The sequence below is a fragment of the Agelaius tricolor genome, unplaced genomic scaffold (assembly GCF_023055355.1).
Source record: "Agelaius tricolor isolate 1412-34295 unplaced genomic scaffold, bAgeTri1.0.p SCAF_2, whole genome shotgun sequence".
NCBI lineage: Eukaryota > Metazoa > Chordata > Aves > Passeriformes > Icteridae > Agelaius > Agelaius tricolor.
The window spans coordinates 66,162,270-66,228,558 of NW_027269262.1; the positions used below are offsets into that span (position 1 = coordinate 66,162,270).

The window sequence follows — 66,289 nt, forward strand, 5'->3', positions numbered from 1 at the left end:
TTTTTGCAATCATGTATATTGAATACTAATTAAAACCCTTGGGCCAAGAGCATTTTGCTTCTCTTGACTCTGGAATTTACTGCTACCAAAGAAATAATAAAAATTAAATACTAATAATTCTTGCTTTTGCACAGATCTAGGATTTTCTACTATGCTAATCATTTAGTGAATTGTGTTATGAGTTGCTGAACCACATAGCCCAATAGAAGAGAGGCTGCCATAGCAACGTTTTCCTAGGCCTAGTAAGCAGCAAGTCTGAACACATATTCCTAACAGGCATACACACACAGAAAGTATGTACACACAAATATATATATATATAAATAAGTACAAGGCCAACCACACAGATCAACATAGACAGAAGCGCTCACTCAAACACAGATGGCACGAACGGTGAAATCCTGCCCTCCTCTCTGGCATGAGTCCCTGTAACCCGAGGTGTGACTCCTGCTGCTGGCACTTACACCCATGCAGAGGCACACATATAGCACAGGGAGACTTCTCACACAGTAAGGTTTAGAAACACAGTCTCGTCTAGGAGAGACTGCACTGATCAGGTGCAGGGCATAGCCAGACAAGCAGTCTGATCAGCAATTTGTTTACACCAGAGCAGCCCTATTTACCTCCTCATCCCACTGTTTTCTCACATGTGCTCATTCCCATATCACCTTGATCCCTTCCTTTCCCTGTCTTTGGTTCTTGCCCTAAACATCTCATAAATCTTAATCCCAAAATGCTCCATTATCCATTCCACAGTGCGTCACATAACCCTAGGCAGTAACCCACACAGAAGATTTTGGTTGAGTGCTGGGTGTGTCCCCTACCTCCATGGGAACTGAGGCTTCCCTGGGAGGGGTGGGGAATGGGCTCCCTTTCCTGACCTGGGTCCCCCACCTTCCCAAGTGCCCCTAAATTCCTCTGTGCATGTGGAGATGAGCCTTCAATCACCGCACCAACACACTGTCAGCTGAGATTAAGTAACACTGCTGAGATGCTGCCGGAGCTGCACATTCAGGTCTGCAATGCCAATCAACAGAAGAGGTTCAAGGCAGGGAGTAAACAGGAGCAGCCCAAAATAGAGCAACTGTAGAACTGCACAGGTGAAAAGCCGTACCATAACCACCATAAAAATAAACACAATGAATTTCCAAAAGGGAACTGAGGTTCAGAGTTTTTATATTTTATCTGGGAGACTAAGAACTTTACCTTAATGACATTTCTCTTTGCTGTTTTCCTCTACCACTACAGACAATCTTCCTACCTATATCCAGGCCAGTGAAGCAGCAGTTCATGTTTCAGACCTTACCACAATGGCGATCGTCAACATTTCCAGCACGAGTCCACTCCAAAACCTTGCTGAGGCACCACTTGACCACTGGGTCAACTGAGCAGGTGCGGCACCTGGGAAACTCCTGTGTTTGTTTTTCCTGGGAGCTCATCCAGCACAGCTTCTCTTGACCAGACACAACCCTGCCTTGCTGGTAAAATATGAAGAGCTCTCAGACTACAATGATTTGGCATGCACTGGTGACATCCACACTATTTTGCCTGGTGTCATTTATGTACCAACATAGCTGTGCTTGTTGTGCACATGGGATGGGTCATGGAATTGCAAACTGTGATAGGAATCTGGCCTTCCTTACAAGCCTGTCGGTCACTCAGTATGTGCACAGCTCTCTGTAAGTAACAAAAATAGACAGGCTGCCTACTGCTGGGTCTCAGAAATATCAGGACGCCCTTGGTAAGGGGGAAGTTTGCCCAGGTGACCTTGAGCACAGCACAGTGCCTGTCCCCTGCTCCCCCTTCCAGGCACAGAGCAGGAGCCACTGCCAGAGGAGCTCTCCTGCATCCCAGGGAGCGCTGCATTTTTTAGGGCACGAGTCAGAAGCGCTTGGGCGTCCTGAGGCAGGGAGGTGAGAGTGGGAACAGGGAGCCCACCCACGAGCCCGAGGGGTTACAGCGCCTTTTCCTTCAAACGGCGAGACCCAGATACACAGAGAGCTCTGCCCGGGGACGCTCTCCCTTAGCTCCGGCCTTGCAGCGCGGCGGGAGCTGCCCCGCCGCGTTCCCCGCCGCCTCAGCGCGGTACGGCCGGGCGGTACCGAGCCTGGGGCGGGAGCGGGGCGCACAGCCCCACAGGCCGGGCAGTGCCGAGCACCGGGGCCGGAGCGGGGCGCGCAGCCCCACAGGCCGGGCAGTGCCGAGCACCGGGGCCAGAGTGGGGCGCGCAGCTCCACACGCCGGGCTGCAGCGGAGGGGAGTCCCGGGAGGGGACGGCAGGCGCGGGGCGGAGCGGCCCATCCCGCCGCCGTGCCTGGGGAGGGTCCCCCGGACCGCCACCGCACCCGGGAGACGGTACCGCCCCTCGCAGGCTCCCGGGCAGTCGGGCACGGGTGCGCCCGCGGGAGCGGCGGCCCCTCCGGGGCGGGTGGAGCGCCAGGGCCCCGCGGGGCTCGGACTGCCGGGCGGCGGGGCCGTCTCCCCCTCCGCGGCGGGAGCGGAGTGCGGCGGCCCGCGGAGGGGGCGGGGAGGATGACTTCATGCCGCCGGAGCGCCGTGAATTTAGGAGCAGCAGCTGCCGCCGCCGGCGGCGGGATGTGGGGGTGAAGTGACAGCGGGAGCTGCCGCCGGCTAAGGGAGGAACAGCGTCGGGCACCCGCCGAGCCCGGGGGCTCCGGGCCGCCACCAGCAGCCGCTGCGGGAGAGAAGGAGGGAAGGAGGAAGATGCGCTGAGCCGGTCGCTGAAAGGTGAGCGGGAGCTGCCGGGTGCGGGGGCGAGCGCTGCGGCGCTGCCCGGCCGGGGGAGCGCGGCGCTGCCACTGCGAGCCCCCCACTCCGGCTCTGCCGGCCGCCCTGGAGCCGTGCTGGGGCTCGTAGCTTCCTTCTCTTTTCCTCTCCTCTTTTCTGCCGCGGTTCCCTCCAAAAGCGGCAAGGCTGCGCTCTCTGAAGCGCCACAGTGGTGCGTTTTATCTTCCATGGCCAGGATGTGCGGTGGCTCGGTGCCAGCCCCCGCTCGGGCTGCTCTCCGTGCCCGTGTCGGGGCACCCTGTCAGTGGCGTAGCCCAGGACGGGGGCGGGAGCGACAGGGCTGCGACAGGTGCGGGACTGCGCCCCGCGCTGCCCCGGCGTTCCTCAAGGGACGAGGAAGACATCTTAGGGCAGAAGGGCTTCAGGGGAACAGAAGCAAAAAAAGATGTCATTTCATGCACATTCCTGGATTTGGAAGTCGCTTCACAGGAAACTAAAGAGTGTAGAAGTTGGGGAACCGGCCCTTACACCAAAATGGATTCTGTCGTCTTTTTCCAAGACTTGCGTGGTTTTTTTCCCTTTATTCATTTTTATCTAGCCTAAGGTTCCCGACAAACAAAATAGCAGCAAAATTCAAATGCATTTGTTTGTTAGTGGAAGAATTAGTGAATTGCTGTTCCATCATATCACCTGTAGAAGCGGAAAAAAAGAACGTATGCATATTGTAGGTTGGCTGTTAAGATTGCACGTTGTGGTGCGTAGATAGGTCTTAACATCAAATGAATGTTATTTTGCAATTGAGAAGGTAAAAAAATTTGCCTGACCTATTTCTGTGCCTGATACACTGGTGGTTTTTGTTGGGTTGTTTTGGTTTGGTTTTATTTTTTGTTGATTGGTTTCTTTTTATTTTTGTTTGTTCTGCTTTAAAAAAGAAAACTTGCCCTAAAGCAGGTTTATAGCAATACAGGAGGTTGGCATGCAGAGACAGCTCATTAGAATAGGCACTATCTTTGTATGCAACAGTTAATGGCTCTGTGTGGTTTGGAAATGGAAGAAATTACTGTGTCTCTGGGAAGGAAAGAATTGGAAATTATTCTGTTCTTAATGAAAAAGGAAGCAGGATACCGGAAGCTGAAGGTTATTTTATTCAATGTCTATTTACCTGTATGTTCATCTTCGAGGATCCTGTTACCCTAGGGTTCACAGAAGCTCAGACAGTTGTGGTTGTGGTTGAAGCCTCTGGTCATGGTGCTAGAGTGACACACTTAATCCTTAGGGACGTAACAGGGAGTTGCTTTATTTGTTGTCATTGTTTCTGGGAAGATATTTAAATGCAGTCTGTACTGTTGCTGGGTATGCAGAAGGCAAATGACAGCTACAGAGACAGAAAATGTGTATAAAAAAACAATTGAGCTTTCACAAGGCTGAAACAAAGAGCGAGTGATGAACTGCAGAGTCAGAAATCAGTCCAACATACAAATCTTTTCTCCAAAGCATGGTCATTAACTATGATCCTGTTTAGGCTTGTTGCTTTAAGTAAGTCGTGGCACATGCAATGTATATATTTCAAACTCAAAAAGAAACCAACAAAGTTTTGTCAAACCTGTGTCTTTCATTGACCATACATTTATTTTGTTCCTGTAAAAACTTTGAAGCATTGGTTAGGACATTTCTGTTGGTTTTTGCTTTCTAGAATTAAGCATGGCTGACGGTTTCAGAGCTGCTCTGTTCTTCTCTAGTTGCATTTAGTTGGAAAAAGAAACCATGTAGCTGAGTTCAGATGCTTCACCTATTAGCCATCCAGTCTATATAAAGTCAGTTTCTTCACCGGAGTGAAGAAATCAAATAATGGCCTCGCCTCCCCAGGCAGTTGTTACGAGCTCGGTGTAGTATGACTACTCACTCATGTTGGCACAATGTTATCACAGCAAATTTACCTCTTCATCCTTCCTAAGACTCTTTATTCTCGAAAAATTAACTATTTTTCAAAACAATATGGTAGCAGAGTTGAAGCAGTGGTTGACCAAGAACCCCGCTGCAAACTTGAATTGCTTTTGTTTTTATCTTGTGTACTCTAAAGGCAGGTGGTGTAATGCGTGCATGTCGATAGAAGAAAAAGTATATCTAATTATCAATGTGATTCTAGTTCAGTGGTATAACTGGTGTAAATCCACTGCCTACAGATTTCTTTCCCAGAACTCTTGCTCCTTCTGTTACTGTAACTTTCCATACTTCTGCTAGCCAAAGGAAAGCATCTTTATTGCGGTTGATCTGGGGCAGCAGCACCACTGACTGGAAGAACAGCCTAGTTGGCCAGCTGGTTGGTGCCAGACAGACTGGGGAGCAGCTGAGATTTAGTTGTCTTTTTCCTCAGAGGTTCTGCTATTTTGGAATACTTCATCTGGGTTTGTTCTTCAGATATGTAAGAGCTTAATTATCTTTGAGGTTTCTAGGCTGCTGTCAGCCTTTGAACCAGCAGGTTCATTTACCCAATTTTATTAGTGGGGACCAGATGGGTATGTTTGCAAAAGGCTTGTTTCCTTAGCAGAACAAACTGGAAAACCCAGTGACCTTGAATGCACTTGAAGTTGCAGAGGTTTGATTTTCACTTCTGGTCCTTTCCAAGGGCTGAGATGAAACACTTCAGCTGAATATATTTTCTATTATTATGAGAATTTTAAAAATGATGTTATCAAGTGCTGTTTGAACTAACTGAAATAACCATGTCTCAGAGCAAGCAGGTCATTTTTTACTTATGTTGTTACTAGGCTTTCAGTTGGATTATTTTTTCCAATTTAAGAATTCTATTTAAAAAGGCTTGAGCAGGGTAAAAGGGGACAGATATTACACAATGAACTTAAAACTTTATTATGCGCAAACAATCAAGAGTATTTCAACATACCATTTTTATTTTGAAGAAGAAATGCATTCACACTTTCAAAGTGCATGTCCTTCATGTGCAATAGCTCATGTTTCTGGGAGAGAAAAAATTGATTTCTGAAAATAATGCCAGGCACAAACTGAAACTTTGTCTCCTATTATGCAGATGGATTCCATGTTGGACTAACTGTCAATAGAGGATCTTAATGTGAGCGCCCACTAAACTGCAAAGGTAGCAATCATTAAAGAGAACTGAGAGTTTTATCCATTTATAGTATATTAGTGGTGGCAACAAACCAGGTATTGATAATCTTATTTCGAATTTGACACATTCAAGTAAGTCAGTGCTTCACAACCTGGATAATGAGCCCCTGAGTTTAATATGAAATATGGAGATAGAAATGCAGAGTTCATATATGCTTCTTGCAAAAGAAAGCTGGTTGAAGCTTTTCCCTTGAAGGGAACTGCATGTAAACAGCAGCAAAAGCATGGATCTATTTTTTCATGACGTGTCATTAAAGAGAGACTAGCTTTGAGAGACTCTTAATATTGTCTACTCATAGAAAATTACTTTATTAAGACAACATTATAAAAGAAAAGATCTGATTGTACAGGAACTGTATGTTTCTAGTATATATCCCAGTCTCAAAAGACAATCATATTGGAGGAGAAAGTAACACAAAATGGACTTGTATGGTTGGTGCAAATCTCCCAGCCAAATGCCAGATCAAAAAACTTCTTTTATTTTTCTTTTTATTCTTATGGTAGAACCAATAAAATATGATAGTGGGTTTTGTCTTCCCTAAAATACTGAAGACATGCTGCATTTCTGAGCTGGTCATATTTCTGTGATTGTAAAGTGATTCCAGGGTATCTCTGCTCTTCTTCCCTGGTTGAACTAAGTATAAAACATGAACTGTGAGGAAGAGCTGCAGTAGAAGAATTTCCATGTCAGCTGGGGTGTAGTTCTCTCTAGCAGAATTTGGTTTGTTTCCTAACCTTTATTAAAATGAATTAAAAAATTGACTGCATTGCTGTTCTTTGGCTTTACAGGACTCATGAGGAATTTAACCTGCCTTTATGGCAACTGCCTGGTCTCTGCACAGTTCTGTATCCCTTTCTGCACTCATGTCCCAATGGTTCATCAGATGTTAGAGGCAAATAGGTCTAATGCCAACATACAGTCTTAGTTTCTCTTACTCTGACTGCTTCTTTTTGTCACGTTTTTGTTCTAGCAGCTATTCCAAAAGATTCAAAGGTATATTGAAGTTATTTTGGCAGCTGTTAGCTAGTCCGTGAAATGTGCTGCAGCTTTAATGAGATCATATAGATCTTAATATATCCATATAATTATATATATTATATAATATATATATTTGCTAACTATTCACTCATTTGCCTTCTACCTCCTACAGTATTTCCACTTACACATATGGTGAGCACATAACTTTGGTGAAACGATCTCACCACCTGTTGTTTTAAAATAGCACAGATGCTTATTAATGGTCCTTCCATGATGCTGTTTATAGTACATGTGAAACCTCACTTAAAATACTGTGGATCATGTTGGTAAAGGATATTATTACTTTAGCAGCAGCCTTAAATTGATTCCTGTTCAGCATCTTGACTTAACTTGTCGGTCATTAGTAGGTAGGAGTGAGATAAACTCCACAGAAGAGTCAAAATTGTGATGCTCATCAAGTGAGCTGTCATTGAATCCCTCACAAGGTGTTCTGTGGAAATGCCTGCTGCCTATTAGACAGCTGGTCAACCCCAAGAGCTACAAAAATCATGAGCACACAGATTATATACACTTGTAAGTCTTGTGCTCAGCTCAAGTGAATTCCTTGAGGACAAGCTCAACAGCACTTTCACACTTCAAAGCAAGGGAAAGGAAATAATTGCAAAACTTTAACCTTGACCAAGACTGTTGCTAATATATATATATCTTTTTGCCATAGAAAAGTAATTTCTAAACTCACTAAATTAAGTTTAGGTACATAAATGTTCCATCAATTCCTGTGTTCTTTGTTCAATCTCATGAGTCACTTGGGTTCTCAGTTTTAATTTCAAACAATTTCTAGACTTCTGCCTAATGTTTCTGATCTACAGCTCTCTACATTTGTCTTGGATTTTTTTTTCTAACACATTCAAAGTGGAAGGTAAAAATGTATTTCTCCTCCGAAAACGTCTATCTGCAGGTATACCAAGGAAAATTCTTGATGTTAGGGGTCAGTTTGCTGACATGTAAATGTGAAAGTGCTGTCAGGTCAAACAGACTGAGCTACTTTCAACCTTCCCAAGGTGCCCACTTGAGGCACAGAAAGTTCTTGATATCTGTATGATGCTAATGAATTCCAAGACAGCACTATTGTACACTGAAAAAAATAACAAAAAAAAGGAACAAAAGAATGTTTCGTTCAAGTTTAGCAAAAACTCCTCATAACTAGTAGTATGAGTAGCTCTGGATTTTTTGTGGTTTTTTTTTTAATGAAATATGAAATATTTTTTTCCTGTGGTACATGACAGATGGCATTGATTGTTTGAGTTTAGTGTTGCTAATAAATTAAAGAAATAGTTGCTCATGCTAGAACAGTGACTGTCAGATGCCAGTTCCAATTCTATAGGATGGGCAAAAATCTCTTCTTGTTCAAGAAAGAAAACTCTGTGGTGCATTACAATGTAGCTTGTAAGAATGTAAGTCTGTTGTTAAAATAAGATGGCTGGCAAGATTCCAGTAAAGAATTCTTAGAGAAGTAATGACAAAATTAGGTGGAGTAATCATCTTTTGATACAGTCTCCCAGTGTTTGTTGCTCAGCACTGATTAGGAGTTCCCTGGGCACAAAGCAATGTTTGCGCTATTACGTTTAATTGCAGGAGACATCGTGTCCTTGCTGCCTGTGTTTGCTTGATCTGATTTCTGTTCTCAGGCTCCACAGTATCCTTTGGCATGATTCAGAGCATGTGGAGTATAAGGAAGAAAGTCTCTTTGTTTTCTCTCAAAATTTGTTGCCTAGTGGTTTAATTGGGCGCCTTTTTAATTGACATGGTGTGAGTAATGTTAAACAATTGCTTCCTTTTCAGTTTCTTACGAGTCAAGCTTTTCTGTCACATTCTTTTTCCTCAAAAACAGAGTTGTCTTACTGTATGCACTCCTTCAGTACATATGGACTCTATTTCATACTTGATTTATTCTTTGACACTGTTTTTATACCTTCTGAGAATTTATTTCTGACATGCAGGATTTAGAAACTCTATTTAATAGTCCAATAATTTCATATTTATGTCCCTTTTCTTTCCCATTTTTTTTTACTATGCATTTTTTTTTTCCAGTTACTCATTATGTTTCAATTGGGCTGATTTCTTGTGTCCCTATGAGGTTCCTTTCATTGTAGGATTGATACAACAATATGTTAGCATGACATTAAGATACTGGTGCCATTAGCAGGAGACATAAAAGTTGATAACTGGGTATCAAAAATGCATTTTAAATGTAGGAAAGAACACACTGTAGTGTGTAGCCTTACAGAGAAATTCAGTCATAAGTCCTTCCTTTGTTTTGTGTTGTTTTAAAATAGTTGGATGATGGCAGCTTTACTGGATTGGGCTAATGTTTTTGAGCTCAGGCATGGGAAACAGAAAATAAGTGAATAGGATTTGTTAATGCATATAAGAATTGGAGCATGTGAAAATAATTCAGACTCTAAAAGGCAGGCATAATGTGAAACACTTTATATAAAAACTCCAAAAACAAACCACACAAAACCAAAAATAGACTGCTGCATTTTAAGTAACTGTTATTTGTAAGGTCTCGTGGAGTCAAAGCGTGATAAGAGATGTGAATGGAGTCTGCATAAATATAGAAGCTGTATGACTTGAGAAAGAGACATAACTTATCAAAATGATTACAGCATGCATGTAAAGCCTAAGGGAACTACAGCTTTTTATCAGTGAAATAAGCCCATTTTATCATATACTTGTTTATATACAAGTTAATAATGTTTACAAACACCAAAGCCTTTTCCAAGCAAAGTATTTGGCCTGAATAGGGAGTTCTCTTAAGTTATTCTGAATAGCTTTAGGCTTTATGGAACACTTCCCCCCACCTTTTTCTATGTATTTATTTGCCTGCAGGGACTACAGGTGGTGATTTATTGAATGGCAGCTATAATATTATATGATAGTAAGAATTGTATTGATGCTAGTGTCATTCACTCTAAGTGACAATAGGCAAAAATAATGCCACCACTGCTACGTGTCCTTTTAAAGTCGAATTTTCTGTCTATATCTATGTGGTACTACTTGACTGGGCCTGACTGGGGCAATGGCAATATTCTCTTCAGTTTTACAAAAGCAAAATCCCTGCTACATGGTGAATAACAGGTGCAAAGCCTTCAGTCATCCCCATCTCGTGCAAAAAGCATCTCCAGAACAGATAAAGTTTGAATGGGTATTTATAGAAGATGAACATGATAGCCTGCACCCAGAGGAACACAGATACTGTATAAGAAATTTAAGCATGTAATATCACTTCCTTGCTGATACTTTAGCATTCATTACATGTTCATGTAACAGTAGGCTTTTAATATTAGCTAATAATGGGGAATGACTTCATTAGCATTTAAGGAAGGAATTGAAAGTGTTTTGCATAGTATAATTCATTTAGCTAATTGTCACTCGAGAAGATACTTTTCAGCTGTACACTCTGCACACTTAGGGAATTGCTGTACAGAAGAAACACACTTTTGTGATCCTCTTTTTCTCAGATACTGAAGAAATGTATTATTTATGTGGCCCTTTTAATCATGGAAGATTTCAAAATGCTTTTCAGCACTTCCATTTTCATTGACAATATTTGGAAATAAGGGATGAAAGCTGTTATTTAAACATTGTTTTCCCAGTTGTACAGCCAATAAGGCTGCAGATCAGGGAGTTACTTATGCAAGTCTCCAGAAAAAGGTACTGATTTCTGATGACTGCTGCAGCACGCTGACCCGTGCTGTTTCCTTCCAGGCAGAAAATTCTCTTTCCTTTCACTTGTGTGCCTCACAGAAGCAATTTTTGAAGACCATTCATCCGTTACAGACTGCTGCTCTGCTTGTTAAGCAGTGTTTCTAGTGGGATAACACACTATGCAAATATATTTTGTGTAAGTTTTCTAGGTCTTCCAAGTTCACTCTTTGCATTTCTGTTCCTCCATCTCCCTCTAGCTTTCTTGGTTTGGCTAAAGTAGGGGCTGGTACTCATTTTGCAAGTGTATTTTTCGACTGATTTTTTTTTTTTGTGTACAATTTTTGAGTTTAAAATTCTGTCCCTCTTGGTAGTACCGTATTTCTTAACTACTGTCTTGAAGATTTATTTGGAGACTAACAGTTTGCACACCTTAAATAAATGCATCTGATTTCTAAAGTCAACTACAAGGCTGAATAGAAAGAAAACTTTACCAGTATTCTGAGGTCAATGTCCAAATAAATGCCCATATTCCTGTGGTGGTTTGTTGCTTTAATTTCCTACTGCAGTGGGAGAATAAAGAAGTGCCAAAAACATCCTAAGTTTCCTCTGCTTTCCCGACTGTGTAAATCTGAGTGTTGTGTATTTTTTGAGCCTAAGGCAGCACCTGAGCACTTCATTTTGGTGTCCAAGCATGTTTCTGGCAAGTGAAGTCTTTTATGCAGCTCCTCTTGAGAGGAGCAGTTGCCTGTGTCTCTGTGCTTGGTAATGATTCATTACACTCTCAAGGCTGCTCTTCAGTGTCATCTTTCATAATTCCATTCTTGTATGAATTTTGGTGGCAAGTATGGAGTATCTGAGTTTGGGTGGGTTTGTTTTTGTTTTTTTTTTTTTTTTTTGTTTGTTTTTTTTTTTTTTTGTATGGCATGGCTATCAGCAGGATCAGAGTGGCACTCTTTGTTCTGAGATAAACAATGTCTCTGAATTCTGCTGAGGACTAGGACAGTTTCATGACTGTTAAACTGTTGTCAAGGTTTTTTGTGCATTTTCGACTTAGGTCAGCTTGTCCTTCGGAACAAGGCAAAATTTGTTCTTGGAATTGTTGTGGGTTATATGCCATTTCCCAGTAGGTGATTTGAATGTTGTTTAGAAAATAAATTCTCCTTTTAGAAGCCTCTTAGTTTTACCTGTCTCTCCTTTGATGTGGCTGCTGTTGAAGCAGGCCAGATTTTTAGCTAATTTGTCTGGTTTTTCTCTGTTCAAATTGCTGAAAACAGTGGGAGCTTTCTATGCATCCTGCATCCTGTGATGCCTGTCTTTCAGCTAATGTTGTTTCTGTGACATTCTTCTTGAACACGTAATCATATCTGCCATTTGTTCTGTTGAAGAAATTTCACCTTCCCATCCCCCTTTCTGAAATATTTCTGCTCTGCTCATGGAGCAGTAATTTCAGTAAAATGTTCTACTTTATCTCTATTTTTGAGCATATTTGAAAGCCTTGTTCAGGAAAGAGAAATATTTTGGAGTATCATGGTTTTCATAGTAACAGGTGTAGATACTTTCAGTAGATTTACTTTCTACATGTGGGGTTTTTTGTGAGTGATGTGAAAATCCAAGATGTTATAATTTAGCACCTTAAATTTTGGGATTATCCCTATATAGTTACATTAATTTATAATGTAACTAACAACTAATTTATAATGTAACTAACTTTCTGATAACCACAGCCAAAATACTAGACTTTTATTTTGTCACCAGCACTCCTCTGTAAGAGATCCTTTTGTAAGTAAGGACATAGATGTGGACAGGTTGGAAAATTGTTAATCGGAGTTAAATGCCAGCAGAAGAATGGGAGGATGGATCTAGTGCATGCACTTCTGGATAAGTCAAAACCATAAGATCTAAAAACATAATTGTGTGCACATGGTAATGTTGATGTGTCAGTTGTTTGTCCAGTGGCTGAATTTTTCTCTCTTCTTCCAAATGGAGTGTCATCTCTGTGGAACAATTGTGAGCCCAATGTGAGTAAAGGAGTAGTTCCTTTTATGAAGATTAGTAATAGCAAAATTTTAGTAACCCAAAGTAAAGGTAGCCATGATCTCTGCTCTGAACTTTTAGTCTCCTTTTTTTCTTTTCTACTTGTATGTGTATTTGGGTATTAGTTAGGTGTTTTTATCTTTCAGTTTGGGCATAAACACCTCTTGTAAGCTAAGGAACAAAGGCTTGTGTTGGGTTTTCTTACAGGTTTCTACTATTCTCTCCAACTAGCCAGCTCACTGAAAGCCAAAATCTTATATTTGGCTTGAAGGCTGTTTATATTGAACCCAGCTGATCTATCACTAAAGGGAAAAATATTCAGAGAAGCATGAAAAGATTCAGTAGGATTAAATAGCAAAGCATAAGAGTTTATTCCATGCAGGAGCAGCCTTTGAAAGCTAAAAGCAAGCTAAAGAAAGAGGCATTAATTGTGGGAAGTTAATGTAAAATGGGAATCAGAGAAGATGATTTTAAAAAATCCTTTCAGCTACTGAAAGCATTGAATCAGGGTCTTAGGTTTACAAGTGATCAAGTATAGAGAAAGAAAAGAAGCCTATTAGGGATAAAGTAAATTTGTTGAAGTGGCTGTTACATACCTGCTCACAATCAGCTGAGTGAAAGTCTCTTCTGTCCTACCCTTGAGGATGGTTCTAGACACATTTGACCAGAATTGTTGGTTATTTAAGGTGGCATGAGTGACATCTGAGGGTGAGCCAGCGTTCAAGTCAATATCCATGTGGTTCTATAAATAAAGAAGGTCGTATGTAAGGCCTTGATGAATGTTGGCTTGTCTGAAAGGGCTAACTCTCACCAGTTTAATTCAAGTTTTATTCCTTCAAATGCTTGATTGTTCAAAACCTAGCCAAAGCAGAACACCTGTTACTTTCTTTTTGTATTTCTCCTTCCCTATTTACTGATTGCTTCCAGCGCTTCATGTCAAGCTTGATGAAAACATAATTCTTGCTTTTGTAGTTATTTGTTTGATTTCACTTGGGAAATCTGCACACAACTATATCTGACAATAACCAGTTACTCCTGAAGGATCTTTTATTGTCCTCTGAAAATCCTTTTGTCTCTGAACACCAGAGGAATAAACAAAGACTGGAATAAGCTCTAAAGTGCCAACTGTGCCTCACCATATGCACCTGGGTAATCCACAGCATACTTACTTGCACTGTGCACATGTGCATGTCCTTTCCATGGAAACTGGAATCAGGGTGCAGAGAATGGGAATGCCTAGGTCTCATCCTGACATTTAATCATGACAAATCTGCAAAGTAATTGTGAAACATGCAACTTTGTTGTTTGGTCTTACTGACTGTCACGTTTTACTGCTTTTTCTACAGGCAGACTTTTTTTTTTTCTTTGAAATTTCTTATAATTTTTAAAATGAAAAAAACCAGTCTGCTACTTGCACTGAGTAATACTTCAAACCTTTCATTTGCTGGAGCAGATCTAGTAGGATCTATCAGAAAGTGTGGTTTAGCCCTAGTTTTCTGGTGAAGATACCTGTTTTGGCAAGTAGTTTCTCTTTCCACAATTGCTTGGAAGAGGATGTACTTGATGCTTTCCCATCTATCTGAAGCTGAATAAAAAGTACATATTTACAGTTACAAGACTTATCTCAACATGCAAACTTTCTGCCAGGTGTTTTTAGGGAGCTAAAGTGTCTTTTTGAAAAGACACTTTTTTCACCTAATAACTGTAATAATTTTGTCTCCTTCCTCAAGCTTCCTGGGAGAAGACATAGGCAAGAGAGTTTTTATATTCAAAGGAGATTTTTCTACAAGCCTTTTATGACATCCATTTATTTCTATGGAACTTTGGTGGTATTCTTCTCATCTTCAGATGGCATCTGTGAGCCATTTTCTAGTCTTTTTCTCCTACTATGTGTATATAAGCTACCAAAAAGAGTGGAATTTATTTGTCCCACGTTGTTGGATAAACTTGCTTAAAAAGCCCAACAGTGTCACTCAAATTTCAATTGAACTGTTCACCATTCCTTCTTCCATGCTTATGTACTCTTCACTTAAATTTTTTTTTTTGAATAGCAAGGAAATTACAGAAGTCAAAAGAAAGCTAATCTAAGATCTTCTTCTACAAAAAAAGGTGAATATAATGACTTATTTACCATGGTCTGTTGATCTGATAAATCCCAGGCAAAACAGTAGAAAAAGCAAAGCTGTAAGTGTAAAGTATATTGAGAGACAGGATTATAATTAATGCAAATCACTTATGGTTAATGAAAAAAAAGATCCTGTCAAAGAGACCCTGACATGCTGGCTTTGCATATTTTGGAGATTACAAGAAATACCCTATTAAGCCTATGTTACTCAATGAAAATAGAAATTGATGTTATTTCAACATAACATCAATAGTTAGTAGTTTCAGCATTCAGATGTGTTCAGTTCATACCTATGAATTACCCACTGCAGCTTTTTTTGTACCTGTCCTATATGCTATATGTGTGATAACTTCCCAAAAAGTACTTCATAGTGCTGTTTAGATCAGCACTGGCCCAGAGTGTAAGCAGCTCTTTCTGGGTCCACTGTGAAAAGGTTCCTAAAAGATGGAGTGAGAGTCTTGCCTCCTCAGAAAATACCAATGACTATCTATTTGAAGGCAAATGCCTGTTTTTCCCTTCTTTGCTCTGTCTCTGCAATGGTTTGCAATATTTGTGAGTGTTCCCTTACTTTTCTGTCTCTTCCCTGACTACCACCCCCTCCCTCACCTGCCCTGCCAAGAAATAAAGCAAGAGGGAAGTTTTTCCTACACCAGAGAGTAGAAATAGAATTCAGAAGTGCTCAAAAGAGCTGTGAATATCTGGAGAGCTGCATGATGTCACATACAGCTGCTGTTTTGTACCATTTGGAAAGAATTGTTTTCCTACTGATAACTTACCTTGACACAAATCTTTTTTTTGAAATAAAACTCTGAAACCAAAGAAATGCATACCAAGTTTACTTGTTCAAAAGTGTTGTTACTCAGAATACATAAGTATAGCAAATTTCTCAACAGTGTCTTAAAAATACCTCTCCCTAAGGCTCATTAAGAATGTTTGTTAGGAGAATTCAAAGGCAGCACAAAGCAGATTAAGAGTTCTCCCAGACCATCTAAAAGACCTGCATGACTAGTGCAATTTTGTCTGTTTACATGTAATGCACCTGTGATCCTGTTCATTGCAAACTTATATATTAAATCCACTAAAATGGTCCCTTTCTTGCTGTAAAACTGTCAAACTGTTGAAACACTGAAACTGGACATCTCTCTTTCTTTCCAAATGACTCATCACTTTGTTTGCCTCAATAAATGTTTTGCACCTCATTAATTTCTTGTCATTATTTTGCGTGTCTTGGTTCTTTCTACTTTGTTTGTACTGGACAATAAGAACTTAGTTTTATTTGTCTTTTTGCATTTTAAACTTTGGTACAGGCTGTTCTCCATTGCAGCTCCTTGTTCCATCTACAACAGGATAAGATTCTTCCTGACTTCAGCATGTTGCCGAAAAATCAAGGGAGTTGTTTAAGGTTCCACTATCTTTGCTACTCCTCTTGTAGGAGATATAATGAAATCCTGACTGCTGTGGAAACAGAAGACTGCCAGCTCTGCCTTATGCATGTTATCTAGTAGCATGAAGAGAACCTCTTGTGTCTGTTGCAGTCAGAGCATGCTGACTGAGTCTTTCAAATCAGTTATTGAAACTGACATTTGAAATGCAAGATGAAGAAATGCAAAGAAAAAGCTCACCAGTTATAATAAACAAGATCTTTCAAGGAGTCTCGAGAAGCAGCTTAAAAAAAAAACACCAAAAGAAGCCACTAAAACATACCCAAACACCAAACAAAGAGTCCCCAAGCCCTCCCTATTTAGAAAATAGATATTTTGCTATGCTGTGTCTGGAACACCATATGAAAATTGCTTTTGCAGAATCCTTTGTTTTCAGCCTCTAGCAGTTCAAGATTACTCTGTGTTTGTATCCCTCCCCTTTCTTCTTGTTTTCTCTCTAAGAACAATGTGAAAGTCATCTCTGCGCTCAATCCATATGTCTGAGTGATTGTTTCATACTATATAGCCGCTGCTTTTTCTCCTAGCTTCCTTCACAAATTCCTAGTTTGAAAACAAAGGCTTTGGAAGTTCATAATTGCAATGTACTGATGAGGAAACCTCTCTACAAAACTGGATAATTAAGTCATTTTTTCCAGATGCTGTTAACAGATACACTTTCTTACTATTTTTTTTTTTTATTTTACGACTTCAAAAATTCTTTTGAAAAGAAAATCTTATTTCAGTGCCTGCCCAATGTGTTCTAAAGGCTCATTTGTGGGCCAGTTTATAAAGGAGATAATTGTTCTGCCTCTTGTACTATGCTACTGACCTGGTAGGTATAGTATATATGTAAGACTTTATTAGATAGAATAGTATATGTATTAAAAGAAAAATGCGTAACAGCCTTTAGGCTATCATCAAGCTTGAAGGCCAGAGAATGTGCGTTCTTGCAAGTTCAGAAGTTAAGTATGCAAATCCTCATCTTCTCTTGAGAAATTACATATTTTTGACTGTATTGATAGAATTTGATGAGAATTCAGCCAGTGAAAATTCTCCTGTAAAGTTAATTAAGGTTGGTATCCTGAGAACACTTTGCATTAATTTTGTATCAGATTAGACTTCTACTTTCTGCAACCTTAATTAATCAAATTTTAATGGTTACTCAATCCATTGCACAGTTTGGGGCTTAAAAATATCAAGGGGTATGTTCCTAATTGAATACTGTTATGTGGGAGGGGAGGGATAGGTAGATATTGGTCCCCTTTTCTAAAGGAGAAATAGATTCTGAGCAGAAGACAGAGAAAGATGAAAAGGGCAGCTGGTCCTTTAGGACAAGGAATGGCAGCAGAATAGGGGCAGCAAAGTAATTAACAGGTCTTTCTCCACATGAGAAGGTGGCCTTTGCTGTGCCTAATTACACAGACAGTAATTTAAAACACGCTGTCTTGTCTCACAGTTGGATCTTTCAGAGCCTGGCTCATGCAGACAGCCTCCTGGAGTCTCAGGCCTGTAAGCAGAAACCCAGGTAGTCTTTGCATGAGACCACAAGCTGAGAGGACAAGTTTCTTGTGTAGAGTTAGAACTCTCATCCTTTGTGGATTAATGTTGTAGTTTAATCCTTTGTAGATTAATGGCCTGTAATGTTACCATTTTGCATTGTACCAGGATTCAAAGGCGTATCAACTTCAGTGTAAACCTGGGCTCCAGTAAGCAGAAGGCTAAAATCTGATTTTACAAACACCATGCAGTTGTGTGATTAGACAGAAAATATTTAATTACTTGTACTATATGTCAGGAACGAGCAAGTCTGGAGCAGGCTGTACTAATGTGAGGGAATTGTCTTGCCAGTTATGTGTCTTAGTTGAGGGCTGTATTTCACCTATGACATGATGATAACTTTTTAAACTCACTAATCATGGATTGACCAATGTTCCTGTATCCTTCACTTCTCCAGTGCTTTTAATGAGACTGGACTCTTGAGCCAAGAAAAATCTGAGAACTACATACAGCCTTTAGGAAACTGAATTCAAGACTCTAATCTTTCCTATTTTATTTAAAAACAGTAAGTACCTAGAACTGCTGGCCAGACTCTGTTTTTGCATACCTTTGTACTTGTGTCACCTGAGATGTGGTAATGAGGACTCTCAGATCTTGAACTTGCTAAGAGGCACCAGCGTGCCATCACAGTCATTTGGACAGCTGCTTCAACAGGGATATATTGACATGCCTACTCAAGGGCAGTACAGGCTACAGAAAACAGGAGGCTGGAGCACATGGTGTACAAGCAGGGACTGTGGGAACTGAGTTTGTCCAGCATGAAAAGGACACTACAAGATGTAACAACACTACCCAAGGAGGCATTGTGGAGATGCTGTAGACTTTTCCTGGAGTTCTGCAACAAAAGGATAAGTGGCAATGGCCACAAGTTGCAATAAGAAATTCCAGATACATGGAGGGAAAATCTTTCACTTAGAAAATGCTTGGCACTGGTACAGCTTGGCATAATGCCTGGGGACCCTCCAGCCTTGGGGATACTCAAAATTCTTCTGAGTCTCTGAGCAGCCAGACTGTTAGCCTACCTAACCTCAAATGGTTGTTGGACTTGATGGCCTCCAGATATCCCTTCCAAAGTTTTTCTGTGATTCAGAGTGGTGGTTTACTAGGTGTGCCCGTACAGACCTATCAGTCCTGACTCAGGGTTCAAGTTTAACTCAAAAACCTGTGTGGAAGTAGGGAAGAAGTGAATGAATGTCACTGCTCATTTTCCACATAATAGCTTCATTCTGTGGAAGGACAAGATTTGTAATCCAGACTGTTCTCAGTCTCAAGGAACCCATGGACAGAGCCTTCAGTATAAAAGGTCTGTTGAAATTGGTTTATCAGTTGCAAGCGTAATTGTTTTCCTTCTGGCCCTGTGCCTTCTTGCAGATGAGGATGCCTAACTCTGTAGTCTTATGATTTGTGTGCTGAAGACCAGGAGACCTCCACTTCTGGATCATGCTCCTCAGATTAAGTGCATTGATTTTCATGATCTCTGGAGTAAAATACATGAGCAGTTCTGGAAGTCCTCTTAGCTTGCATTGTTATGCTTAAGACAACCTTTTCCATCACACAGTGCTTATTTCACAGGAGTAAGCTGATCAAGGATCATGCAAGAGACAGAGCTTCAGTTACACCTGAGATTATCCAAATGCAGCAGAGCAATGCTCAAGTGCTGAGATGAAATGGGTCTCAAACTCCTACGTGTAGGAGAGAGTGGTGGCAAGCTGCCTTTCTCCTGAACCTGCAAGACATGACCACAGCCTTTTTGTAAAGAGATGATTTCTGTTTTCCATATGAAGTTCTTACTAAGACAATGAGATATGAACATAATAAGCAATTCCATATTTAGGTATTAATGACTTTGTCATTGTTTAATGTACCTTACTCTGGTGCAGAAAAACACAGATATGTGACAACAGGCCTTGCAAACTAAATTTATCCTTCTATAAAATCCACCCACGTAGAAGATATTCAAGAAAAGCTCCATCACATGCTGAAATCTGTGAAACATAAAAGAACCCTGGGAAGTAAATTAATTTAAATTAATAACAGTATATTTTTCATATTGTACTGGGAGGGAATGACACAAGAAACCACATAAATCCATTCAAGAGCATGGAATTTCAAGACTGTTTGGGGTTTTTCTTGTGTTTTTGTTTTTGGTTTTTTTTTAATTTTTAATTGTGAATATTGTCAACATTATTCTAGGAGACCCTGTAGCTTTTTCTCCTGAAGTTCATTCATTTTAAACAACTGCCAAACTCTTTCTGTACAGATCTGTTAAGAAAAGCTACTAAGAAATATTCATTCTGGCTAGAGAAAACACTTTTTTCCCAATTCACAGAAAAAAAAAAGTATATTTGGTGGTAATTTTGCTAGTGGCATTATATGAAGTAAAGCACTTTCTATAGAGCACAGGGGTTTTTTTATTTATGCATGCTGCACTATTATAGTTTATATTTTGTTTTTTCCTATTTGTAATTCTTGCTTTTTTATAACAAAACTATCATTGGATATTATCTTCTAAATTCTGTCCTAATCTATTAGGTGAGAACCACGATCAGCACAATGTTTTCCAGTCTTCTTCAAAGCACTGTGATATAGCATGTTTCTGGCTCAGTGTGTTTTAAGAAAAAAATATATTCAGCCTTATAATGGCATAATGAGAGTAATTTTCTTAATGAAGCATGTGATCTGACTTGAAGTACTTATTCTTCTAGATGTACCTCATCACAATTTGTTTCTAAGAACCTTCTTACCTAGTATCAGACATTGTTCTATCTCTGGACCTCCTCTGCTCTATTGCTGTTGTTTTAGAGTGCCCAAGATTAGTAGGAAGAATGCAGAGAAAAGAACATGATATGAAACTGAGCAGAGAAAAATTACCTGAGTCTCATATGGTTTTGCTTTAAAAGACCTGCTTGCTACTGGTGTAACATCTAAAAGACATGATGCTGTGCTGCTTCATTAAAACTTCATGCAGTAACATTAGAGCTCAGTGGAATCTTTGATTACCTGCTTAATAATCAGACTAAACCAGTTTGCCTTTGCTGGCAGTGTAATCATAATCTCTATTTAATCAAATTACAGGTGGTGGTTTGTTTTGTTTAGCTTCTCTGGGTTATTTTTTCTTCAACTTGTCCTTTAACTAGAAAGTTAACTGGTTAAAATTGTTCCAACTAAACTTCATTGGGTAAGAAGCATTTCTTTGGTCTTGGATGTGATGAGTGGAAGAGATGTGCTTGTGTTTCATGGAATTATAGAGAGTTGTTTTCATTTTTAATGATCAACACCCCTCCCTTCTTTCTCCTTATATTCCTAGAGCAAATTTGGTGAATGCCTTTTCCTGTTCTACTGTTTTCACTGGGGATGGCATAGCACTTAATTTATTCTTGTCTTCATATAATATCCTCTTTTGAATGTAAGACTCAGAGAATCTGTGCATGTTTACAGTCCAGTTTTATCTTTTTTAAGAAAAGGAAAAAAAAATCCTTCCATATTTCTTTTTCATGGGGAAATTTTGATTAAGTTTGATATTACTTTCTGTTGACCCCATTAACTTTTGAGGTCCCTTAAATGGCATCCTGAAGTAGGCCAAAAAAGGGGAAAACTTATGTAAAATAGCTTTAATGAGCCTAAGAATCATCATGTTTTGTAGTGTGATAGATGTGGAGTTTCAGGCAATAACCAAGTTTGACTTTACAGATAAGTTTGCTTCATTTTCCATACGAGTCAAATGGCTAAAAGATTTGCAGTGATTCCCAAAAAACATCTTGTCACACGTAGATCATTTCTGTCTGGTTACAAATATGTTAATCCTGTAATGACATCATGAAAAATAGCTCTGTGGAAAGGAGGGGACACATGTCAAGACATGTGGATTCAGCAGTGCTTCACACAGGAATGTAGCACCCAGAGTTTGTGAGTCTTCATCCAAAAGTTATCCCTGGGGAAATAGTTTTCTATTGCAGTTAGCCTTCCAGATTCTTGGGGTTTTTTTTCCTTTCAGTGCTTTGCATGTTTAAATTTTTATATTTCATAATTCACAGGATAAATGGTTTTTGTAATTTAGTTGATTTTAATATTTGAGTGCTAACGTTTGAATAACCCTTACAGGGGGTTGAGCAAGATGAGTGGCAAAACACAAAAGGAAGAAAATATTGCTTGGTTCTGAAACTCGTATTTAAAGATATTCCCCACAAAGTGTAACAAGCAAATTATTAAGGGGGAGTAGAAGCATTTTGTGCAGAAAGATTCAAAAGACTTTGAGGCTGAGCATGGTATAGTTAAGATGTGTCTTACCAGAATGTTCTTTCATTCAGACTGCTGAAAAGCTTTTCTGAACTGAAGATACATCGCCTTTCCATTTTTATCTTGGCTCTGAATTCATTGGAGTCAGATGAAAACAAATATGGAATGTTATCTGCTGTGCAAATATCAGTGCTATTTGTTTGAAAATACTGGCAGTGTTTCTCCTGGATCATGAGGAGGCTGTAGGTAAAAGGTATGTAGTAGCAATGGAAAATTTTGTTAAAGGGCAGGGTAGAAAAGATAATTCTTGGTGGTTGAGATAGCAAATTTCAAATGTATTGCACTAAAAGTTAAAATTTTCTTACCTAAAGAATACCTGTGGAGTGTATGTTCAGTGAAGCTTTTAATCCTGGTGTAAATAGGCAGGTTAGAAAATGTGGGCATTAATTGGTTAGGAGGAGGAAAAAAAGGGTCTTTGCCTTCTCTCTTCTGCCCCTCTGTATTTCTCCCTTAATGTTTTTTACAGTCTGGATGAACTTCTGACTGAGCTGAAATCTAAGTGGGGTTTTCTTTTCATCAGTGTTTGGTCTTGAAATTTGCATTTTATCTTCAAATTTCATGGGTGGTGTCCTACATTTCAACATTACATTGAGTCAAATTTTTAAAAGTGATAAAAGGGCTTGCATTTGGTAGTTTATTTCACTACTTAACCCTAAATACTTTATAAAAATTAGTTCATACAAATTTCTGAATCATAAGGTTCTTTGTAGTATCCCATCTTGGTCACCTGAAACTGAGAATATGAGTCTCTATATACTCTAATTACTTATGCAAACTTGGCATATGGGCAAGTATTATCTTTTTACCTATTGTTCTTTTGGAATGTTTACTTTATGAACAAGCTAATCAATGCTTAGAGTAGACCCAAAAACAAACATGTTGCTTCTTGCAGTGTGTTTGCATTCTTGGCACTTCTGGCTCTTCTGAGAAGCATTAGTTCAATTGAATAATATGGTGTGATATTGAAAAAAAACTTGTAATTTACTTTCTATAGTGAATGCTTTCTTGGAAATAGCTGTTAAGTTTGAAAAGCTGGTATATACTCCTCTCTTACCTTTCTTGGTACAGAAACCTTAAAATGTCAAAGTTAATCTTCTATTAATATTATTTAAAATAACAGAAAAGATTCATTGTCCTCTCTCATGTAAAACAGGGCTACAGTCTTGGGGAAAAACACATCGATTCTGGTGCTATAAAAGTCCCAGCTACAGTGATCATGAGCACTGAGGTTCTCTTGGTCTGTGATGGTAGAAGCTGGTGAGTAGAGAAGCGTGCCTTAGTGACCATCTTTCATGGTGTTAATGTTATCTTTCATCCACATAGCCTGTGCTTGGGAAGAGGCTACCTCCTATCAGCTGTGGGATACCAGGGTGAGATCCTTACATGGTTGTGATTTCTAAGTCTTAAGTGAAGGAAAGTGACAGGAGGGCAGTCTCAGCAGTTAGTGGAGTTTAAGGAAGACACTGGAAAGCACAGTAAGTACTTATGGTCATTTATAGCCACTGAGTATCTTCTGATGGACAGGAATTTTGTTGTTGGGTAGGTGTTGGTGGTGAGGTGCCTTAGGGCAGCCTCTGTGGGGAAAGGGCTGCATGCTAGACACAGATCAAGTCTGCTCCATGGATTTACTGCAGGATACAGCTGAACCCCTCAACCAGGACAGTGGTGTCTCTGTGAAAACATATTTAAGCAAGGGAATAAAAAAAACACTAAACACACAGGTAGAGGAGAAATAAAGATAGTGAGACACAGCACAGGGAATACAAAGGTTGCAGGAAAAGGAGGAAGTGGATGTGTTGCTCCAGGCCCCTGGAAGAGACCACAGTGGAGTAGATAAAGAAGTAGGTATTTGCCTGCCAGTGTATGCCCCACCAGAGCTCCCTGGTTTTTCCTGAAAGAGCTCCAGCCCACACTGGAGCCTGTGGGAACAGCCCGTGGGAACAGCTCCCTTCCATGTTGGAGCAGAGGAAAAGCGCTGGAGCAGGGGAAGAGTGTGGGGAGGAAGGAGCAGCAGGACCATCAACTGTTAGGGAGTGATGTAACTGCGCATTCCATTCCTGTCCCCTTGGGCTGCTGCTGGGTGCTGGGGAAGCCTAGAGCAGTCAGAAACTACAGAAGTAAAGCTGAGCCTTGGCACAGGGGTATGAGGGCAGCTAGGGGACTGATGTGGAGGGAAGGTGTTGGTTTAACTTGTCTTTGTTTCTATTATCCAAGCTGTTTTAATTGGCAGTAAGTTAGTTTTCCCCAGGTCGAGTCTGTTTTGCTAGTGTTTTGCTTATAATTACTACAATATCTCCCTGTTTCTATCTCAACCCACTGGTTCTTTACTCTTTCATCTTACCATCATCTCCCTTGTCCCCCTGTTGAGGTGGAATGAGAGAGCAGGGTGAACATCAGCCAAGGTCAACCCACAAGTGGTTCTTTAAAGCTAATTATTTCACAAATAAATAGACAAAGGTTTGGGATGTAAGGCAGTTCTCTTACAGTTTATGGAAAATCTACTAAGCTTACAGACTGTACTGCTATATATGTCTAGATGAAAGTAGTTATGCAGATGGAGTGAATATTTAATGATGCCCATCTCAGCAGGTATACCTACATATATTTACACATGTAGATAAAGTCATATTCAAAGCTCTCTAACCCTGAACACTCAAACTGTTGCATAGGAACATTACTGGTTTCTACCAGTTTTCTCTGGTATTATGGTCCTTCATGGTTTTCTAGGTATAAACGTGGATAGTTGTACTTGGGATGGGATAGAGGCTTAGAGATAGCTGTCAGCATCCCAAGATTTTTGCCAGGAGGAATGACAACTATAAAATAAATAAAAATCAGTCTCATCTCAGTCAGGAGACGCTTCAAGTTGATTTTCTTCCTTCTCAGTCTGAGAGTCTATTTGGGTTTGTTTTCATGCACTTTTTTACTGTGCTCTGCCCATATGTCTTTTCATTGACTCCCAATTACTTAATTATTTTATTCTCTTTAGTGCTAAAGTTTAACTTTACTCAAACAAGACACTTCCTTAGTGACTATAAGATGTGGATTTCATTGCCTCTGATTTTGAGCAACATTTTTTATAGTTTTACCTTCTTCCTCTGAATTTATACCTGCAGCTTGCCTTTTATGGGGAATATGGTATCCAGGAATTCACATCTGTGGGTGCTTCTTGATCTGGAAGGGTTTTTCCCTGTGCCAGGATTTAAGAATTGGAAGTCTTAAGAAGTATTCTGCCCACATACGCATTCTTACTGTAAGCAGACAGCTGGTACTTCGTTTCATTATCCACCAGCAGGTAGTAAAAAGGAGGAAATCCGCAATTTACATGGCCCTGAAGCTCAAGTAAGCTGTTCAAATACAGATGGATTTGTGTACTCTGACAACATGAATTCCTCTCAGGAATTTTGTAAGGGGTTCTGTAAGTTCTTCTGTTTCTGCTTATACCTGTATGTTTATGCTCATAACCAGAAAATACGGCTTACACTTTATTATATTTTATTGAGTTTATGCATATGTCAGGAACTGTACGTTCAGATTCTTCTTAGGCTTTTCTAACATTTCTTAGTGGCCAGCAACTTCTGTGAAAGGGAGAGTTTCAAGGCAGAAATTGAGCTGCAGGAAATATGTGTTTGGTTGGATAACTTTTCTTGGCATGAATATAAAATGTCTACTGTATGTGGTTTTTAATAGGCCATCTTTTAAAGTTATTGAGCAATTTGTTAGGGTTGGCTGAAATCAATGAGCTGTGTGAGAGTCCAGAAAATTCTACTTTGTTTATATGCTTCCATCACTGCCTTGTAAATTGCCCAGATTGGCATTTTCTTTTTGTAGATGAAGAACTGGGACATTAGATGAATATGAGTTAAGTATTTGAGCTTTAATTTCATTTGAAATTGAGGCAAAGAGAAATATTTGACCATCAGGTTCAAAGCTGTAACAGTGATTCTAAGCAGCTGTGGTTTGCAGAACTTTTATGTTCCTTGATTGTGGCTGGGTATTGTGTTTGTCAGGATACCTGGGTTTGCATCTAGAAATGCATCTTAAATCTGAGTGTCATGGACAGATCATGTAATGCAGCACAATTGCTAATTAAATATTAGTCTATGCAAGCCAATAATTAATTTTTTTTACTTTCCATCTAGTTCCAGCACATGGAAACTTATCAGAAAAGTACTCTATAGTGCATAGTTTTAGTGCATAGTTTTCAATACAAAGTGTACAAAATGATCCTAGGTGACAAAGGATTATTTGGCAAGAGACTTAGTTTCACTTTTTTCCTCTTTGTTTAATTAAATTCTTTTTTAAATGTGGACATGCAAAAAAGGCTGCTAAGGTTCCTATCTTCAAGCATATTGTGGTAAACATAAGGGATTTCTTTTGTCTAAAAAGAAATTATTTGGCCTATCTTTGAAATGCCCATAAATACTGCAAAGTATAAAATACAAACTGCACATAATAACAACAGATTTCACCATTATAGAGTCTTTATTAATGCTTTCTTCTCCTCCACCCGATTCTGGGTCATTTTTGAGGTTTCAAACTGGTTATTTGCCACAAGGGAGATCCTTCCAAGTGTTGCTGCGCTTCAGGTCTTGCTATCTTATCTTTTAAAACAGTATCGTTACAGATTTGAGTCTGAGCTGTACTACTTATGTGGTTTTAAAGAACAGAGACTTGAAGTCTGGGAGAGTCCCACTCACTGAACCTTGCTGACTCATATTCTTGGATAGCTTGGCTATTATGCATGTATGTGGTTATGCATATGAATATGGAAAATTACCCCTTTATGCCACCTCCTGCATTTGGTTTTGAGAAACCGTCCACTCTGTTTAAGAAAAAGTCATCTTTAAGACTTAGGATCTTGCAAATAGTATGAAATTGCTGCTCTCTTCCCCCTCTTCCTTTAAAAGGCTGCAGGTGGACTTGCCTCTGCAGGGACCTTAATTTAAACCTTGCTCCTATTTTCTCTGGCTCTGACAAACATCTTTATCACAATTCTGGACTGACACGCTGCTCTCTGTAGATGCAACTGCTGCTGAACATGCTAAGGTGAACAAGAGAGAAAAAAGAATAAGAGGTAAAATATTTCCTTTCATTAAAATATTCTGGACTGTTAAACCTCCTTGCTTTGATCCCTCAGCCTGGTGTATTGTAAGACGTTTGGCCCTCTGGAATTAATCAATGCTGTTTTTAAGAGACTTGTATTTATATTGCTCTATGTTTTTTTACAGAAATTAATTAACCTTAGATTCCCAATTATGCCAGCTATAAGAAAACAGAACATATTTTTCCACTCTTGAAGCAGGAGCACTAGAAGGCTGTAACAAGAAAAATGCTTTTGAAGGCTGGAAAGATTGAAGGTTTCACAGGACAGTTTCTCAGGGGTTGCTTGAAGATACCTCAAAAAGCAAAGGCAGATCCAATTTTTGGTATCCATAATGTGATTTTAAAAATTTGGAACCTTGTCCTAAAGAATTCTGACATCAACTTATTTGATAATAAATTGCAATAGAGTATTTGCATATGTGTTCATTCTGTTGAGATGATTAACTTTATATTAGACTCTGTATAAAAGAGGGTTCATTTTTCCTGAGTGGTGGGTGACATACTCTACATAGAGAACTTTTTTTTCCCTTGAATGAAATAAAATAAAACAAAGAATAATTAAGAATTTTTTCCCTCTGATAAATATACGGCTCTCATACACAGGAATAACATCTGGCAAAAATATGGGGATATTTTTGATATTTACCTCTCTGTGAAAATGCAGCAGGTATGTCCAGAATTTTGCAAGCAATAATATTCTTTGTTTTAATCCTAAGTATCTACCAGTACTTCCCAGCTGACCACTATCTAACATTGTGGTAATATCAGTGGTCCATTATAAAGAATCTGTAAAGTATTCCTGCTGGAAACAAGTCTAAAAAAAGCACATTTGAGACAATTATTTCAGGAAGCCCTAAGTAGGCTATGCTGTTGCATAGCAACAGAGCCAGGCAGTCCTTAGTCTCTAAAGTAGTCAGTGTACACATGGGAACAGAATGCAAAAATGATGGAAACCTTGAAAAATGTAAGGCTGAGAATAGGAGAAACCAAAGTGAAATGATATACAATATAAAATGTGAATCTGTTTTGTGAGGTATAATATATTGAACTGCTTTTAAGTTAAAAAAACTGAAATGCTGTTAGCCAAACTGTTTTCTTTTTTTTTTTTTTGCAGCTTCTAGATAGTAATTAAAAGGCAGAATGTCTGATGGCTGAGAAAACTAATTCAAATGTAAAGTAGGTTTTAAAATGCCTTCCACAGGACAAAAAAAAAAAGGATGGGAAAGGCAATTGGTTATTAACAAATCAAAAAGCTGACCAGATAAACCAGGAATGTGAATGTCTTTGTGCCACAATACATTAATCAGTATTTTATAAATTGCCTTTTCCATCTTTTTTTTTTTCTCTTCCAGGCATTGAAAATATACTTTAGATGTCTCGTGTTCACAGGTCTTCAGGCTAGCCCAGTGGTATTTATCTTTGCAAATACTGAAAAATGTGATGTCATTGGGTGTATTTTTGGAAACTCCAAGCTTGCACGTGAAATGTGAGATCTTCACAGAAGCAAATCATCCTATAGCAGTTTTATTTTTTTTTTGAGAGGTAATTGATTTTATTAAAAGCAAATAGGAAACTTAAATATTTAATATTAAAAAATTAAATATTTAATATTTAGAAGTACATGGTTGTGGTTGATCTTGCTATCAAAAAAAGGCAAATCCTTTCCTTTCAGTACAGTATTTGCCACTGCCCGAAAAGAAACAGTAATAAGCTCAAGCTTTTCTGTTCTGGATGCTGCAACACATACTTTCTTGATGAGTCATGACTGCATGATTTTAAAAGGTAATCACATGCAAACAGTTGAGCTATTTCACCAGAAATTGCTGAAAAGATATGTAATACAACAAATGCTGCTTCTGTTTAGTAGCTTACATTACCCTAAAGATTTGAGAAAAAGTGCCTTGGAGGGGGAACAGCTGTTTGTTTTAATAATAAGGAAGAGTTTAAGGACAACTTAACTGTAGAGCATTTAGATAGCTTGAATATTTGATGGCCAGACTACACCATTGTACTGAAAGATTGAAGAATCCTAGCAAATAGGTGTGGAAGGAACCTTGTGAAAATGCTGGAGCATCCTCCTGTTATAAATGCTAAGTTACAAATGCTGTCATGATACTGTTATCTAGACATTTTCTTCTTGCTGTTCTAACTGCATGCTTTCCCTTTCAAAGGCTTTGTTACCTGCAGACAGCTGTTGTAGATGCTGTAAACATATCAGTCAAACTGACAGAGTGCTGAGCATCACAAAATGCAAACTTCAGCTAACTTGGGGATGGGAGCGACCCATTGCAATGGGGGAGCCAAGCCCTGCATTCAAATCAGTGGCCCTGTGTCAAGTCCCTGAGTCAAGTTATCCCACTGGGAGCTGTTTGGTAGGGCAGCTGGAAGAGTCCACCACAGTCTTCCTTTTTGGTTGTAAACTGGTTTTTCCAACTGAACTCTAATTATCTAAGGTGATTGCTGCTTCCTCCCCACCTCCATATACTTTTTTCTTCATGTCTAGTCTTGTTCTGCAGATGGACTCCCTGTCATGATCGTACCTCCCCACCTGTAATCTGATTCTTTCACATCCATATTGTGTTCTTACAATGCCATCATATTCCCCTAGCCCAGCACATGCATAGATAAGTCCTGGCAGTGCTCATTAATATCTTCTTGCTAGCCATTACCTTTACTGATATTTTAAAACAATGAAGAGCAAGCTCTTACACTTTGCATAACACAGCTTTATTTTGCATAGCAAAGTATTTTACCAAATTGGGCATATGTTAATGTAGAAGAAATGGGCTGCATTTCTTGGCTTGTGACAAAGGAGCATGAATCTTCATGTTAGTTTCATGGTTTGCTGTTAGGAATTGCAACAACTGTAATGAATTACTAAGGCATATTTAGCCATTCCAATCTATAGTTCATCTGAGTATTTGAGCCCTTATAAAGAAATGGAGGCTGCCTTGTGCTATGGAACTATGTTTTGGAAAACAAAGCTGGTTCCCATTTGAATGGAAAAGTGCACCACAATGTACTGCATACAGTCTTTATGCCACTTCTTGTTTGTTTGTTGAATTTTTTTGGTTGTGTGGTTTGGTGGTTTTTTTGTTTGTTTTTTTATTTTTTAATGAGAATGAAGGCTTTCCCTTTTGTTTGTTTGGATTTTGTTTTGTTTTGGGTTTTTTTGAGTTTTTTTGGGGGGGGTCATGTTGGTGTTATTGTTTTGACCTCAAAAGCCAGAGTACTAGTTAAGTAATATCTAACAAAATGTATAACTGCAAAGTAAAAAAAGAGAGATAGTGAGGGAAATAGCTCTTACATGGATAAGCATTTTATGGATGCTGAATTAAAAAATTCAATGGACCACAATCCTTTTAGGGCATCTAGAGTTAGGATTCATAGAATCATATGATACCAGGTTTGAAGGGGACTTCAAGGATCTTCTAGTCCAACCTCTCTTGGCAAAAGCATCTGTAGACAAGATGGCCCAGCCCCCTGTTCAGCTGAATCTTATAGGTGTCAAATACTAGGGAATCCACCACTGCCCTGGAGAGATTATGCCAATGGATGAGTGTTCTGATTGTGAATAATGTTCCTCTTGTGTCCAACTGGAATCTCTCCAGTAGTAACTTGTATTCATCACCCCTCATCTTTTCCATGTGACTTGTAAAAAGGGAGTCTCCATTTTGTTTCTAGCCACCCCTTAGATGTTGAAAGATGGTGATAAGGTGTCCCCTAAAACCTTCTTTCCTCAAGGCTGAACAAATGCGGTTCGCATGGTCTAAAGATCTCATTCTTAGCCCCTTCCACAGCATTAAACTTCTGCCAAAAATTGGAAATCTTTCCATAGAAAACCCTTTTTTTTAGTGTCTTCCACATCACTGCTTATATACCATTGATTGGAAGGCTCATACCTGCCTGTGGGTAATTCACAGAATTATCTTGCTATCAGAGCTTCAGTTAAAAGTTTGCTAAACCTGTGTTTTTGATTTTTAAGTGGAAAGTTGTCCTTAAGGAAGATAGTGGCTCACAGCACTTTGGCTCAAAATATTTGCAGGTTACTGATGATGACTGTTCAATGTTTTGGGAGTTTTTTCCCCTATGAAGCTGTATACAGCCTGTTGTATGTAGGAGTGACTAAAGGAGACAAAAATAGTCACTGCAGTGCTTATATCAAGTTCTCTAAGGAACAGAGTCTCACCTAATGAGACCTTTGTTGATCAATACCTTTAAATCACTGGCTGTGAATGCTGGCACTACTGACAGAAGTGTCTGAGAGAATAAACTTGATTACAGCACGAATCCTGAATTAAAGGCAAGGTTAGGAGCTTCATGAGCAAAGCCCACACAAATTTACCTCCCCCCTAATCCCCATCCCCCCTACTAAACATCCTGATCCTGAGCAGACATCAACTTCACATTTCTACAGCAATTCTTGTCTTTCCTGCATGGAGTGTTTCCAAGCTGCCAGTCAGTTATGGATTCTCAGTAGACTGGTCTTTTCCAGTAACCCAGCAGTTGAGGAAGAGCCTGTTTTTATTGTTGAGGGAAGATTTTTGTGTTGTAGTCTTCATGACAAAAATTATTATTTCATCTAACTGTTAAGTGCTTCTAAATTGCCATATAAAGACCCCAATAGACAGGCTTTCTCCAAAGGCTGAAAACAGTCCTTTTGAACAAACACTGTATTTGTTCAGTGTAGTGTTCTTCTGCCTGTGTTCCTTGTTTCAGAGCAGCACAGCATTCTCAGGTGCTGCATACCTGGCCTCATCCTCCCAGAACCTTAAAACATGGACCTCCTTTCAGCTCAGATGGATGTGTGAATGATCAGCAGGGCTGCCGGGTGTGTGTCGCGTGAGGAGCTGAAATGCTCTCACCTGGTTTGAGCCCTTTATCTCTGTGATTGTAAGGTGCTTGCAATGGACTTAGTTGTTCATAGAGAGTATCAGAGTGTCCTGAAACCACTCTGCTCCTTCCCTTCAGAAGCCAAGAGGTTCATTCACAAGCTGCAAGTAAAAAGTCACACAGCAGTGGATGCCTTTCCTCACAAACACATTGCCTGCCATTAATGTTCTTTAGGTTAGGCAGTGAACAGTGATGGTAGATTCTAGGTCACCCTCTTCTGCTCCCTAACATAGTGTCCCTATGTGGATATTTAAATGTTGTGATTAGTTTCTTCCATAGGGTGTTAATTTCAAAATATCAAAACATTTGTTGTTATTTTTTAATTACTTCCTGAACCATCAATGATATCTGCGCTGTATCTTTCCAGAGAACTAAGGTCCTTGAGGTCCTTGTAGTATTGCTTTATTGGTTATGTTTGCTTTTTTTTTTTCCTTTTTTTTTCTTTTTTTTTTTTTTTTTTTAATTTGCTGCTGCTATTCCACTGCCCAGTTTCATGGAACACTGGAAGCTAAAACTAAATCTGCGAACTCAGAAAAGTGGTGGATGATAGACCAAATTCTTATGCTCTTGGGCGTAATGAAATTTGCTTGGGCAAGGACATGGTAAGAACTGTAACTATTTGGCTTTTAGTTCTGTAGGTCTCTTTAGGAAAACTGCAATTTAGATAACATAAAAGGAGAACCTATTAATTGTCTTTGTGAATGATCTGCCTGTATAGGTTGTGAGCTGAAGGATATCTCACTTCATAGTGCTTTTTTATGCAGATTTAAACAAGTTTTTTTTGGGTTTTTTCCTGAATAAAATCTCAGGTGTTGATTTCCTTAGTTCTATTTTATTGTTTAACCAGTTGAATTGCCTGTTAATTTCTATGAAGATCTTAGTAGTACTAGGATGGCTATGTATAGCATGTGCACCCTAAAAGTATGCTAATTGTCAAATGCAAGTGACTTGTTCTGCATTACTGTTTCAAGGAGCTGGTCACTTCAGAAACATCAGACAGAAAAAAACTACATGAGTGATTTTCAAAGTGCAGATTGAAATACTGCCCAGCTTTATATCTTGCATTGTTATTAATATTTTCTTTCATTTGCTTTCAGGAGTTAATTCTATTTCTCTGTTCATCTGTGTGTGCAAAAACACATTGTTGTATAACACAATAGATTGAATCTCTGTGGAAGAAAAATGCTTTTGTTAAATTGTTCCTCTGATTTTGCTTTCAGCTTAGAAGACCATGCATAAGGTAGAAATCTAGCTACAGATTGCTGTGGAATAGGTCTGGATCCTCACTGGAAAGAGCCTGCTAGCCCTGTCTCTTAGGCTAGATTTGGAACCAAAATTTATTTTAAAAGCATAATTATACATCTTCTCTAAATCAGACATGCTATTAAATGACAAATTCTCCCTTTTTTTTTCTTTTTTTTTTTTGTTCCCTTGTGAAAGCTGAATATAGATAATTACATTTAAATAATGTGCTGATCGTGATACAACATTTAGCAGCCAAAGCCTGGGAGAGATTTATTTGAAAATCTTTTATTTGATGCTGCCATTAAGCATTGATGGAGAAAGAGCGGGAGCATGCATTGAAGGATTTACCTCTTAGCCTTACACTGCAAGTTTGCCAAGAAAATGGCAGCTCTCTGGTGCTTGCCAGCAGCATGTGCCAAATTCATAGACAAGCTGTATGTATGTCAAGTGCCTGCTCTTGTTCTGTCTTCCTTCTGAAATAATAATGAAACCAGTTAGCACAGGTACTTCACACTCACTTGGGCTTCTTTTAGGTATCTAGTCCCTTAAACAGACTTAAGTTCAACAACCCTGGGTACCTCTAGCCCATAAGCAATAGAGACGCTGATTTTTAATTCATGCTGGTATACCACATAATTTCTGTACTTTTCCTCCCAAACCCTTGAAAACAGTGGCACTGTGTAATACTGGGTTTCACTGAATGATTATAGAACACAGTCAAATTTGGATTACGTTTGTGAACTCATCAGTAACTTTTTAAGATTTTATTTTTTCAGTTACAGAGATTTGACTGTTATCTTCTGAGACTTGTGGGATAACATTTGCTATATATAGGGGGGAAATGGAAAATTTAACATAAATTGATTGTGAAGTTAAAGGAGTATTCTGGTAAATTTCTGAAAACACAAATACTGATCCTTTCTGTACCTGTTAAATTATAATGTTCTCATCATAGAATCATTAAGATTGGAAAAGGCCTCTAAGATCATCAAGTCCAACCATTCACCAAACATAACCATGTTCAACACTAAGACATGGCCCTAAGTGACACATCTACATATCTTTTGAACTTTTCCAGGGATGGTGATTGACCACTTCCCCAGACAGCCTGTTCCAAATCTGGCCACTCTTTCAGTGAAAAAAGTATTCCTAATGTCCAATCTAAACTGCCCCTGGTGCAACTTGATACCATTTCCTCTCATCCTGTCACTTGTTACTTGGGAGAAGAGACTGACCCCTGCCTGGCTACATCCTCCTTTCAGGCAGTTTAGAGTGATAAAATCTGCCCTGAGCCTTCTTTTCTCCAGGCTAAGCACCCCCAGCTCCCTCAGCCACTCCTCACAGGAGTGCTCCAGACTCAGCCCCAGCTCTGTTGCCCTTCTCTGGACACTCTCTAGACCTCAGTGTCCTTGCAGTGAGGGCCCCAGAGCTGAGCACAGGATTTGGGTGCAGCCTCTGTACCAGTGCTGAGTACAGGATGACAACCACTGCCCTGCTCCTGCTGGCCACAATGTTTCTGATACAGGCCAGGATGCCATTGGCCTTCTTGGCCACCTGGGCACTCTCTGGATCACGTTCAAGAGATACTGACCAGCATCTCCTGGTCCTTTTCCACTGAGCAGCTTTCCAGCCGCTTTTCCTCCAGCCTGTAGCATTCCATGGAGTTGTTCTGGTGCAAATTAAGGACCCAGCACTTGGCCTTGTTGAACCTGTGCTTGGCATCCTTCTTTTCTCCTTCTGCATTCCTTAGATACTTACTCTACCCCTTATGTTCAGTACAGAATATTCATTAACAATACAGGCATGTCTTGATAGACTGGCTAAAATCCAAGGTAACAACTCTACCATTCTCATCCTCTGTAATTTCTTAAGTAAATAATTTTCAGCACAACTTTTTGCGAGGAAGGAGTTGGGGGAAAGAGAAAAAATTCTAAGATACCCACATTTCTTGATGTTTATGAAATTGAGAATCTGAGGAAATAAAAGATGCTGTATGAAAATCCTCTGGGCTGTGATGCAAACTCTAACCCATATCAGGCATAGTGACTCTGTATGGGAGGGAAGGTAAAGCACAGCTGGGGGGGATTTCTGATGGGATCGTATCTTATGAGTTACTAAGGAATCCAATCTTCCAACAGCAGGTTTCATTAATCCTTATTCTCCTAGACCTTCTTTCTTCGGTTTGCTGGCTCAGTTGGCAGAAACAGTGAGGTTTGCAGCCCTCTTGTTTCAGTTTAATTTCACATAGCAGAGTACTGGTTTCGCAACTTTTTGAAAAATTTATATTCATAGAACTAGCAGGACTGTGACCACATCTTTAATGCAGGAGTACCTGTTAATGCCGTTATTTAGGAAATTCAAATTATATTTCACAGAGTTATTAGCAAATTCCACTCCTTCCACAGAGACTGAAGGGGGAAAAAAAGATTTTTTTGAAGTGAATGTTAATTCCTTAATGACTGGTTCAGTGAATAAGTACAAACTGCTGGGCACTGAGCCATTCATTGGAAGGGGAGCTCTTGGGTGATGTCAGTGTAGTTCCATATTTATGCAGTAATGTCTCAAGATAATGCCAATACAAAACAGAATGGTATTTGTTATTTCGGAGGAGACACAGACAGGAAAATTTGGAAGTGTCATAAATGTATGTTTGATAACATTATTTTTTGATCAGAATGTTGTTAGTAATCCCATATTGAGCATACAGAAAAGAACATTTAAAAAGTTCTCTACAAGCACATTTTTCCATGCCTTTATAGCTTGTTTTGTAGCTGAAACTAAATAATCTTGAGATTTCTCCTGATGTTCTCAATTTTTATGGAATGTTTCAAGAGCAGTATAATCTTACAGAATATTCTGTGGAGTGCAGTTTGTACATCCAGGGAATTTCTCATGGAGTACAACCTGGGTTATTTTGCAAGTCTTGCAGCCCTGCAGCTTGTTCCACCTCAGTCATGGTCTTCTCTAGTTATTCTGGGCCTGATGCACTCATATGCACCTTTCAAAGAAGAAAAGAAAACAACTCTGTGGTGGTTTTTTCTATGCTAAAATAAATTTAGTCTTCATGGGGATGATAGCTATGGTGACTTTGGACTGGTCCTACACTGATATGAAATCCAAGCTGTAATACTATTGATTGCTTTCATGGTTTCCACTTCCTTTTCTACAAGTCAGTTGCAATAAAAAGCATGCACAAATATAAGGGATTTCTGCTTAAAATCTTTTAGTCTCTGATTTTGGTGAATGCTATTCAGTGAATGGGTCAGATAAGTCTGAAAACTTGTGCTGTTTTCTGATAGAAACTGTCCTAATTGTTTCCCTTCACCTTTGCAAGTTACATGCTGCATTACTACATGGTTGATGTATTTGGCATTGCAGTGTCTGCAGCTTGGGCAAAGAACAAATGGTAGGCTTCTCACTTGCTTCAATATTCTTGCAGTGTTTCAATAAGAGGGCAGTTCAGAGGAAGAAATGCATGTGGTCTCATTCTCATGCAGGCTTATGTTATTAAACAGAGGCACTGCGCTATTTTATGTGTGTCAGGCAGGCTTTCAGTCAATGCTGACCTCTTTTCCCTCCCTAGGTGGTGGTGTTAGATTTTGTGGGTTGGTTTTTGTTTTGGTTGTTGATTTGTTGGAGTTTTTATTTCTTTGTTGGTTTGGTTTATTTTAAGCAGTTTCCTGTATCATAGTGGTTGATCTTAAGAGTAAAATTAGCCTGTCAGCCATTCAGTGTTTGGCATGGGACACCAAAGCTTGATAGCAGAGAACTTCTTTTCAAGTCAGTCAGTCTTGCAATGATACTTGATGTAGTTATATTTAGACTAAATAAAATATGGTGTAGAACTCTTTTCTTGGCTTCTCACACACATCATATATACACCCTCATACAGCTGACTGAATTTGGGGAGGTGAGGAATGGAATGAAGATGAGGAGTGAACAGGGTTTGTAAAGTTATTCAGAGGTGAGGGTGGAGAAGGATTGGCTGTTGTCTTTTTTGTATCTATTTTTAAAATAAAAAGTGTTTATAAAAAATGAGGGGTTTTTTTGTTTATTTGAAGAGAGAAAGCTGAACCTTTTGCTGCTGTTAATGTTTGTGATGACTTCAAGAGCTTCTTCAGTGTCCAGCACCTGCAGTAGGAACTGATTAAAAAGATTTATCAATTCTATGCCAATGTGAAGTTTTGGCTACTTTAGTAATAACAGCTAAAGCCTCTTGCTGTAGGCAGCTGTGAGTTGCTGCCGGCATGGCCATGTCCTCTGTCTGCAGTGTGCAGAACCAGAGAAATTCTGCTTAAAATGAAGGAGGCATACATCTGTGGGGGAGCTGCTTTGGTTGAGTAGTTCTGCAGTGTTTCTTCTCTTTAAAGTACTCCTCTAGCAGAAAGCTTCCCTGATTCCCCTATGACATGGAAACATAAAACATGAGGAAAGCATGGTTGCCTAGCATTTTGCAGAAAACCTAGACACGTACACATGAAACTACTGTAAAAGCAATGGGATCAGTGAGAGAAAGTGCTCCTCCCCATACTCTTTAACATTTTATATGCTAGGAAAATAAAATTCTACTAGCTTAGATCTGTAACATATATTGCGGCAGAGAGGCAATTCTTTCTCCTACCAAGATTGAAATAGCATATTGTATTTCCTGTATCTTCGTCAGGTCTTGCATTAATGCACATCATCACATTATTCCATAATGACACAAGAAATAATTGTTTTCTAATGAAAAGAAGTTCTGAGATTATACCTAGCTTACAGAGCACTGCTTTCAAACCTCTGCATTCTAGTTTAGCTATTCTGCTTGCTCTGGTAGCATGTCTCCCCTCATTTCAGGCCATTATGGTAATGTGCATGTACATCAGGGAAATTTCCACACCAAAATAAATTAGTTGAGCCTGAAGAGGTCTGTATACAATGCCAAAACTAATACTAACAGGAATGAAAATATACAAAACATAACAGTGTCTTGTGTATGAGCACAGGGTTCTGCACACAAAAGCATTATCAATTTGTACTTTCTTACTCGTTACACTCTGCTTTTTGTAGAAAAGAACTTTGTTCCACCCCCTGCCTACCTCCTACATCTCAGCTAATATTAAAAGCAGAGACAACTCTGTAAAGGAATTATGTTGCTGAGGTCATTGCTTTTATAAAGTACTCACTATCACTTTATGAAGCATGGAAAATGAAGTTGGTTAAAATACTGTTGAATACAGATGGCATAAAATACACATGCTGTTTTTGCTTTCTACTCTGTTTCTTCTCTAATTTCTCCAAATTTTGAGACTGGCTAATCAGTAAAAGAAGATGTGTCAATCTACTCTGTAATGGGAACTTCTAGTTCTATTCCTAAGCCATGAAGTCATCTGATTTTCTGGTGGTCTAAGTGGTGGTTTTTGTTTTTCTTTTCTTCCTGCCATCCAGGTACTGCTATGTGGATATTTGTTAGCAATGACTGATGTGGAATCTACATATGCAGACTTTATTGCTTCAGGAAGAACAGGTAGAAGAAATGCGTTACATGACATCCTTGTGTCCTCTCCGGGTGGGAACTCTAGTGAACTAGCCTTAAAGTTATCAGAGCTTGATATAAACAAAACAGGTGAGTATGTTCTGGGATTTTATTATATTTATTTAAAACTAAAATGAGAACTAGTACACAAAGCATGGTTTATGTGCCAACATTATTCCCTTGTTCCTCAGCAGAAGAAATTTATTTTTTTTCTAATCAACATGGGTTGCCTGCAATAAGAATCACTGACTTCATAAATGGAAAGGGTGACTATTTGCAAGTACAACACATCCTTGAATAAAGAAAAGTTGTTCTGCAGTGAGTGTCTAGTGGCAGGGTCCAAATCAGGATAAATTTTATGAAAATTAGAGTATAAGGAAAAAAATAAGGAAGTCTTTATTAAAACCCAAGTCTGCATAATATCCTTTTGTGCATCTCTCTGATTTGATGCCTGTAGGAGAAGCCATGTGTTTGCTGAAAGGTTGTTGTGAAATTAACTTTTTTTCAGCTGCCAAAGGTCAAAGCAATAGGAATGCATTGATGTTTGTTTTACCTGGATCTTTTTTTTTTAGTAAATTGTCTCTTTCACTTTTCTGCTGATACTTGTCCTTCTTTTAAGGTGACAAGCAGTAATGCAATCCTAAATCTTTAATATTACCAACATTTTTAAAAGGTTCTGCATATTCAGTTGAGAGGAGGGAGGGAGAGTGGACCTTACATGAAATAAAAATAGCAATATGACTGGGTATTTATTTTTATGTTAGATGAATAGCACCTAATGAATAGATCTTACAGATATTACCCTTTTTCAGATGTTAGGGAAGGCATGGTTTTACTTATTTTAATAATAGCAGAAGATAATAAATGCAGCAAAGAAGAAACTGTTGGTAAGCATTTGCCCTGTTTGTGCACATGGTTTTCTCAGAGATAAAGACAAGAGTTCTGAGAGGGAGTCTCTTCACAGGACAGTCACAGGTGGGCAGCATGGTGTTGAGGTGGCTGTAGTGCTGCTTTGAAGGAGGGCTTCTTGTTTTGGCTTCGGGACTAATGTGCATCCTAAGTCATTCCTTTTGCCAGTTTGGGACTTAGAGATTCTATATGCATGCAGTTCTAGCTGGGCAGGGCCTTTAGTTTATTTCTGTTTAAAAAATGCTTTATAAGTATGTGTGTAGGTGTGTCATTTTATTTTAGTGGGGACAGGTGTAAAATGTTGGAAAAATAAAAAGTAGGGGCCATTTGAATGGCATAATGCCAACGTTCAGTCTCAGATTTACACTTATCAAAATCTTCTTTGATCTTGTCCATTTAGAAAATAAAAACAGTCCCTATTTTTAAGTTAAACAGTGGAGTTCTTATAAGCCAGAAATGTGTTTTCAGGATCTCTTTAGTTTTTCTTGATGATCCCTTTTGAAGCCCAAGTAACTTAATCAATACAGAAAAACATACAGAGCTGTTAATAAAATTACCTTAGATAGTAGAAGCACAGAAACATCTGCATACTTCTTCAGAAGCTTATTCAATTTCCATTGGATAAAATGAAAACACATTTAAATTCTGTATTATTAGTACAACTAGGGCCAAGTAAAAGCCTCCAAAAATTACTGGAAAAAGGCATTGTCTTACCTAGCATTCATGTGAGTATTAGTGTATTATCACTTCATGTCATTCCAAATCAAGAGAGGCTAAAAAATATTTTGCATGTAAAATCCCAGTTCAGAATATATTAATGCTTGTAGGATGCATATGTGCATCACATCTGACAGGATTAAGAAGAAAACACATTTGGGGGCTATATCTTATTTCTTTCAAGGTGCATGTCAAACAATTTATGCTAAGTACAACTTAATTATATAAATATAGACATCAAGTTTCGATTCCTTCCTTTTATTCCTCTTACAGCTGCATGCATTTTCTTGCAAAACTGCAAGTGTGTTTTCTTTCAACTGCATGGAGTAATGGCAGAGTAGGATAATGCAGATGTTAAAGGAAAAAAAAGGTGGTTATAAAACATATGTAAATTAAACTACCCGAGCATATTTAGTACATTCACTTTGGAAAGCCTGCAGATAAGTTTCCTGTAAAAAAACAGAAGAGCTTTTAACAGCACTAGACTTGTTCAAAGACAATGTATTTTTCTGTTACTCAGTAGCTGATACCTGAGGTGAGTGTTGGTTAATCCCTTCATCAATGAGCCAATGACAGATAATCAAGAGTTTACTGCATAATTATGTATAATAAGCATAATTACTGTATGACACTCTCCCTTCAAAACAACTGTCCCAGTTTTCTTTGTCCATAGCAAGCTAACAACCTGTTATTATCTATGGAATAGATATATTTACCAAACACCAAAATACAGGTTCCAAGGTCTGTGTCAACACGTTTTATCTGAATTACGTAAAAGCAACACTATGTAGATAGCAAACTGGAAGAGAAATCATAAGATAGAAGCAAAAGGAAGATTTATAGCAGGGAAATCAGCAGGTAGAGCTCCAGCTGAACGCTCTCAAAGTAACCAGTACAATCCAAGAAACTTGATCTTGCAGGTTGTAGCTAAATGAAGTAGTGAAGTAAAAGTACAATGAGGAATGAGGACAAGTCTCTGCAGATCTAATCTCTAAACCAAACTACTGCTTTTCTAGGTGCTATAGAAAACAGATGCTTTTCTAGGTACTATAGAACACAGAAAGGGACATCTCCTTGTAAAAGTTGTAGTTGTCCAAGCATCTACAAATAATGAGGGTAATGAGGTGTTAAACACCTACATAACCCAAATGAAGAACTGGCTGTAGAAATTAGTGAGTGAAAGTAATTGATTTTAGTCCATGGTAGAAATGTTTTGGGTGTAAGCAGGAGGAATAGTGATAGACACTGTAGAGTCAATAATGTTACAGGAAGAAAATTGAGTTAAAAGCTGTACATTAGCAGGAATGGTAACTCTAGCCAGCTGACCTACTCACACAACTGTATTGTGGCTCAGGGTATTGTATTATTTAGTTTTGTTTCTTTTTTTAATACTGCCTGATGGTTTCAAAATGCTGTGTAAAAATTACTATCTTGCTCTTTAGAGTTTCTAGCCATCAGGTTTTAAAGGAAGAACAGCCATGTGCTTAGTAGTTTTGGAATTCTCAGAACTTAAAAGCAAATTTATCTCTGTAAATATATTTTAAAGCTTTTGGTAGGAGACTCTGCCAGTAGAAAGAAAAAGCTGGTACCAAGATAGTGTATTATAGATTAAATGGGTTTGATTAATGAGTTTTTTCAGCAAGTTGAGAAGAATCTTTAAAGAAGTGGTATATTAGAACCTTAGTGCTCTTTTCCTGGGACTCTGTGTTCTGTGTTTGACACTCAGGTAGTGAAATGTTTGGGCTTTTTGTCCAAGAGTGATTTTTCTTTTAAACACAAATGCCTTGCAAGAGTGTTTTTTGCTCTTCAGTTTTGGGACTTTTTCCCTATTCTTTTTGTTAATAAGATTTCCAGCAGGAAAGTTTGGCTTGCCCATGTAGTAGTAGTCAGAATAAATGGAGGGCAGAGAGGCAGAAAAGAAATTACCCCTTGAAATGACACTCATCACATCTTCTGCAGTATCAGAATAAATGTAGGAGGTTTTTAGAAAGTGTTTAGACAACTGGGGCAAAAGGGATTTCTGTCTAATAATAAATAATCACATGTAGATCCATCCTGATGGAATCCTTTCTAATTTGAGAGGTGAAAGTGAAGAAGAGTTTTCTGGGAAAGGGCCTTGTAAAACAATTGTGTATTTACTACTCAACCCATAATGTACAGAACAAACCTCACTGTTTAATAGGTAATCGACTTTCCATGCAACTTTTCATCAGGTTGAATGTAATAGTTCACAGTATCTTTTGTGGCATTTTCCTTTTTGTTTTTTTGGTTTTTGTGGCATTTTCCATTTGCTTTTTTGTGCATGCCTACTCAGTGCATGCACAAAACACAGCTGTCATGTCTAAGTTGTTTGCAATGCTCTTTGCAAGGCAAAGAACTTTTTTCCTCTACCAGTGTGCCCTTTCTTCTACACAGAAAAGAGAAGGCGTTTATGATGCTTATTTCTATAAACAGAAATAAATCTGCAGATGCAACATGTGATCTAAAATGAGGAAACAATAAATATCTGCAATGAGAACCCTGCCTTCATTCTAAAGATCTATAGATTAAAATTAAGAGGCACTGCTACATCTATCTAAACCTCCTTACAGCCTAGCCATGGAATTTTCTTCCCTTATCAAGCCGTTTCTGTACAAATTACTCTGAATCCTTTCAACATACAAGAGACATGTATGTCTTAACATTATTCCTTGTCATGTATCTATAGCTGATCAGTCCAGTGTTCAGGGACTTGTGTCTCACTTGCACTCACCTTCCTGTTGCCTGAACCTGTGAGGTTTTTGATTGTTATGTAAAATACAATACTTTGCATATAGATAGTAAGTGTATTTAACAATGCTTTTCTTGGCCTTCTTTAGACAGTGAGTTGCCTGTTCACTGTGCCTCTCTAGGATGTGAGCTGTTCCTCAGGTCTTTCTGTGGTTTGCAGTTTGAGCTGGACTGAGCACCATGGACATGATGCTGAAAACAGATGCACAGAACTAAAGCGGCTTTAACAAACTATTGTTTTTATTGAAGTTGCATCTCTTTGTAGCAAACTGTTCAGATTGGTGCAATAAGGTTTTTTCTCTTACACTGTTATAGCATCATAGTGAAGACATTTTCAAAAATACTCTACTGTTTTTGTTAAAGTCATTAATTTTTAGCTACCTTTGGTATTTATTTAGTGATACTTGTGATTGCAGCTAGGAATTTGCATCTCAAGAGACACTTTCTAAAAGTATAGCTATCTTAGTAGTAAAGAGTTTCATATTTCAGTTTTAATTTCTTTTTACTTTGTTTTTCAAGCTGATGGATGAACAATCAGGGTTCTCTTTATTTTAGGGTGGATTACTCATCCTTTTTTCCTGTCTTATAGAAGGAGAAGGAGATGCACAACGAAATCCAAGTGAGCAAACCGGGGAGGCCCAAGGGGAGGCAGCAAAGCAAGAAAGCTGACATCCGACTTTGACCGAGTGGAGCAGCTGCTGGATGTTTTCAGGCTACAAGAGTGTGCTGGAACAAATTTGTTTCCATGAGCAAGCTGGTAGAAAAGAAAGTGCATGTGTCTTCACTGCTGGAACCCACTCAACACAATGCTAAAAATCTGGGTACAAGCTGTGACAGAAGACAGAATTTTCTCTACCTCTGTCATTAGCAATGGTTGAACATGTATTGATTTTTTGGGATAGTGTCATCAGATGGATCCCTTCATAATGACTACTCGATGGGAACACTTTTAGAAAGTAGAGCAGGTAAATCTTGTAGCAAATGGCCTTTGAAGCATCAGAGGATCTAATTGTGTATCTTAAGCAAAGGCTTGTGTGATCCTCAGAGTTTAAAATTCTCTGGCCAAAGTGTTTGCCCATTATAAGAACTGTAAAGAAAGCACTGTTTTTAGAACTTTGCATCTGTTTTACAGCTCTGTTATTTACAATGGTTTTTGTATTGTACGACTTAGATGCTCCACACTGCCCCTTCTCAACTGCTTATGAAGAATATTTCTGTTACTGTGAATTTTTCTACCACACGTTTTGAAAGGGCTGGTTTTTTGCATAAGGTGGTGATGTGCACATGATAGATCTAAACATCAACTGCTAAATTGATTATGCCTAAACCTGAATGACTCAGCAACACTCGAATTTGTTACTAGATGAGCCTTCAAAACGATTTGTTAATGTGAATACTTGAGCGTGTGTTGTGTCCTTGGTACAGTTTTGCCACTCACCTGTAGTTAGTTGCATATCAGAGACTCAAATTGAATCTTTTATGTTATTCTTACCCATTTTTCTAATTTTGGTCCCAATTTCTTAATCTTTCTCTGAGATATTTTTTTAAAATGTTATTCCAAGTATTTTATTGTTACGGTAGTTTTAAGAATACATTTATAACCTTATATGGGTTAAAATTCAAACTAATTCCATGGTGCTAGAGGTTTTCCTGATTCACGTTGTAAAAGATAGGCCTTGTTTACACATGGGAAAATAACTGGCATAGGTTATCACCAATTATGTATTCTGAAAGGAGTTTTAGAATGCAGTATAGTCCAATGAGTGGGTCCTGGGCTGGATCCAGCCAGGGGTTGGATTTTTACTATTCCTTGCCTTTGCCTCAGTTGATCAGGCTGTTGGGTTTGCATAGCCAGTAGCCTGCTGCTGATGCGCCCAGAACAGCCATGTGCTAGAATCTGCTACAGTAGCCTTGTGGCTTGGAGTTGGAAAGGGAGGTGAGAGACTTGGCATCTAGCACCCAAAGACTAGATTTTTTCCCATTTCGTCTATTCCAAAATGGCAGTCCAAACTGGGCCTTCATCAAAATACCAGGATAGCTTGTCCATCCAGGACATCACTTAAAATATCTACAGATTAATGACCTGTTCTGCAGTAGCTATTGCTGATTGATTTGTTTTTCCCCCTTGTCCTGCCCCAATAGACAAGGCCATTCATGAGGCTGAATGCTGCAAAATGGGGCAGCCACACCTCTGTGTGACTAAGGTGAGTGAAGAGAGTGACTGATAGTAAACCATGGCAATCACACAAGCACCAATCACAAGGTCAGAAGATTTGTTTTCTTTTATTAATAGGAGGTGATGTCACTTTATATATAGTATATATATATTATATATATTTTTGTGTTGTTGGTTTCAAATGTTATGCACTTTTTAATGTTTGTAAACTTTTACTAATGAATAGTGTGATTGCTTCCTGAATATATTAATCATCAGTTAACAAAACATCTTTGTGGCCACAGATGTTTGTTTCTACCATATGTATCATAGTACTTGTCACCTGAAAATTTTTTGTGAGATATGTGGAGGGAAAAAACCCACTTCTGATCAGTATTATGAGATCATTTATTAGTGTTAATAAAAACAAGCCGGCCGTATGCTTGTGGCTCATGCGTGTAATATTAACTCTCACCTTCTGGTGTTTGGAAGCTGAATGCCTTGCTGTCTTATTAGCTGTCAAATGCCCTATCTTCTTGGTAAGAGAAGTAGTCCATTTGCTTTGGAAATACTGTTATCCTTAAACAATTCTTAGTCATTTGTTTCACTTGGTATTCCTTTCAAACATAACACATTATTATTGACCTTTTTTTTCATCTTCCCTCCCCCTTTCGATCTTGCATCAAGTCTTCAAGCTGAACTGGTTGCCCTTTGTCATGGACTAGTTACTGTCAATCTAGCACAATTGCCAGAAGGAAATAGGATTCTAGAGGGTTTTTTATAGTGTTACGTTATTGATGATCCATGAAACATCATCAGTAAAATGTTGCAGAAAAAGCAATAGTGAAATAAGTATTTACAGTATATTAAAGTGATGGTTTTCCTTATTTTCCTTCACTGCTTTTCTTTATTTCGGTATATTTTCCTTCTTAATTCTTTTGTGTTGTTAAATAAAATTAATTTCAGCCTTTCCTCTCTATTTTGTACCTGTTTCTTCTGTTTCTCCTCTTTATTTTTCTTGTTTTTAAACTAATTATGGTGTCTTTTGCAGTTTTTGAAACCAATCTCTTTGTGATGGAAAACAGCGTTAATTTTAGTGGAGTAAAAGGCTATTTATGTTCCTCTTCCCCCAAAAGTGTATGAGTGCTTGATTTATCACTTGAACTGTGCTTGCTGTCTTAATTTTGGATATTTCTGTAGCATCTACAAGCAGGCCTCACTTAATGTAAATGTGGTTAGTCTGTGCCAAGTCACAGCACTGTAACTTGAGTGTTATTATTGTTACCAAAGCAATTACAGAGGAGCTACTTTAAATATATTCACACCTTTACTTCTGTGTAATCGCATCATATAACAGGGACACTGATTGCAAAACCAGACTTTGACTGGGTTATTTTTGCTTCTGTTAGTTATCTTTTTCAGTTCACCTGACACTCTGGCTTCTATCCCAGTATCTTCTTTCTATTTACTGGTGTTCATGATAGTTAAATGTCTGTTTAATCCATGCTTACCTTAGAAAGATCTTCCCAAAAAGCTATATAGACACAACAAAGTTAGGTCTGGAATATCAGTGTAATAGAACACTCTTTATCCTTAAAAGGTTTGGCTTTGCTTGGATGGTGGTGGGTTTGTTGTTTAGGGGTTTTTTTACAGTCTCTTTAGACAGATGTTTTCAGTGCTTTGGTCACTCTGAAGGTCCATCTCTGAAAAAGTCTCTGCATTCACATTCTTTTTTCCATAATGAAGTCTATGGCCATATTCATTGCACTTTCAGGGTTCAGTTCCCTGTCCACTTCAAACAAGCAGAACTTTTAGCACCATAATTGGACAGAGATACTGCCATTTCTCTCTTCAGCTTATTTCCATTAATGTTGGCCATGTGCTTCAAAAAGCATGTGTTAAAAGACAGCAGAAAGCACACACATTTGTTACTTCATCAAACCATCATTTTAGAGCCAAAAATTCACCATGACCTTTGATAACACAATTACTGCATGGGAAAAAATGTCAGTGTACTTGATCCTCATCTGTGTAATTTTTCTTGCATTTTTTTCCAAAATTTTGAAATGGAAAAAGGTTTATCCTCATAGGAGTGCAAATGGATAATTAATTATCTGGTGCCTAGGAGGAGCAACTACCAAGGGGTTAAGATGGAAATTCTACAGTATGAATGCCTTTCTCAGCTAAATTGGAGAATTTCAGGTGTTCTTAATGTTTTAATTTTATGTTTCAGAAACATCACTGAATTTTGTTCAGAGAAAAGTCTGAGAGCTGCTGTTGAGACTGAGCACAGTGTAGTAACCTCAGATTTGACAGTTTGCCTTACCTCAGCAGTGTTCCTGTGTTGCATGCTGTATTTTTGCTGACTTGTTACTTTGTTTTGCTCTGCATCTCTTTCTGGCTGGTTTGTTTTTGTTTTTTCATGGTTCCCTAGTGTAAAATAATACCCTAGAAATACACGGACTGCTGTATTATTGTATATTGACTGACTAAAGTCTTGTAGAGGAAAGACTGTTTCACTTAATCTTTTTGGTCAATGCACAGAGTGGGATTTGTTTCAAAGTTCTTTTCAGGAGAGAGGCAAGACAGCCAGGAAGGAAGTTTGAATTCAAGAAGACAGGCCAGCAATATAAGGAGGATATCTTTTCTTAATAGCAAGGCAGGTGGGCCCAGTGCACAAAATAGCTTCCTCCATCATACGATGAACAGTTAGGATGTGTTTATAATAGCTAAAAAGAAGACAAATTCTTCCAACTTTAGGTGATATTTTGATTTCAGAACCAACTACAGTTCTCAACAGTAATCTAGAACAGAAGCATCCATAAATCTGAGGCACATACCCTTGAGACCAATCCTAGTATCACCAGGTTCTAATGAAATCAAAGATGTCTCTTGTTCTCTAACATAGAACACAGAATGCTCTTAAAAAGCAGAAACATTTAACAGATAATAAAATTATAAGAATAAAGGTAGTGGCAGGAATATTCTCACTGTTCTCTACATGTTCAGGCTGAACTTATTTTTTCCTGCGAGAGAGTAGGAACAGAAGGACAGAAATTATCAATGTGGATGAGTGTTAGCTCACTATCTAATTGTGAGTATGAGCAAGTTTTAAAGCAGAGAGTAAAGCTAAACAAAAGTATAGTGCACTCATGCTTACAAAAATCATCCCCATCTTCTGAAAGCCGCAGGACTTCACGTTCTGTCCTTTTACATTGATTTTTACATTATGGCTTAGGAGCTGCTGATGTTTCAGAATGGAGGACAGGACAGACTTGTCAACACATGATGTGTTTGTATAAATGATCTCTTGGTATTTTCAGGCAACACATGCTTCAGTACCCTGAAACAAAATGTTCATAGAAAGACCAGTGCTACTGATGACTTGCTTATGAGTTCTTAAGGTAAGTTTTTAGTAAATTAGCCATCAGTATACACTTTAAATCCTGTTTGCTGTTAGGAAATTCTCTGGTGTTGATCCATGAGTGTAGTGTGTTAGCAAATAGTTTTACAAAGTTCAACTGAGGCAGGTGATCTTGAGGGCTCCCAAAATTTCTGAGACAAAAACATTCATAAAAAATTCATACCACCTTCTTTCAATAGCAAAGACAGATGATAAGTGTTTTGTATTTGCTAAATGATAAACCTATTTTATCAGTGGTTAATCAGTTAATGCTTAGATTTAGTTTTGTGAAAAAAAATTATTGAACCTGAAAAATTAATCAGGTTTTTGTATACAAAAGGATAAGAGATGAATTTTTTAAAAAGGTAGCTTGGCAGCAATTTACAGGAAATAGTGATGTATCACCCAGAAGAAGTATGGGAGATCCTTGTGGAGAGATTAAATTTTGAGAAGCTCTGCATGTAAGTTGATCTATTCTACATCTGGTTTGTTGTATTAGCATGTAAATTATGTGTCATTGTGTTCATCAAACATGGGTATTGCAAACAGATACACAAGACAGTTTTATTAAGTATGAGCCCAGAAAAACAGGCTTCCAAGGTTGCAAAGAAAACAGGATATTTTTAACCACACAGCATGCTAATAGCTCAGTTTCATTACTCATATGTTTTTATTTGCAGATTCTTCTTTTCAATAAAAAAAGAGCAACATGATTGTGCAAAGAAACTCAGCATCAGAATGTGCACATCAGAAAAACCATGCATTTTTCTTAGTAGAATTCAGTTGTTATTAGGGTCCTCAAATGGCAAGTATCTAGCCAATGTGTATTAGACATGTTTTTGATATAGGAAGCTTATCATTAAGTCTCAGTGAAATTTCACTGTGTTTCCCACGTTATGTTCTCACTTGTAACTCACTTGTAACAGTAACTCACTTGCCTGTAAAATGTCTTCTGTTACCCACATTCTTTCCAGTTCAGTGAGCAGCTGACTATTGATGCAGGAACACATGTACTGTAATGATAGGTATCTGCTGCTTTAATATTTCTCTCTAGCAATAGAACAGAACATAGATGGGACCTTGGGGTCAGGATCTACTTTAAAAAGTCCTGGGAGTGCCATCACTTGTGGGAATTCAATAACTGGCCCTGGAAGAGGCTATGCTAGGTTTTTGGTGGAAAATTATAGTTACAGATGAATATAAAACATCAACATTATGCAAAAATTTGGGGAGAGAGGGGGGCTTGAAACTTGGGGTGTTACACAGGTAGCCTGAAAACCATATTCTCACAGAAACATAGCTACTGAATTAGATCTGGCAAACTTAAAAAGCTTTTACCATTTTAAGAAGTTTTGCCATAACCCATACAACACACCATTGTATTTGGAAATTGTTTTCATGCTATTTCTTCTCAACAAGGATTGTGTGCACTTTATCAAAATAAATAGGTTGGAAGATGCAGTAAAAAGTAGAAAAACTCAATCTGACTGTACAGCCATGAAAAAAGTGTCATTCCTGCACACAGCCCTCCCTCAGACACAGGATCTGCAGGTAATGCTTGTGACTGTTGCAGTACACTGTACTTTAGGTTGGTTGGAACAGGATTTTCAAGACACCCTGTGGAGTACAACAGAATCATACTTTCTATCACCAGGCATATTTTATCAAGTAATTTTTCCTCCCAAACTGATGTTCAGATGAAAACAGATTTACTATTCACTCTGATGTATAATTCTGAATATCCATGTGGTAATAAAAATTGCTCTCCTTTAGGCTGAAATGTAATAGAATTTCTTATAGTTATTTGTGATTTTCTATGGATCTGTATATATTTTATTCCTGTATTTGCACTGAAACTACACTATATACTTTCCAATTAAACACCACAGACCAAATGTGAATATACAACATAAAAATACTGTGAGATATTTAGCTTTTTGAAGTATACACTCCAGTCTTCCTGGAAATTATACACAAGTACAAATAGGGCACAACTGAAGTGTTTCAGTAAAAATCTTTGTTTTCACAGCCTCATTTTTGATCCTGCAATGCAGTCAAAATGTAGACTGTGTAACATCTGATTATAGTCATCATTTCCCTAGCAACAGACTGATATCCTCACTCAATACATTATACAGTATATTTCAGAGAACAGGGCATGCCAGAAGGGAAGAAGATGGATGACTCAACAGGTCTTTTTCATCTGTAATTCTCTCATCCGTGGAAAGAATGAAGAACTCTCTGGACACAAACACAACATCCTCATTTGTTTGGAAATGCAAACAGCAACAGTGTATAATAAGATTAATAATAATGATTCTGTAGAAACTGCTATTATTATGGCATTATTATGGAGCTCTCCCCACAAAAATAAAAAAAGGCAAGCACCCCGAAAAGTAACCAAAAAATGGCACACGGACACCTCCTGGTGGCACTGGGGTGTATTTTTACATAGAAGGATTCAAAATTAAAACAACCCATAGAAACAAAGGTCCAAACAGCCACGATGGCTCTAGGGTGATTAAGGGATTGAGAAAAAGCATTGAAAATCATGAGAACAGAGTATTGTAAATATATCTTTTACATGATTGAATTATGGCCTTGCCTTTTGTACTTAATCTCTTAAAATACATTATTTTTCAGAACTTCCCCAGGCACTGCACCCGTTCCCCATAAATAAGATTTCCATAACTACTGGAAATAAACCAGGGGTTTTAAAGTAGGCCTTCCAACTGGTTTCAGTAGATGAACTGAAATCAGAAATGCATTATTGGCTGGTCTTCATGCAAACTCTGATAGCTCTGAGGACAACCAAAAGAATTCCAGCCTGTGTTCACCAGTCTGGCAGCACAGACAATATACTGTACATTCCTGGTAACATTTACTATCAGGAAGTTAACAATCTGAGTATATCAAATATGCTATAAACTTAAATAGTCATCATAGCAAAACCAAAGAATAATCATCTGAAAATTATGGAAAGTTTGTGCTTACTAGAATTCCCCCCCAAAAAAACCTCAGAATATAACACAAAAAAAGGACCCAAACAAGCAAACAAAAAACCCTCAGAAATGTCATCAAGTCAAATTAATAAGAAGGGAAATTCCAAAGTATTACAGAGTGTTTATGATAGACCTCTCTTTCCTTGTGCTATTCCCATGATCCAGGCCAAACAACTAGGTTTTAAAAAGACAAATAATAAAGGAATTTTTTGGCTATTACCATAAGTAACCCAAGATGTTTCAAAGAGAAAGGAAGAACAGAAGAGGGCTCTGGTGAGTAAACCTGTTTTCTACCTTCTTTCCTAATGTCTGAAAGGTGATGTAGTGCAGCAGCAGGTTCAATTTTATATCAACAATTTTTTTCTCTTTTCACTGTCTGGAATATGTTCCTTCTCCACCAAGTCTTGTGACCAATCATTTAGGATTATGAAACTGTTCTGCATAAGACAAAGCCACAGAGAAATTTCATTCCCTTAAAGTAGCCTATTTGTGCTTTCACAAATACAGAATCCACAGAATATTGTAATACCAATTATGACAGGGATGGTAAGTTGTTTTGCAATGGTACTTCCAAACAGAATCATAGAATGGTTTGAGCTAGAAGGTACCTTAAAAGTCATCCAACCCCCCTCCCATGGGCATGGACACCTTCCACTAGACCAGGTTTCTCAGAGCCCATCCTTGAATATTCCCAGGGAGGAAGCATCCACAACTGGCTTGGGCAACCAGTTCCAGCACCTTGCCACCCTCATAGTAATGAATTTCTTCAATATGTAGCAAAAGTGTTGTCCTTGTATCACTCTAAAACCACAAACTGCTCTTTCAGCAAACACAGTTCTACTGCATGCACAGCTTTCTTCCAGGGAAATGAAGGCAACCTGAATGTACATAGCCAACTACCTGTGAATCATATAAGTTGTAAATTCTGTTGCTTTTGTTTGGGAACATATTCTTCCCTAAAACTTCCTGGTTTTTCAGAGCTGAAAATTACAGACCTGTCTGATGAAAGCTATTTACTTTCCATATATGTATATGTGTGTTTGTGTAACTATTCAAGGATTGGAGAATCAGGCAGACATTCCATACCCTCGGGCCCATGGTGTGTCTTGGGGATGGTGCTATGTAGGGCCAGGAGCTGAATTTTATGGTCCTTCAGAGTGCCTTCCAACTCATCTTTTTCAAGGATTCTGTGACTCTTTGTCAAAGAAAAACAAGTTCACATATGAAATATTGTAGAAAAAATCCACATCCTTACCAAATAGCATTCTTCTACCAAATTTTGGCCACAAAATATCTGACATTAATGTAAATGTCAGCACCTTGTACTGTGCTGTCCTGAAGACACTTTTCTCAAAAGACAAAGTCCCTTATTTATTCTACCATGGTAGTTTAGCAAACCCTGGCCCTAATTACAGTAGTTCTGCAAAACTTGCATGCAGATCTATCAAGATAATATTTTAATTGCTGTTTGACCTGCAGGAGACCTGCTTCCATGTCAGCAACACTCAAGGCCAGTCAACATCTTCCCAAGACCTCACAGCCTCTTTATAGTCCCTCCTTACTGTCTTCCATTAGATATTTAGGGGCTGCTCTCTGAAGCTTTACTCTGTTTCTCTAAAATTCAATGACTGCTATTCATGTGTTGTGAGGCCAAAAAATATTTAGAGATTACTACTTTCCATCTGGTGTATTAAAAGTATTTTTTTTTCTCTGCTGGTTTTTCTTTTTGTTTAGGACATATAAAAGTATTCAGTAAATATTCCAGATCCTGAAAATTTTCACAGTAATAGTGAATGTAAAGAACCAAGCAGTTTATTTCAAGCTACAAAAAAAAGCAAGCAACTGCTTTGAGTTTTGTTTCACAGTACATGCACAGTAATTACTAGACAGTGCTCAGCACTTTCTGCAAAAATAACACTTTTTAAAAAATGTGGATCTGATTTATACAGGTTATAGAGAAATCTCATAAAAACTATCTTCACTAAAGATAACAAATTTGGAGAAGTATAAAACTCATGGAGATATACTCTGACCAGAAGCAGATTCAGCTGGTTAAGTTTTGGTGTTCAAGTTTTAATCACAAGGAGAATTAATGGGGTATTTGTTGCCCTGAAGTTTCACCAAATACATTGCCCCAGTGTGAACCCAGAAATTCCTATCCCTCATCCAACCAATTGTACTGGTTTGGGCTGAGAGAGAGTTTAGAGAGAGAGAAGCTTCTCCAGGGGATGATTAAGGAGCACAATCTAGTTTAGGTTCTTTGAATTGCACCCTATAAAAAGTGTTTGGTGGGACTTCCTGTTTAGTTACATGGACAATTCCCTTCAGTGGGAAAATATTTCAGCACAAATATTTCTTTATACCTACACAATGAAGAATCAGGACTCACAAACTTGTCTTTTCACCTTGACTTTCTATTAATTTTTCCCTTTCTCATGAAATGAGATAGCAAAGGCTCATATCACAAGTGAACAAGTATTTCAAACTGTGGTGGTTTGACAGGAAATGTGTTTTTTGGGATGCTGTGGTTTTGGCCAATGGATATTCAGACTTTAATATTGGCATTTAACCTGGCCATTGGGACAGGGACACGCCTCTGAGAACACGGGGTTAAAAGCAGAGCTCTCCCCTGGGAGGGCCCTCTTGGGTTTCCGGCGGGAAAGAGTTCGGGTCTGTGCCCCGGCCCAGCTGCTGGCTGGGCAGGGGGAGGGGAAAGCCATGTGGCCGAGAGAGGTAGGCCTGAGCCCGGGGGTGGAAGGGTGGAAGAGAGAAAGAGAGAGAGACACCGGGAGCCATCAGGCAGCCCCCCCTGGGAGACACAGAGAGAGAGAGAGAGAGAGAGAAGGTGCCTGGGACTGTAACCTTGAAGCTTGATAAACATGGGCCTGTGCCGGCAGCACGGCTGGGACGGAGAAGAAGGGGGGGTGCAGCCGGCCGCTTGTAGGAGCTTTTAACCCCTTTTCGGAGAATGAGAACTTTACAGATCATTGACCTCTCCTAGAAGATAGAGTGGAAGATGAGGAAGGAATGTGCAAGTGTGAGAGAGGTCTGGGCAAGTGAGAAGTAGTGGAAGAATAGAGAAGAATCCTAGTGGGAAGAGATGATGGAGTGGCGTTTGCTGGACTCTTTTTGTACAGGCATGGACAGAACCATGTTCCTTGTGACACTGAGACTGCATCCAGGGGGAGGCAATGGCCACAGAACCAAGAGGGTTCAGTGTTGGTGCCCCTCGGCCCCAGGGGGTGAAAAAATATGGGGGGGACAGGTGTCCCAAAGGAGAGATTGTGGGTACAGGTGTCCCAAAGGAGAGACTGTGCCTTTTTGGATTGGGACAGAGCATCCTTAAAAAGACAACCCTAGAAGCAGTTCTGGTCCGTGTTCAGTGGTGAGAGCACTGGACATGAAAAGGAAGAAGTCACCACGGCAGATGTACTCCGGGCGGTGCCACGAGTGACACAGAAACACACGAGGCTTCGACTGTGTTTCCAGGGGAAGCCCATGGCACAAGAAGGACTCCTCTCCTCTTGATGAACTGAGGATTGATTGTCTAAAAGGTGCTGTTGGACCGAGAGTTGGTGATTTGAGGAACAAATGTATTGTGTTGGAAATTTGGTGGGGGGAGGAGGAAATGCATTTGTGAGGTTTTCATTTTCCCTGTGTGTGTGTTCCTTTTTATCTGTAGTTGTAGAGTAGTTAATAAAGTTCTGGTTCTTTTTTCCCTAAGTAGGAGCCTGCTTTGCTTATTCCTGGTCACATCTCACAGCAGAAACCAGGGAGAAGGTATCTTCATGGGGGCACTGGCATTGTGCCAGTGTTAAACCATGACACAAACATATGTACCAGTTTCACTATAGTCATTATGTTTTATGAACTACATTAACTGGGTGAATGGAGTTTTGCAGATTTAGACACAAGATGATTCACAGCAAGGTTGCAGTTCCTAAACATAATGATCAACTGCTCAACATATGACAATCTACCGACCTGAAAAAACCCAATTTGACCTGGCAATCAAAGCAGTACTTCAAAAGACACTAATTAGACCAGCTGTGCAAGGTTCTAAAGAAAGGACATCAATAACCCCAGCAACAGGCATCTGGAGTTTGTTCACTTTAGCAACTGCATTGCACATAAAATACACGACTGAGCTGGCAATTAAGTGTCTCCAGTGGTAACAGCTGCAAGTCCCTGCTTTTCACAGAGTCTCAGAATGGGTCAGGTTGGAAGGGACCACAGTGGATCATCTGGTCCAGATTCCCTGCTCAAGCAGGGTCATTCTAGAGCACCTTCAGTGCTATTTTATGTGAAATCTTGAAAGCATCTTCCTTTGTGAAAAAGCTGTGGATTGAGTTGTACCAGTTATTTTAGTGTAAAGGGACAGGATGATACTGTATTTCATATAATCTTATTTCTTTGCACTTACGTATAGAAGAAGGTAGAAGATAGAAGATATATGTCAACTTGGAAGGTATTTCCATCTGTACTGTGTTCTTTCCATTTTAATGCTGCAAAGTGAATGTAGCAGAACTAGCATAACAAATTAAACCAGTAGTAATATCAGAAATTGAATATATTTAATAGAATTCAATACAATTAAATATAATCTAAAACTTTTTTTCCTATTTATGTTTCTGTGGGGGGATGGAATGTAAGAGAATAGAGATAGTGCAGAAGGTAACCTCACCCCTGAGGCGTTGCAGCTGTACTAATCACCAAAGATTAGGAACAGGCCTGCCCTTAACAGGCCACAGCTGTGTCCAGTGAGGATGAGTGCTATGAAAGAGTGGGTTAGCAGGGTGAGGAGGGAGATGGGGTTTGTTGGCTGTGCTGTGAAGGAGTTTGACTCAGTGCTGTGAGGAGCTGCCCATGAGAAATCACCAAGAAGGTGTGGAACTTCTGCAATAAGATGACAATGTGTTTCATAAATATTAATAAATTTATTTCCTTTTTTACTATTTCTGTACCATATTCTGACATTTCTCTCTCCACTTTCTGAAGACATTGCTTGTTTAAGCCTGAGACATCTACTTTTAATGCTTTAAAAATTAGCCCATTTGGCTTGTTTAAGTCAAATATAAAATATAAAAACATTGTTATATAGGAAATTGCAGTTTCAGAGAAGCATGTGCACTCTGTAGCTAACAGCTTCAAGGTGATTCTGCTCTTTTGCCTACAGCACAGGGAACACTTAGGAAGGGTTTCAGAGGGATGAGGCTTTGTTTCATAATGTGGGGGCACACTGACTAAGAAAATCAATCTCTTCCACCACTCAGCCAGGAGCAATAGGTTTTTTGCCCACTTAACACGTGAATGAGTTCAGAATAGTGAAAGGTGCCCCTTCTTAATACTTGCTTCTTGAACCATGCTGTGCATCAATAAAATATCTATATTTATCTTTAGACATATATATCTTTATTTATATCTATATCTCCATCTAATCATATGGATTAGATATAGCCATAGAGATATACTAGCCACCTGTATACAGATATAAGCATATAGATATATAGGGATATTATATGTTTATATTATATTTCTCTGTAGTCTATAATCTGAGTACAATTCCCCAACCAGAGAAATTGCTCAGCTCACCAACCATAATCACATGGCAATTCAGTTATTATTTATTTCAGTTTCATACACAGGAAAAGCAGAACATTTTTTTCTCGAGCATTATAATACCTAACAAGTCCAGGTAGGATGAGATTATTTTTTTCTTAGTTCAAATGTCTTTGTTAGTTTTTATATTCCAGTAAAGATAATACAGTAAGCTTTTTGAAGACACATTACTAGACAAGGAAGCAATTTTATCTTAAAAGCTTTCAGGGTGCAGTTTGACAGCTTGAGCTTTAAAATTTGTGATTTCTATGAACCAGTCTGCCAGGCTGCATCACAAGGAAGTATGAATGTGCTGTACATGAAGTGAAGGTGCATATAACCTTGAAGCTTCACACATAGGAAAGGTTAGCCCTCTCTTTCAATTACCATCTTGTAGCCATAAGCCAATATGCTCACTTGTCCTTGCCAGAGAGCTGAAATAAACGTTGGAGGGAATTGTTCTGCACAAGGATCGTTTTTGACTAAGCTCATTTTGTGGCTCTGAATATAACAACCACTGAGTACAAGACTCAGAGCTGCTCCCTTAACCCTTTGTTCTTCCAGAAATGCAAGTTCCTACTCTTTTGATCAGCTATTGATCACTTTTACCAATGGTCTTTTACAGTCAAAACTCAAAACCTTAAGTAAGAGTCCTAAACATAGCTCAAGGTCCAGATGCCGTGTCCCTTTGAGCCTGAAGGTGAGATCTCTTCCTCTTTCTTGTTGAGTCACAGGATCTTTGGGGTATTTTGCTCTTTAAAGAAAGTACCTCAAGCATACATGAAAAAAAAGGCCAGATGATCATGACAGTATACTGTGTCTCAATCTGTCATTCTTCCTAGCACACCACTTTATTAAAGGATTTAGCAATAGTGCCTGTTTCCACAACAGTTTGAAAAATAAATCTTTGATCCGTGGCATCAAAGCTTTAGCATAATTCCCATGCTTTGTCTGAGGCTTTGAATCTCCACCATCTACCTTCTAGACAAGAAAGTATTCTGGTGCTGAGATTCTCAAGACTTTCTTTAAAAGCATTTCCCCACTGTGTAAAAAGAAATTTAAATCTTTACTTCCCTTCTCCTGGTGAATGCCATAACCACTAGATTACCTCACAATGGGTCCAAAACTACACTGATTATCTGCTTTAAGGAAAAAGACTAGGATTGATGATCTCATCTTCAAAGGGAGCTACTCAAAGGAATTTGCGTACTTAATAAGAGTAGTCAAGCCAAAGAAGAGAAAGGCATCCCAAGCTTAAAAGGAGACATTTCCATCCTTGACAAGCAGGTCTTAGACATCACCTTGTACTATTCTTTACAGGTTTATGTACAGGCACACGACTTCTGCAGATCACATTTCCATGCCCATAACCCAGGGTCAGCCTAGGCATCCTCAAAGGACAAAAAATTGCAAGTGTTGCATCCTCCTTATGAGCACAGTCCAAGATTTATTAACTCTTCTCATGGGAGAGATCACAAGCCACAACTGATCTGAAGTTTAGCTATAACCAACATTTTCTGTCCAACAACAAGAATAATAAAACATCCTTAAACTATTAAACCTTAAAACTATTCAACTAAGCATTGGCATCCAAGAGCAGATTTCCTTCTGGCATAAATATTCCAGGCTAATTTTGGGCAAGGTTGGTGATAAACAGCTGCTTTTGAAGCTGTCAATTACTCTCTGCTTCTCCATCCTAGGGTTTTTAACTTAATAACACAACCTGCCTTTTTTTGTGTATGATGTTGATAGTTCATAAAAAATCCCAAGACATCCTTTACTGACTGGAAGAATGAAATCTGGGAACAGAAGAAAAACAAATCTACAAAATCCTTGGATTTAGTCCTTTTCTGACCTGGCAGTTGCTTTTATAGTATTCCAGACAAATATTTTGACAACACTTTTAAAAATAAAGACCTATTCTTCACTAAGAAAATACATTTAAGACTAATAGGAAAAATATAACTTATACAGCTGTGTTTAACAGAAAGATTTATCTGATGTGGATATACATAGGTATATATATGACAGAAAAATATAGCATAAATCTATGAGTATGACTGGAGAAATTGATGAAGTGAGAAACTGAAATTAGGTGGTCAGCTGAAAAAAGAAATTTACAAGTGGGCAATTTCCCTTGACTCCATCTCTCTAAAATCCATTGTTCCTGAGTAGATGTGAGACTGCTGAGGCAAATTCAGCTCCTGTCATGTAAATTTAGGGTAATGGTATTGAAGTGAATATTACATTTATTTATTGGCTTTTAGGGCAGGAGTCAACCATACCCTGTAATTTCTGCATCAAATCCATGCTGTAAAGCAGCTTCATATTTTATCAGGATCTAAATCTCTGCATAGATGCATTTATTCTTAGGGCATTTGCTGAAAATTGCTACTACAGGTCCATCAGTGGAGGGGAGGTGCTCAGTGGTGTACTGGGGTTCCTTTTAATGCAAAATGTCTGTATCTTAGAAAATTATTCTTAACAGAATCCAGAGAAGATATTTCAAAGCTCACTTCTTTCTTTGAACATATGACTACAAATACTTTTACTGTTTACAGCTGTATGGCAGTATCTGAGAATAGCATATTGTTCTGAAAGTTCAGAAGAGCAAACAATACATTTGAAACACAAACAAAATCCCCATTCTTCAAACAAAATCTTGATTATTTTCATTCCCCTCATATTTATTTGACATTCAGCTTTGAGGCTTTAAGGAGTCATGAGAGGAGATTACTATTATTATTATTGTTGCTACTGTTTTATTATATAATGCTGAGTTCATTTTTCTTTCATCACAACTTGATTATGCAAAACTGTCTCACAAAATAATCACCTAAATGGAACTGTGGTGAATTTCACATAACAGTAAAAAATAAGATCACTTAATGCATATATAAAATACATGGAACTAGCTAATTTAATATAATGGTACACATTAGCAACAAATATCTTCTACATGCCTTCAAGTTTTATCCTATCTGGAAACTGATAAACATCACACTTCTTGTTCAAGTTCCTGGTTTACAGCACTATTTTATGAAAAGAGCAGAAGAGTTAGATTTCTTTGCAATGACAGGTTTTATTTGCTGCTTCTGTGAGGACCCTTCCTCTGAATTTCCCAGCCTCATTCCTCTTTCTTGAACTGTGTCATTAGCAACTCTGGTTCTAGAAGTCTTGGGCTTCGTTCTGCTGGTCACAGAAAATGTTACCTTTCTCTTCCAGGTGGGACTGGACCTTCCAACAGCAAGTCAGATATCCCAGACAGGAGCATCTTCCAAGAATTGCATAGACAAGTCAGAATTTTGTTTTCCTGAATAGCTGTAGGTGAATCTTCTGTTTTTGACCCTTCACCTTGGCCCCTTTCATCTTTGAAGTCTTCCAAGTCTGAGTTATGGAGTGAGATAGTGAGATCCTTTTCTTTAAGAGTTTCAGGAAGCCATTTGTAGTCACATAGCAGATGGATGCAGCATAGCATTCACAAGCTATGAAGTCACATAGCAGATGGATGCCTATTAAGATCATGTCAGTCTCTTCTTCTTCCTCTTTTTTACAAAAAAATATTTCTTATCAAGTTTCTCAAGCATTTTTCTTGACTGTATTGCACTAAGGAAAGAACACTTACAAAGCTTGTCCTGTAAGCCAGTGCTCTGTACCAAAACAAAGACAGCTTATGCTTCTGGGGACCTGAGTAGAAAGGTGGCACAGCCAGTCAGGCAGAGCATCCTCTCTGGGCAGAGGCTCAGATGCCAAAGGACTACACAGTCACTTTGGCAGCACAAGCTTTACAGTAAAAAACTTTTTATGGAAGAGGCTACTGCAGAGAGAGCTCTGTTCCCCTCACAGATCTTGACCAAGTTAACAGACATGGAAGAACTCACCAATGAAAAAGTTACAATAGATTATTGCAGTTGTGACAGTTGTAATTGGTGACATTTGCTTTTTGTAACGTGTTAGTAAGACTTGGATAGAGAATGATAACCTTTACTAATGAAGTCTTACTGGTTAATTAAGGAATGTAGAAGAGGAGACTATGGAGCAGTTCCTTCATGCCTTACTAAAAAGCTCTGGGATTGAATGCCCTTGCTGTAAGAAGGAAAGGAGTACTTTTTAAGGGCCTGCCTGGATTTCAGGAGGGTTGTTAGGCAAATGCCAACATCATTTTTGTAATGGCATTTGACCACATCATTGTTTCACTCTCTACTCCTACTTAAAATTTTCCTAACTGCACTGAACCTTTACAACTTTAGGAATTCACCTCTAATAAAAACAGGAGCATTTCTGCACAACTCCTTCAAGCAAAATCCTATTTGAAATGAAGGAGAGGTTTGCATAATAACTATAAGAATCTCAGAATAATGTAAGAAACTGTAAGAATGTGAGGTCAGATCTCAGGCTGATGGGTTTGGAAGCACATACTGAACCCATGAAAAGATAAAACAGAATGTTAGCATCTGTCGATAACAAGGGGTCACATTTTTTCTACATCAATTATGTGGGTGTAGTCTTCTTTAGACAAAAAGTCAAGCACCCAGGTCAAGCTTTTTAAGAAAAACTTTTCTAGTTATTATTAAGGGAAAAAAAGTTCACATCTTGCAAAATGAAAGGCAGAGCCTGAAAAAAAAGGTTTTGCAATCTCTTTTTCTACCCCAAAGCAGATAGATTAATAGGCATAGACAGCATGATCAAAACATATAAAAATGGTATTTCATATATGTTCTCAAGCATAGAGAAGAATTTATACATTTTACTATAAATATTTCTGGAATAATGGAGTTGCTGTGAGAAAAAGGCACAATAAGCTTGTTTTGTTATTCTGATATTCAATGACAATGAAAACCCATATTGAGTCACCTGGTTTTGGTTGGATAGTACTTTTCAGTCTTGATTATTTAGCATGCAGCTCATTGGACCAAGAAATTTTTTCATACTTTAAGGGATGTCCTTCCACTCAGACAAAGGCTTTCTACTGGTCATTTAAAAGAACTGTAGCTCAAAGTGATTACTGGGAAAAGAAAAATTTTTGTTTTTAAAAAAATCTGGTCTATCTGAAAATGAAGCTAAAATAGTTTCCTTGCCAAGGCCTACAACCATATTGCACATAGAAAACCTTGTGTCTGTCAATATCACTTCACAAAGCATTACTAAAAGAAGCATAAGGACATAAATCATCTGTACCACAGCAGCATCCAAATTCAGCTTCTCTGGTGTTTTCATGGTGGTTTAATGATCCATAGCAGTAATGGGAATATTTCATAAATAAGTAATGCTTTTTGTTAAAATGGTGTTTCCTCAAACTAGGAATGGCAGGAGTTTTAAAGGTGAAAACAAAAGCCTTGAAAGGGTACCAGGAAAGAAAGAATTTCTCTGCAAACAAAAGAGGGGAGAATTTGCCTTAAAGGGTGTGCATATGCTATTTTGATAGCAAGTACAGATTTCTGAATTCACAGTGCAAACAAAAACAATGCAGAGCTCCTGTAAATTACTGTATCAAGTAGAATACTGCATGCTGATCCATATCTCCATAGATATGAAACAGTGACCTCATCCCTTCTACTAGAATCATGAAATCTGTTATATTCAAAAATAGCTACACAGTAATTGTAAGCCATTGGCAAAGAAAAACCCAATTACCTCAAAAAATGTCAGTGGCAGCATTTGCTTCTAATTCTTGTTTCTGTTTATGGCAAAAATAATAATCATTATGTTAGCAAACCAGATGTTTATGCATCAAACATATTAACTGAACTGACACAGCTATAGGATAACACACAAAAGATGACTGATTAAGATAATGGAGGATTAAACACATCAGCTGATGGAAATTACATTTGAGATTTCTGTGGAGGACTTTGAGGGAAGTACAGAACTGGAAAGAGCTAAAATGACAATTCAAATACGAGGTACAACATCCAAAAAGTTTGAGGTCTGAATGTAAGGAAACTGAATGACCTAAGAGATATCTACTCATTCATATAACACTGTAATTCTGACAGACAAATAATAGTACAAGGGGATGTTCAGGTTCTTCCAGGAACTGTGCTGGACTTTTGTGTTTGAAATTAATTATAGAATCACAGGATGGTTGAGGAGGGAAGAGACCTCTGGAGGTCATTTGCTCCAACCCCCTTGCTCAAGCAGGGCCACATACAGCTCATGCCCAAGTTCAGGTGAATTTTGAATATCTACAAGAATAGAAATTCCACAACCTCCCTGGGTAACCTGTGTCAGTGCTCAGTCACCCTGACAGCAAAAAGCTCTTTCCTGGTGTTCAGAAGGAACCTCCTGTGTGCTGGTACGTGCCCACTGCCCCTGGTCCCATCACTGGGCACTGTGGATAAGAGCCTGGCTCTGCACTCTTTGCCCACTTGAGGAATTTCCACACACAGATGAAATCCCTCTGAGCCTTCTCTCCTCCAGGCTGAACAGCCCCAGCTCTCTCAGCTTTCCTCATCAGAGGGATGCTCCAGTCCCTTCAGCATCTTCATGGACTTCCACTGGAAGGCCCAGTACATCCATATTTCTGTGGCACTGGGCTATCCAGAATGGGATGCAGTACTCCAGTGCAGTGGTATTCACTGGTACCAAGTACCACTGCTGAGCAGAGCAGCAGTTTCCTCCCTTCTCCTGCTGGCAATGCTTTGTGCATTGCCAGGACATCATTCCTTCTCTCTGCCATGAGGGTGAAGACACCAAGACTTGAGGTAACATATCCTGTAGGACTGGTCAGCAGGGAGGGCATGCCTATCTGTAAATATGGGTTAAAGGCTGTATTCAGCAGGTATGCAAAGGGCTGACTTGTAAGACATAAATGGGCCTTGCACTACAGTGACTCAGCCACCATGCTCTAAGCAAATCTCCTCATTTGTCTGCTTGTGCTGCAGGGACTTTGAAACCCACTTAGTCACACATTTCTCTGAAGTGCAAACAGTCCCAGGCCCTCAAGGCATGGCTGAACAGCCTCCATCTATCCCAACTCCATATGGTGATTTTATGTAGGACACTGGACAGGTGAGAGAATTTGGGGTACTTTGAGATGCCCAAGAATCTCCTTTCACAAGGTCAAATCACATTTGTATGCATAAGTTTGTTTTCAGGAAAAGGTAGGTGTAAGTAGTTTCCTACTGACTCTGTTGTCCCCAATTTTGTTTATAGTGCATAAAATGGATACAAGGGATAATACAGACATAGTCATCCAAGCCAGATCAGAAGTGCAAATGAGGAGCTGGCCTCATTTGATTCTGCTTACAATACAGAAATCAGTGAGGGAAATAATAATGAGAGGGAAGAACCTGAGGTTGCAGGAGCAATTCTTGAGAGCAAAGTTCTGGAAATAGATGTTTGAATACCTGGAGTGAGTACTTAGGAAATAGCCTAATCTGAAATATTAAGAGAAAATCAAGTCATGAAAGTAACACGAGAGACTGATTTCAAGTATTCAGAGTAATAGAATTCAGTGGAGTTTCTCCCTGAACAGCCAGTTGCACAGCATTGCTAAGCCAGGTCTTTCTGTTCTATTGCTAATGAATTGGGGCCACAAAAAGCAAGAGTTTCACACTGGTGGAAATTGAATGAAGTGGTCCCTAGAATCAGAGGGAGGTAGACAGAGATGTAGGTAAGAGGACTCCATATTGCAAAATTTTCAGGAAGTGTAAGCAGTATCTAGAACTGTAAAAGATTTTTGCTGGCTTAGTTGAAGTTAGATGCACAAAAAAAGCATACTTGAAAATACAAAATTTGGCTTGAAGCCCAGTTTCAGTTCCTTGTTGCTCCCTTCAGTTTTAATGAGACTTTTTATAGAATTAGTTCTCCAAAAGTATTTAAAGAAAAATCAAAGGGAAGAATCAATAAGGAAAGAGACAACCAGCAGTGCCTGCCAGCAAAATACTATTCTTCTTTCATTACTCCCTATGTTTGATCTCTGACTGACACCTTTCCATTTTAATTGACAATACTTGGCACCACCTGATACATTTATGATCTAAATGGACACAAAAATCTACTGAACACTTAAAACATGTGTTAAAGACTAAGAAGAGGCCCATAAGAAATATTGATGTACAGAGACAGAAAATAAAAAAATATTTATTGGAGGAATTTTGCCTGGCCCATTTTATCTTATGTTATATATAATCTGTTGAGAAAATAAAATTGAATCCCACTTAAAATCAACAAAATCCTCACAAATATCACAGAAGTGGCATCAGGAAAATGAAACAAACAAAAATCCCATCTTAAAATATTATAGTCAATGAGGAATACATTGATTCCCAAAATCTCATTTGTGCCCATTATTAAATGAAAGCCAAAATCACATACTTGAGTTTTTATTTTGTAAATATTTACCTCTCCTCAAGCAAAACAGAAGATGATTGTGAAAAAGAGGCAGAGGGGACAGTTTCACCTCTTCATTCTGCTTGTGGTTTTTGTGCTTTCATTTCCTCTTTAAATGTCTCACTCTGCCAGTGTCAGTAATGGCTTGAGATCAAGAAACTTCTATAGTTGCTGAATATTCTTTTCACAAGCAACAGCTTCTATATCCAACTAGTGGTTTTTTTACACTCAGTATCTTAGAGCAAATATCAGCTTAAGCTGGCTCTGAATTCAAAGTGTGTCTCATGCTGTTGAATAAAAACAGAAACCTTGACTCGGTTACTGAGATCGATGTATGTAAATCTTTTAAATCAATATGAAATATCACAGTAAGCCAAAGAAGAATCAAGGAAAAGCTATGTCTAATCAAATACTATCCAGTGAATCAAATAATTAAAGATTTTTTTTTTGCACCTCTAAATTCTACAGCTTGATCAAATGGCATGAAAAATTTAAAAATATATTGTGAAAATTATTGTGACCTAGCATATGTCCCCTCTTTTTCTGAGATTAAAAACAGAACTATGTCATGACCCAGTTGCTGATATATATTCCAGTATGATTCAGTTTGATGGACCCATTCCCCAAA

General features: G+C 38.6%; 1 protein-coding gene across 2 annotated transcripts; it reads left to right on the forward strand.

Annotated features, from left to right (window-relative positions):
* The first annotated feature begins 2,393 nt into the window (after positions 1–2,393).
* Positions 2,394–46,301, forward strand: PKIA (cAMP-dependent protein kinase inhibitor alpha). 2 transcript variants are annotated; one of them, XM_071421316.1, is made up of 3 exons: positions 2,394–2,748; positions 38,687–38,864; positions 43,759–46,301. In XM_071421316.1, exons 2-3 carry the CDS (start codon positions 38,714–38,716, stop codon positions 43,836–43,838), a joined length of 231 nt encoding a protein of 76 aa, XP_071277417.1. In that variant the 5' UTR covers positions 2,394–2,748; positions 38,687–38,713; the 3' UTR covers positions 43,839–46,301. The 2 variants fall into 2 exon arrangements, with proteins under 2 accessions (XP_071277417.1, XP_071277418.1); XM_071421317.1 differs by lacking the exon at positions 2,394–2,748 and adding an exon at positions 26,945–27,092.
* The last annotated feature ends 19,988 nt before the right edge of the window (positions 46,302–66,289 follow it).

Excerpts from the sequence above, each read along its gene's own strand:
- PKIA (XM_071421316.1), top strand. The coding sequence starts at position 38,714 with ATGACTGATGTGGAATCTACATATGCAGACTTTATTGCTTCAGGAAGA. Across the intron at positions 38,865-43,758 it reads GCTTGATATAAACAAAACAG|AAGGAGAAGGAGATGCACAA; the intron begins GTGAGTATGTTC and ends CCTGTCTTATAG.